Source organism: Erithacus rubecula (assembly GCF_903797595.1).
Source record: "Erithacus rubecula genome assembly, chromosome: 14".
Lineage (NCBI taxonomy): Eukaryota > Metazoa > Chordata > Aves > Passeriformes > Muscicapidae > Erithacus > Erithacus rubecula.
The window spans coordinates 14,927,666-14,991,552 of record NC_136666.1 but is presented as its reverse complement, the minus strand read 5'-3'; the positions used below and the strand labels follow the sequence as shown (position 1 = coordinate 14,991,552).

At 37.1% G+C, this 63,887-nt stretch overlaps 1 protein-coding gene across 2 annotated transcripts; it reads right to left on the bottom strand.

The window, feature by feature from the left end:
• Window positions 1-9,638: 9,638 nt before the first annotated feature.
• CGNL1 (cingulin like 1) lies at window positions 9,639-61,985 on the bottom strand. Of its 2 annotated transcripts, none has more exons than XM_079318083.1 (19): window positions 61,820-61,985; window positions 46,690-48,289; window positions 46,080-46,174; window positions 45,057-45,150; window positions 44,011-44,112; window positions 43,477-43,625; window positions 42,847-42,982; window positions 40,877-41,089; window positions 27,413-27,619; window positions 26,992-27,096; window positions 23,665-23,817; window positions 22,858-23,028; window positions 22,020-22,181; window positions 21,142-21,231; window positions 15,459-15,542; window positions 14,199-14,323; window positions 13,508-13,616; window positions 12,446-12,609; window positions 9,639-11,875 (listed from the first exon to the last, which is right to left on the bottom strand). In XM_079318083.1, the coding sequence occupies exons 2-19, from the start codon at window positions 48,268-48,270 to the stop codon at window positions 11,731-11,733; spliced, it is 3,885 nt and encodes a 1,294-aa protein (XP_079174209.1). In that variant the 5' UTR covers window positions 48,271-48,289; window positions 61,820-61,985; the 3' UTR covers window positions 9,639-11,730. The 2 variants fall into 2 exon arrangements, with proteins under 2 accessions (XP_079174209.1, XP_079174210.1); XM_079318084.1 differs by having other exon boundaries at window positions 9,639-11,872.
• Window positions 61,986-63,887: the final 1,902 nt, after the last annotated feature.

Genomic DNA, 63,887 nt, shown 5'->3' with positions numbered 1-63,887 from the left:
TTTCTTTTCATCAAAATCTCCTGTCCATCTTCAGACTAACTGCTGACACAGTCCAGAGGAAAAAGAAAAGTTCCTGTAACACATGATCAACTGGAATATTAATCCTATGAGATTTGGGCATAATTGCAGTCACAAACTGTACAAGAACTCGCATCTGTGGTCATTAAGGTTATAAAGCCCCATTTGTATTGCTACAAAAATGAGGTTATAATTAACTTCTAATGCCTTCACTTTCCAGGGGGATTAAGATCTATTCTGCCTTCATCCTCCCTAAGGCATGAAACCCATTTATAGCAAAGATTATCGAATGGACAGATGCATGTAAAATATTTCAGAACCAGACTTAGTAAGGACAGGATGTTTCCTGAAAGCTGGGGTTTTTCTGCCAGCTCTCACTGTTATATTCTACAAACATGCACTTAGCTCAGCACCATGTAACTATCAGGATCTCTTTTTTGGGTATTACAGCTCATGTGAAAATTTTAGCCTGCTAATGGTCACAAAACAACCTGACACATCTCAGAAATGAGCCCCCAAAGTCAGTTGCCATAGGTGCTCTTATATGCAATATAAAAGCCAATATACAATACCGTGCATTTTTCTCTTAAGTAGTATTTTGTCTTTCACTGAGAAATACATCTTTGCTGCATTTGCAGCTACTTTTGATTTGACATAACACATACAGCTATCTGAATGTCCAGGTTTAGCTACAAGTACCAAATCACTTCTCAGGCCTATTGATATAACTGTTTGCTCTCACTCTTGGTGCATGGCTAATACAAGATTACTGCAAAAACTCAGCACCTGGAACTTAAAATCAACTGAGAAATATGAAATGTATTGGGACAAATATAGAACAGTTCAATTTATCATACATGTCTGTATCTGAATGAAAAGATGGCACTCCAATTTTTCTGTCACAAATTCTTAGCGATCTAGAGAGCATCACTTCAGATGTTGCTGAAGCACACATGCAGTTCTGAATCAGCAGAAAAAGTACCACCCCCTGATTCATCTTCATTGTTTCCTTTTTCATGTAGGTCTCCCATTCAGTTCACAACTGGGTCACAGCCCACACAGTGTGGCTCCAGAGCCCCGTGAATGCTGGAAGCTGTCACTCACTCCCCAGCAGCAGGTTTGGTTTAGTCAGTCATGCAAGCAGGACAGTTCAGCATAGATGTAATATAAAAATATGCAGCACAGGAGCAGCAGCATTGTTCACACAGGGGTGTGGCTTGGCCTGGTCATGCAATGGAACCTGTTAAGGGAGGCAGGAGAGCAGAAAACAGGCACACCCACCATTAGCACCACTGTTATATTGTCTGGTAGCTGCATTTAAAATCATGTTCCACTCCCTAGAGATAATAGCAAATGATAGATCTCTTTTGATTCCAGCATTGTCATTGTGGCAGGAAATAAAGAAATTTTAGTGGCAGAAATAATTTGTGGAGTGCAAGTTTTTCCATAAGTGTGAGGAATGTACATATTTTAGGGAGTGGGAGCATTAAGGACAGGAATCACTACATGCATTTGACTGACTTCTTTTAGTTTACAAAGGAGAAGATGAGATATTTCATCTTTGTTTCTCCACAGTAAAGGAAACAGAAGAGTAAGAAGAGCAAAACCAATATTCTGCTTCAGCTCTATCTTATGATAGAAGACCAAATAGCAAGTGTTTCACTTCAGCCTTGCTTCAAGGCATTTGTCTAAAAGACCTGCACAGATGCTACAGAAATTTCTGGCTGTTTGGCTTCTTCCTTCTTTCAGATCTGGTTTAAGACCTCCATGTCATTTCAGAAGGATGTACATGGGAATTTAGCTATTCTTAACTCAGCCCATGGCCTGTTCACACACAGCTGGGACAGGGAACTCTCCATAGAAGTTGTTAATGTAAGTGAAAGATCTTATATTTGTTCTATTATTTATTTCATTTCTACATACTAAAAATAAGTTTATTAGAAGTCATGTAAAAAGAAAATAAGGTGGAAGAGGAGGAAGGGGAGGTATTTTAACCACAAAATATCAGGTCACACCAACTCATGAAATCAGGAACCTTCATCAGGAAACTTTGGTCCCTCCAGCTCCAAAAACATTCTAGCAGACATCTCTGTATCTATCTGAAATCTACATTTCATCTATAATGAAATTTACTTATCCTGTCACCAAGAACTCTCTCATTTCCTCTCTACCTAAGTCATTATAAAAATAGAAAAAAGTAAATTCATGATCAATACAGAAGATAACATTGGATCTATCTGGACTCGAATTATTAGGAGGGAACCTAGGAAGGACTAAATAGTTAAGGCACTTAATAATAGATGAGCCACAATGACTAAATATTACTTAAGGGACTTCCCCTCTAACGTTGGAAGGAAATGGATTTACACACCTCACCACTTATATACTTGGTCACTCACTGTATCTGTGAATCTGCATGGCCACTCCCCACATTTCCCGTGTGTCATTCTTCAGGATGCTGCAGCTCACAAGGAGATAAAGACTTCTGTCATTAGCATTAACTTGAAAATTGCATTTCCCTGAACAATTAGCTGCTATTATTTTTCTCATAACTTCACCATGCTTAGGCAGTTTGCTGCACCAGGTTACTTCTTTGAGAAGTTTATTATAGGATAATAGAGCACCCTTCCCACCTCAGGAAATCTTTGAGAGGAGTTACTGAAGGACTGAAAAGATACCCAAGTGGCTGGATTGACTAACACATGGAATTCTATTAAGCCTTTTTGAGTTGGCCTAATAGGACACATTTTCCTATATTTCTTGCTGGGGCAGAATCATATCACCTTGCAGGGGTAAACAGAAATGGTATATCAAGAGGTGTGTTTAAATTCTTCTCTGTTGCATCTTTGCATGGAAAGCAAAGTATAGAGCTGCTGTATTTATTTCCAAATGCAGCTTCTGCAAGGGGTATTCTTTTCCTGTAAGCTTTATCTAAGAAGAACTCACCAAGCTTTTTAAAATTCACACATGCACAGTCACATGTATGATAGTTCAGATGTAAACAGACAAAACAGATACAAGAGGGGTATGGATAGCTTAGAACAAGCCTGTCTGAAACACCAATTCTCCCTGGTGCAGAACAAGAACAGAAAGACACCAAAAATCATTACAAGAAAATTGCCCTACTTGTGCTCTCATTTTTCACTAGCATCTATCTGATAATAAATGAGAAGTAAACTGAGATGCTCTGGATATTAATGTGGGTTAATAGAATTAAAGTAGCACAAAGGAAATATCTTATTGCCTTTTATAATTAACCTGGAGATCCATTGCTGTCACAGGTCACAGAGTGAAGAAGCCCTGAAGGAAGAGGTTGATACACTCATGGTTGTGGGTGGATTTACAGGCTCAGGTTTAGGTCAGGCAGAATGGTGAGCTGGAATGAAATCAGCCTGAGTTATCAGCCAGATTTACCTGAGAAAGACTGACAGTAGTCTCTGACAGAACTGGCACAGAGGAAGGAAAGGAGGTGTCTGCCTTCCTATGGGGCCCCAGGAACTGGCTGCTGTTGAAAACAGGATGTTAGACCATCAGTCTGCCCCTGGAAATTTCTATATTCCTATCTTCTAGAGAAACATTTATGCAATGATTAATATAGTAACACAAGATCCAATCCTCCTCCCTTTACAATCAACAGCCAAATTCCCAGAATTTCTACTTCTGTAGAACAGAGGTTATGATATATTAATACCATGCACCACATAAATTTAGAACACCTGATGGTTGTTAATTTTCTAGCTTGTTTTTAGAGAATCATTTGGAGGAGTAACAAACACTCAAAATCTTAATCCACTGTCCTATGACAGTGTACTTTTGCTAAAGGATTAGAATGAAAATGACACCAAAATATTCTGACAGCAGACAGGGTAGCAAGGTCTTACTGAGACATTTTGGTACACTTCCCACTTCTCATATGGCTGGAGTTACAGAGTCTCTATGAATTCTGGGGTTTTCCTTTGTTCATACACACATTTAGTATTTTTAATGGATTAACAAGAGAAGAAAACACAGATCCTATAGAAATTAACATTGGACAAAAAATGTTAAAACACCCTCCATAACTGTATTTCTTCTGAACATCTCTGTAGATTTCTCAATAGAATATTGTTTTCCTCTCCTTGGCTTATGCAAAGGACAGTGCCCAATGTGGGCGTAAATTGCAAAGGAAGATGAGTATAACTAGAACACTAGAACACATCCTACCCATACAAACAAATCTTCCTGTTTATTAGGATGCCTTTTTTGCATAAATCTGCTGTAACCATAAGCAGGATTTCATCATCATTTGGAATCATTTCAGTTTAAAGGTGATTTTCTGACAACAATGGAAGCAGTCTAGAAAAGCAATGCCTTGAAACATACTTGGCTGAAGTTTTGACCCTGATGGGAACCTGACAAAACTTCCTCATCTCTAGGCTGGATGTCTGTAGTGCAGGAAAGGCACACAAACACACACACAGATGGTATGGTTAGATTGATCTTTGTCTGGCATAACTCCAGCCATCATATTTTCATAAATAATGGGTGATCTTACCAGCTGTGAACTTCTGTTTTTTGATAAATTAACACCATCAGTATCAATGTATCTAATAATGCTGTATATAAAAAAAAACCCAAACAATTTTTATTATCCTTGCTCTATTCTGGAGATTATCACCCTGTTACAGTGTCACTGAGCAAGTAAGACTAGATACTCTGAGCTTTTTCGTCCTTCATAAATTATTTTCTTCAGACTCAGAACCAATCCATTTTCTGTCTTCTTACAGAGTCACGCAAGAATATCTGAGAAGTTACAGCACCAACATTTTTATAGGAAAGCACCATCATTCTTCTCAGGATGACGAATCATCAGGCACTTCACGCACCTCAACATCTTGAATGCTACTTTGACGGTGGTTCTACACGGAAAAGGATTTTTGTGGAGCAGTATGTCACTTTCTGAGCAGACTGCTTCCTGAATGGAAAGCTGGCTGTGTTTCAGCAGAGAATCGATTTCCAAGGAGGAGCCGCCCGGCTCTGCCGCCCCCTGCGGGCCGCGCTCCCCCTCTCCTCTGCACTTCCCAAATTCCAGATTGACAAACGCTTTCCCTCAAAAAACAGTATTTTTTCCTCAAGAGCCAGAAATCCCTAGCTATGCCAAGCACAGATTAGCTTCAGAGGAGCAGCAAAGCTATTGGGTGTTAATGTCCCATTTCTCTCTAAATTATTTCTAATTTGTAAAAATGGTAAAGGTGGTAAGAAAAATTGCACTGACAAGATAAAGGGCCAATCAAAGTTAAAACGCGTTGCTTGTATCTGACTCTATCTCCACTCCGAGCCTCCTCCCAGGGCTCACAGCTGGCAGCTGGGCACACTCACAACTGCAGTAAGAAGCACAGTTCCTCTGTGCCTGCTTGGTACTTTTATATACTTGAGAAGCAAAGGTAAAATCACAAGACTAGAAAAGTTTGTGGAATCAAAGCTCAATTACCTGATATCTAGTGCTCTAGGCTCAGCAGGCATAGGAGGTGACTATTTAGTCACTCAGTGTGGAGACCTATTCGGTGCAGGAGTTACCTTGTGCACTGGTGCTGACACCCCACAGGACAGACCTGACTGCACCACCCTGTGACCTTCCCGTATTCAATTTCCTCCCTCCACCTGCACTGCCCTTCAGCTGCAGCTGCAAATGTCATTTAATGGCATATTGACATGGATGGATGCTGCAGTTTAGACACAGCCTCCTGAGGCTTGGGTAATCCAGCTCTGAGCCATAAGCACCTGCATTCCCTGGAAAAACATTGTGAGGCTTTACAGTAAGAGCTCCCAGGTGAATACAAACATTCATCAAGAGGCGAGGTAAGCAGATATGGCACAAGTTTAAAAAGTTCCTTATTTTGCTCAAAAAAAGCTGAAAGACAGGTGTTGAATGGTAACAGTGCATGCTGACATTTCCTGTGCAATGTCACCAGAGCAGACTGCAGATTCTGCCTGCCTCTCGCTGTAAGTGTGGACACATGGTCAGCAAAAAGTGAAGCCAAATAAAATCCCAGGCACAGAGTACAGATTTCATCCACAAGAAAGAGAAGACCCAGCAGACACCTGGACAGTACAACCAAGACAGGTGTTTTTTGAGTTTTTCCTTACCTATCCTCTGACCAAAATATCCCAAAACTCTGAAATTGCCAGAAAAAGCCAAGTGTCCTAACAGCCACCTATCAAACAGCCACACCTTTCTGTCAGCACCTGGAAACCTGTAATTGCTGTGAATAAACTAATGTTAACTCTGTTTCCCAGACATCTGGTGGCCAGATCTCTTCATCTCTGGCCTGATGCATCTAAGCCATGCACTGGATCTTCCAACTGCATCTGCACTTGTCACTGATGAGTAACTACCACAACTGGGAAGGACAAGAGACCATCAGCCAGGCACTGTGTTGGAAAGCACAACACAGCATAGCACAGTCCTGAGACACTTACCTGCACCTTTACAGGGCTGCTGTGTTGTAAGCAGCTGGTCCAGCAGGGACTCTAATTGGAACCCATTCCATTTAGAAAACCCAATTTCCACGTTTGTAGCATTTTGAGTTGGTTTCTTGCATCCACACAGACCACGGTTTTCCATTGTGACTTGGTAATGCTTAAGTTCACATTTGGGAGGGACATTTTGATCTAAATTATGAATTTGATCTTATCTCTAAAATAGCTGGACACCAGACACAATATGTATTGAAATAGCAAGGCACAGTGGGCTGTGTTTAAAGTACACATAGCCTAATTCAGGAAGCTTCCTTTCTGTGGTTGGCTGATTTTACTGCTTTTACATAGTTTTATTGGACTCATTATTCTTTTTTCCTTTTCACTTTTCATAGCCATTCTACCTGTTACACAATAAACCATTTTCTTGTTCGAAGAAAACCAGATTTGAAACTCCCCATAAAGCAAGGAAATCTATACTTAAGGCTGTTGTTCTGCAGAAAAGTCACTCCACAGAGCCTGCTGGTTACTGCAGAGCCAGACCTTCAATCTCAGATGTGTGCCAGGATCCATCAGAGTGAAGGGAAGATCAAAATCAAATTAATCAGAACTGGATCCTGAGTTGAATCTTTCTTGCTTTCTGTATTTCTTCCTTACTTCCCATTATGCCTTTTGGTAGGGTCCATTCTGGCCAGCCTGCATGCAACCATGATGAAAGGAGTACTTGAAACTAGTGAAAATAGCTTTGTAACCTAACACATGAAGCATTGTTCAGACAGCCCATTCTGCTGAAGAAGTACACAGAAGGCAAAGCAAAACTCAGGTTACCTGTAATGAGTTCCTCCTCTGCACTCACATAGAAGTGTTCCTACAGTTTTCCTACTGACAACTTGTAGAGCTTAAGCTCTCATCCTCCACCTGTGCTCTGAATTCAAGTAAATTTTTTTTATTGCCTGTTCTTCTGCTAATGGCATGAAGCTTCAGGATCTAAATAAAGCAGTAAATTGATATTAGAAGTGGAGAAAAGATCAAATATTCCAGCTTACATAAAACAGTCCCTCAGGTAAGGTTCACTGGCACCAACCATTAAAGGGCTGTCATGCTGCTACTGAGGTAGTGAGGCAAACTAACTACTCCACTTGGCCTTGTCTGCTGAACAGCAGTCCCCTTCTTAAGTCTTTTCTTTCTTACATGTTAAAAGCAAAACCTCTAATACAAAAACCCCTTTCTATTATTTTCTACACCTTTTTTTCAATAGTCCAATGTTCATGAGTAAATTTTGAGATGACAGTGGAATTTCCCTCAATATAACACAGTAGGGTCAGGGGGTTAAACACGTGACATAGTCAGAACCTTCTGCAAAAAAAAGAAGAAATTAGATGTGTTAGAAACCCTGGCAATTTCTAAAGAATGTTGCTCTTTCAGCAAAGTCTTTGAACATTTTGCAATGTTACTTGATAAGTGCAGTTGGCAGAAATTAAGCAGCTGAAATGTGTAGCTCTACTCACAGGATAGGAAGCTTCAGTAAGCTAAAAGAATCAACATTTAATTACTAAAATATGCTGTGTGATCCAGAAAAGGCTTAAAAGCTGAAGCTATTGCACTGTGTAGCTCACTCAGCAAAGTACACAGCTGGTCTGTAAAAAATGAGGAAAACACATGATTCTGGAACAGTTTAGAAAATAACTTATAAATCAGAACAGATTATTTAATCAGGAAAAGGGAAGAATTAAGTTAAGAAGAAAGAGGATAAATTAGAGGAATACACAGATTAATCAACAAGTTACAGTCTTATCAGCAAGAGTTGTGGGGCAAAAACATGCCTGGTGATTGAATAGTAAAAAGCACAGTGATGAATTAAAGTATTTGTATAGTACAGGAGTTTCCTTAAATAAAGTACAGTGCAGGAAAACAAGTACAGGGGACAGTAAGAAGATGACAACTTTTACTCTTTATTTCTTCAGGCACTAACAAGGCACTAACTAATCATATCAACGTCTGAAAGATCTTAATGCTTTCATGAAAAGGGATTCCTTAACTCAGAGGCATTAAAATCCATTATTCTGACAAGTATCTTTAATTTCATTACTTAATGAGTGAGGAATTTATGTAGGACAGAAATATTTTCTTCACTTGTTTAACATTTACATATTTTGCATGGTATAGAAGCTGTCATATAAAGGTCTTGCCAAATGTTGGTAACTTAAAACATAAGAAACCTCTTGTAGAAATAATTTACCTTCTATCTACAAAAACAGACTCAGAAAACCAAGGTCATTAATCCCAAAAAGGACAAAAAGTTAATTGTTCACTATAGATTACTTACACTGAGAGACAAGCATCCACTATAAAAGTCATCAGTTTAGACTTACAGCAAACATGATTTAGCTTGGTCCATTTGTTTAAGAGTACTGTGGAAGAAATTGAAGGTCTCTACAGCTCAGAATTCAAGCCATGGCTCTGCAATACCCTAGAAACTCTGATGTTTATACAAACTCACAGGCAATTACTGTCTAGTAACCATGTTTCTTTACATATACCTCCCTCTTGCTTCCTCTTATGGGCCAAGAGTTTCTTCTGAAATTTATTAAAAAATAATTACATAAAAAAAACCAGGAAAATTCTTCTCAACTAAACTTGGACTAAAGATGAGCTTGAATCAGAGCAAACAGGAGGTGGAGTGAACAAATAAAATAACCATAAGCTATTATAAATTTTGTTTGTGTCAATGAGGATGATTTTACCATCACCATAGTTAACAGGTATCAAGAAACAGAGCTACCAATGCTTGGTGAAGAAATTGAAATGCCCTTTTCAGTGTCTTAAGACTTTTAGTCATATTATTTGAGGAGTCTAAAGAGGAAATACCACTTGCAAATCAAATGAACAAACTAAAGACAAATCCTTTTTTGAAAACACAGGCAGGGAGGAAGGTTTTCTAGGAAGTATCATTGCCAGCAGGAGTCTGCAACAATGTTGATTTCCTCCTTCTAAAACCAAATGAGGAGTCTTCTAGATGTTACACCTGCCACCTGCTTGACAAGTTACAAAGAAAGTAGCTATCCAAAGAGAAGAAAATGCAGAAATTTGTTTATAGCATCATATTTCCTAGATAATTATTTTCTTGTTATGTTTTAAACACATCTTCAATTGTCACATCAAGCTATATGCACAAAGTAGAACTGAGAGCACTGACTATTTATTTTAAGTGAGATTTACTTTTACAGTTTAGTGTAACTGGAGGTAGATGCAATATTAAGTGATTTTTTCCAGTGGTTTGAAATAAGCTATCTAGGAACATTATAGGATAGAGTACTGGGGATTGGAAACAGTTGCTTGAAGTAAAGTCTACATAAACATGCAAATAAAACAACAAATAAATCACAGCAGTTTCTATGGTGATTGTCAGTACAGTGTAGCACAGGTCTTGGATCAAAGGCTGTTTCTGTGATGACAAAACAGTAATGCCAATACTGGAAAAAATTCCATGTATATGCTACTGGAAAACATACAAGATTCAGAGACAGAGTATTACAACTATGCCATTCCTATTATTTCCTGTGTAACTCAAATAATCAAAAGGAAGTTGAAGAGAATTACATGGCAAAGAGTCTGTGTTCTGCTATACAGGAATATACTTCTGACCTTGCAGGCAGGAGTTTTATTTCATGTAACTACAGGAAAATGGACACTGCCCTTGTCAGGACTTTTGCTTTAATCATATCTGCCAGCCTCACTGTCAGAATTGTTAAATTTGTTCTCTGCAGCAGCTTCCTTTGAGGGAATAATGGAAACTCCCAGCAACTTCAGTTCAAAATACTTTTTACAATTCCATGATTACTTGATCAAATCAATAAACAGGTGCTCTCTAGCCTGTAACTGAGGACAAATACTGATAAATAGGCAGGACCTAATTATAGTTTATTAACAAATTTTTGTAGCAATGCCCATTCTTTAGAATTTAGATTTGTAAAGGAGAAAAACCAGTCAGGAATAATAAGAATGGCAAAAAATGTTTTTAGCAAGAAAACAGAGAATGTCTTTAAAATAAAATCTTCAATGCTCATTCTTTTAAATTTCCCACAATGTTTGGTGAATAGATGGATAACCCAAAATACAGATAATTCTATAAACTGAAATATTAATATATATTGGCAGTTATGACCATGCACTGCAATATATCACAAGTAGATGGTCAAGAAGAACTTAGAAAGAAAAATCAGATTACATACTTTCTGTTTCCTTGGTGCAATTTCTTGCCAGCAGCATAAAATTTTCATATCAATTAACAGATTTAAGCATGTACTTAATTCAAAGACTACAAGTAATTTTACTAGAACAAGTGGGACTCCTTAGAAATCTGCAAGATAAGACAGTCCCAATCAGCAGAGCTGTAACATTCTGCCTCTGGCAAAATGGAATTCCTTTCAGGAAATGAAAGACAGCAAGTAATAATTGACATCACTCTCAACCTTCCCTGCTAAGAACAGAAAGCTTCCCAAATGAAGTTTACAGGGAAGTTGAAGCCAAGCCTCTCTCATCATGCAGATATGATGGTCCTTTTAAAGTCAACAGGCAGGATTAACATTTGACCTCTAATATACAGAACACATACAATTAGAGTGGTTTTAAAATGTACTTCGTAGCCCAGGAACTATGAATCTGCTCTGTAATACATGAAATGTATTAATTTCCATTTGTTTTCCTCTTAGTGAAAACTCAAACATAGCATTCAATATAAACTTAAAGATTTTACATATCAAACTGATTTATATAATATTTTAAACTTTACAAAATAGTACTAAAGTAGTCAATAAAAAGATCAAATTTAAAATATTTACATTTTATACAAAATTTCCCCTTACTTACAATTATTAAATAATCTTCAATAGTTTCCCCAATTTTAGGGAAAAGCTTTTAATAACTAAAAACTAATTTTGAATTAATATCAGATGGCTTTTTACTTGAAGAGAATTTTAGCAAAATCCCATTTCCAAAATGAAACATTAACCACTCATTTTCAGTAGCAGTTTTATATAGTTTTATAATGCAATTTTATATATATAATGTTTTATAATGCAATTCTGTTTTCTATAATAAACAGTAGAGATCTAAATATGAAAATGGCACAGTATGGATGGAAATATTATATTCCCAACTCTTAAATCCCTTTATATCATTTAGCTTCTAGAATATCCAGTTTCTTGATCATTTATGTTATTCTTCCAGTATTTTCAAGGAATTGCATCCACTTATTTATACTTTTGTGTCATCATCTTTTGATAAATTATTTCCTGAAGATACTTCACAGAGACTATCACCATCCGTGCTGAAATCATCATCCTCATCGTCATCATCATCAGAATCAGCCAACACTTTACTTGGTGACTTCTTCAGTCTACTAAAACAAAAATACACATATTTGCTATGAAAAAAGCACATCTACACTCAGAACACTTATACAAAACTTTAAACATTGACAGGCAGGATTTACATTTTTTGAAGGATGTCCAAGTGCTCTGGCAGGAGTAATTTATCATGGACTACGTCTTACATGAAGGAAACAAGCACAAGATTAAGTAATCACATTTTTAAGCACCTCTAACTACAGCTGCAGAGAGAGGAAACTGGACTTGGACACTGGGATGTTCACAGATGGCCAAGGAAAACTAACACAGGATGACTGTACCTCTCAGCTATTAGGGAAATTTTTACTGCTACAAATGGTAAAAGTGTCAAGTCCCACCACTTTTTTCCACTTTATATTCCTTGCCTCAATGACTTTATTCAGTAGGCACATCTTGGAAAGAAGGCTGGGACACCTAGAGAGTTTCACAGGTCTGTGTCAAACTGTGTGTGCTGATGATAAACTTGTAGAGGAAGGCCTCAGTTTATGGACTACAGGAGCAAGTGGTCAAATGTGTGAGAAGTGGTGTGATACAGAACTGGAAGGTCTGACAAGTCATCCTACCTTAATTCTTTTTTTGCTGTGTTAAGCTGTCCTTGCAATTGTTCATTTATGTCTAGTTGCTCTTCAAGTTCTCTCTGAAGTTTCTTTTTAGCATTTTCCAGTCTGTCTATTTCTTCTTCAGCTTCTTCAACTTGACGTTTCATTGCTTTCAAACGCAAACTCAACTGCAATATTTACATGTCATCTGATTAGAGGACTATTTTAACAAAGGAATTTTATTCTTCCAGCATCTATGAGAGGGAGAATAAAGACAATACTTTGCCAGTACAGTGACACTGTAATCCTCTGCTTCAGAATTATTTGAAAGTCAGCATTAGACTTTAAGAAAAATAATGTGATATGGTTTTTTTACAAAGAAAAAACAGCAATGAGCAAAGAGAGCTTTGGTAGAGTAAGACAGTATTATGTGAAAGCAAGAGCTGGTTATCAATTACAACAGTAGAGTTATAAGCGTGTCTAAGTTAATCAACTTTATCAGACAGATGCTATAAATACATTCCAAAAACCCAGAGGATTTTTTAAGATCATTCTTGTAATGGATATCTGCAATTTGAAACATACTGTTGATTTTCCAAGCAGAATATTAACTGTTGACTCATGTGCTGACACAAACCATGTTTTAATCAACAAACACGACAGTAATGGCAGAACACATTATTATTAGAACATCAGTGTGTGTTCAGCAGTGTGTTCAGTGTGTGTATAGACTTACAGCCTATATTTAACAGTAAACACCTTTTTTCTTTAAACAAAATTTTATGGTGGCAAAACAGAATATATTACTTGTTGGTGAATTTATAGGATCAATTACTGCTGTTATTTGCTTTATTTCTTAAATTAGCATTGCTTCTGTACCTGCTTTCTTTTCATGATTTTCAAAATTAATAATAATTTAGTACTAGACAAAAGCACATGATGGATTGGCAGCTGCAAATATCACAAAATGGGAGTTCATAACAGAGTAATCAGAATCTACCTCCATTCATCTTGTATCTTTTATACATGATGGTTTATACTAGTAGGATTAATATCAGATATTTGCATATTATTCTTTCCCTCTACCTGGTCCTTCTGATCAGTCAATGACAGATGTTCATCATCTACTTGCAACATTAACTCCTTCACTTTTCTCTCAAGTCTGCGGTTACTTAGTTGGAAATTGACTCTATCCCTAGGAAAAAAACAAAACAAAAGACAAATTTGTGAAACAGGAACTGAAATAGTCCCAATCCTGATAATTTAACTCCTTAATAATTTTCTAAGAATTAAGTAAATACTTACACTCCTTGCTACGATTTACTGCTTCCATGCAACACACTGAGAAATTTGTTCATAAGCAGAAATTACTAAGAATTTCTTCTGTCAGCCCAATGACATTTAGCAACAAAAATACACTCCTCCAAGATTAAACAAAAAGTGAACATGAAAGTGGATGTCTCATAGTACAGCTAATATTTCTAAGCCTGTTCCTGATATTAGACTTTTATAAAGTAAGGAGCTATGGTACTATGTTACACTGTGCCCATTTTTAAATTTTAAGACAAATTTCTACTGTACTTGCAGTCAAAAAGAAAATTTGCATAACTTTTATGAAACAGTAACCATTTTAATTTGGTGAAAGAAATCTTGGTGATCGGATCTTGGAAATCTTTTGGTGAAAGAAAGTTAATTTTAATAGCGTTTTAATATTAACAAGAGGTCATAATAACAAACATAAATGTGCATGTTTTAATCTTAACATAAGTGGTTTTACCTCTCTTCATTTGCAAGCCTTTCTTCCAGCTCTGTGATCCTTGCCTCCATCTGAGCAACAAGTCCCTCCTTGCTGGATCGATAAGAACCCTCCAGGTGAAGGATTCTGCTCTTCAAGTCCTTGTTCTGCAGTTGGAACACACTTGGTTAATACACACTCACTCAGATTGACCAATACCACCTCAACACCAATTTCAAGTCTCCAGGAAAACATATTTCAGTATGTACAGTGATCAGTAAACTATTTAGTGAGCATGGAAAGTCACTTGAGATTTTACAGTTTGCAACAAACAACTTTTCTACTACTGTGGCTTATTGAAAAGAATTTATTGTTCAGCTTCAGTTAAAGTTTTAGGATTAAATGAACCATTCAACCTCAGATAGTTGCAAGGCCCTTCTAGCAGTACTTTTTAATATGCCAGGTTTTTTTTCAAATACTCTGTCAGATCTGTCTCATGGTCCACCCAATTATTTTGCAAATTCTGTGGTTTTGCCCTGTAAATCACTGGTGTATGGCAAGTAGAAAAAGAAATTATTTACATCCAATACCACTTACTTTATCAAAGCTATTACTGGGGTGTCCTTCTGCCTTTCTTAACTCTCTGATGCTACTCCTACTACAAAAAGAGCTTGAAAAAGATTTGTGAAAGGGGACTTTTTGCTAAGATTTACAGTTATATTTTTCTGAGACTAGGTAATATAGGTTTTCAATGGGGACCTAGTCAAAGAGTTGACAGGAAAAAAAAGAAACCCCAACAAATAAAGAGTTATATGATGAACAGAAAAATACAGCTCTTTGTTGCAGAAATTCAAAGCACGATCCCAGGTCTCAAACAGAAAAAAGGACAATGTCAGGAAGATCAGAACTAAAGTATATGAACATACATAGTATGTACCAGTAGGCAGCACTCTTTTTTCTCAAATAATTAAGATGAGATCAATGTCACATAATTGAAGGCACTTAATTAGGTGTGTTGTACTAACATGTTCTCTAAATTCCCATTACAATCTGTTGTATGTTGTTGAGTTTTTAAATAATACTATGACTTGTTGAGATAACTTTCCTCTGGATCTCACCTAAGGGCTATGATAAGTAATCTTGCTGTCAAAGACCACTGAACTGCAGAAAAATTGTTTACTACTACAGGAGAAAACACTCAATTAAAATCACAATTACTTGAAATATCTTCAACAGTGTTCCTGTTAAGCCTTGGCAGAACAGCTCCTCTGAAAGTGGTAATTTATAACCAGACATAACTACCTGTCTTTCCAATGAAATCTTGTCACACTCCAAGTCTTGCTTTATAGCTCTTTCCTGAAGTAGCTCTGTCCTCATTTGTTCAATCTATTAGAGAAAGAAGACAGAAATTTTAATAAGAGGCTTAAATAATATTTATCTACATGATACCATGTGTATGTATATATATATATATATATATATATATATAAACTACATATACTTATGCAATAAGCAATATGTTCCTTATCAGAACTCAAGACACATATGTGATTTCAGATGAGCTTTACAGCTACAATCTTGGACAAAAATTTGTGCTTCAGGAAGTCCATGTTATTGCCAGTATTCATTCTAGGCATTTCACACCCACATTGGATATTGTTGATGTTTACCATATACATTCTGTAGCAACTGAACTCTAAGCTGTTGTATGAGACACATCATGTGGCCTGACACTATTCTGGAACATCACATCCATCTTCAAACGTCTTTTCCATTTGTTTTATTCATACTTAAGTGTGAACCTCTCAAAGAGTACCTTACTATTAAACTGCTGACTAGTCTAAGTAAAGTTTCTCTTTATTAAACACAAGATGGCACCTGCAGACAAGTGCATAGAACTTGGTGAAACACTCCACAGAGGATTGCAGTTTTCTGTATGTACAGGAGTAGTAAAAGTTCTTTTTCAACAGACTCTGCTGCATGATGGATACAAACATTGCTCCCCTCCCTCCAGTCAACTTTCTGTCTGTTGTACTGGAGGGCACCAACTTCTAGATTTGGAGAGGAGGTGGGTTTTGCTTGTTTTGTTGAAAAACAACTTTTTCTACAGTTTCTGTTAATATTTCCATTCCGTATTCAACAAGAAAGATATATTCTCCATGTGTAAATATGATAAAAAGCTACCTAATCAATACAGACTCAAGATAAGAATGTAGAATTATACCTCACTATTGGACTTGATTGGAAAAAAAATTGAGCTCAAAGAAAAATTCTAAACTGCCTAACAGCTGCTATTGAAACTTTGGTGCTAAAGAATGAAGTTTGTAAGGCTACTGAAATACTTATCTTGCTTCCAATCTTTCTGAGACTCCCCTCAAATCTCTAAAAATGCTTTTACAGGCACACTGAATGTTACCACAGCATTTGTGGTTTACACTGCACAGGGCTTATTATGATAGATATCATCTGGGGAAAACACTGAATACCTGTATGAATTACTGCAAAAAACAAAACTGATAAAGATTTCAGTGGCCACAGCATTCCTCCCTGCTTTACATCAGTTACATATGAACCTGTATAAACACACCACCCCAGTTATGCAACTCTCAGTTACAGATTTATCTCAGTAAAGGTCTTTCAAAAGTAACTGGGAATTCTTGCATAAAAAAATCCAAAAGCAATGTTAAGAATGTGAAGGTTAAACAAGTACAGCAGATGAAAATTTACCCTAGGCCTTATTTTTTAACCACAACATAATATTAAAAGATAAATTTTTAGTTAATCATGGTTAAAGGAAGTAATTTGCACTGTTTCTGGAGCTTGGAAATTGATATATGAATACAAATAATGGCAGCATTGCATGCACTTGCATATGTTATGTCACAGGATGGGGACAGAAGACTAAAAGGCATTCCTGAAAACTAAGGTCATAACAGCTCCTAGAACACCAATGGCAGCACATGGCTGTGTTCTCAACAGCTGGGTAATTTCTTAAAAGCTCTCATTGTCACATGGAAGCCTAATAATAACATTTTATACATTATATAGTAAAATATTATAAAGTAAAGTATTATTTTATAGACACAAATTAAAATCATTTGTACAATAGCTGCATTTATTAATGAAATATATGAAAAAAGTTATAATATGAGGGATTACATAGAATTTATTCTGCTATAATTGCTTTAGCAAGACAGACCCATGAAAAATACAGCTAAATTTGTGGTAAAATGAAAGACTAATTAAAAATGTAGCTGTTAACTGAAGAAAGGGGTTTTGTTTTATGTAGGAACTTGCTTAATGGACCACTCTGTGGTTCCACTGTGCTCTTACTGTGCTCAGAGGCTGTAACAAATTTGTGCTGTCTTCCCAAGATTCAAACTAAGGAATTATTTAGAGGACAATTATTATATTTCCACGATGACTGCTGCTGTTTTTGGACACCTCTTGGTAAAAGCAACCTCACAGAAATGTAGTGGGAGAGAGAGAGAAAGAGCTACATCTGATCAGGGGCAGAAAGCTATGTGCAAATATTTACAAGAGCTTGTTGAAAGAAAAGGGCAGCAGATACAGTTCTTGCTGGAGGAGAGATAAATTGTTTCATCCTCTTATATTTTTCAACAGTAAACACAAAACTAGTATGCACAAAGAGAAAAGCAGTTGCCTGCTAGAATGTGCTTGAAGTTCCAGTTATTTCACAACAGTAAAATGTACCAGTTTCATGGCCAAACTCTATGTTACTGCCCTGTGGGACTTCATGTTCCATGTTCTACCTTTCCTATGTCTAATATACTATAATTGCATTAAAAGAATAAACAATTTCTGCAGCTTAAGGCAACACTTACCACAGCAGGATTTGAAGAATGCTAACAAGAATTGAGAAAAGCAACTGTATCAGATTTTATAAAGCTCTTTCATTTTGTGCCAGCTTTAGGATTAAGAGCAGCTGTTGAATTCATGACAGTGAAAGCAATTTTATTTCTTATAATAATTTAGATGCCCTCAGTATTTTTCACCATCTCACAGGTTTGCAGCCTATGTTTCTTGTTAATTCCTAAGTAGTGTGTATATACATATACACACATATATATATATGCCTTAGACAATTCCCAAGTATGTGACCAAAAAACCCAATGGTTAATCAAGTACAAAGCTAAAGCTAAACAAATCCTTTTGATGCCTCAAAAATGAAAAACAATCTTCATATCCAGACTTCATTCCTTTGCTTCCCATAGCCAGTGCCAGCTAAAGAGCTCTCCATTGGGAACACTTTATCAAAAGGAAGTGAATAATGCAGGTCAGTACAATTTCATCCTTATCTATTTATTCTAAAATTGTCATGAAAACTAATAAGTCAATTTTTCACCCTTATTGGAAACAGCAAGTCAATAGACTCTTGCTTGCATTTTCACAGAACACAAGAATTGATGAGGGTACCATAAGGATTTTTCAATGATATTTGCAAACTCAGTATGACAAGAGATGCTTCATTTCACTTGCCCATAAGAAAAAAAAAAAACACTTATTAAAATATATCCTGTCCCTGCTCCCTTTAGACTCAAAGAGCAGCTGAGGGCTATAGCTTTCCATGTGTGTCAGTGTTAGTGTGGTTTGAGCATTTTGGTCTTTCTAGAGTGACTAATACATTATCACTTAAAAACTGATAGCATATGACCCACTTTTCCCCAATTTTTTTTTCTGTTTCCACTCAGCTGTGGTACTTGAGAATAAGGCAAGAGGAGATGAGAACAGTGTGTCATGCAGCCATTCAGATTCAAAAGAGGGTTTAAATTAAAAAAGAATAACATTTCATGGCAAGTGGAATGTGAACTATTAGTCTTGCCAATATTTGTTCAAACATTCAGCTTTATGTAAAATAGAACCAGTTGTTTAAATTTGTTTTTACTGGAAATTTCAGTATTATAGTTCATTATCAGTATGTTAAAATAACATATTTATAATAATAGTTTTTAAAATGTAGAGGAATACAGACATTACCAAAATAAATCCATTATAATTTCTCATGTCATTATAAATGCTTAGCAGACCCTGAAATACTCTTTAGTAATTTCACTACTTAGTCATTCTGGCATAAAATCAAAACAAAGCAACCTTTATAACTCATGTGTGAAATGAGAAATTCCAGACCTCAAAATAAACACGTCTTTTACCCATTATGTAACATTTTAGTCACCAAACTGTATTTTAGGTTTCCATTCAGTTAGCAAATTAACTTTCATAGAAGCTATGACTAAAGTACTTTTATCCCAGGTTTACAACACAAGCAGACTCCACTATTAAAGGCTTCCTGATTTAACAACAGCATGACCCCACATTATTATAGGTCCTTTACATTCTATTTCACCCACTGACTGGGAGTCTGCACAACATCAATGGAACAATAGCAGAAAGTCTTTATTACAATCAAATAGAATCTCAGTAACCTGAGTTCAAACAAAATCATAATGGTGCCTTGGTGCTTCAAGGATGCATGAGAGAAAGCTGAGCTCTACCTCCAGCTGTCTCAGTGGAACACACAATTTCATTGAACAGACACAAAAACTAACTTTTACTTTCTGTTCTCCCTCTGAAGCTACAGCTATTCAAAAGAATGTTAGTAGTTCTTTTTTTTTTTTTTTTAATGGAGAGAGAGAAATGAGAACAGAACAGATTGTTGTGGGTACCTCAATGCTAATTGTCCCCTGAGCTTCTAGGAAATTACTATGAGCTGTAGTACTTCATGCAGAGTTACAGCAGCAGATGTGCTGTAATGAGTTATGCATCAGTTTCACATCTTTCAAAAAGCAAAAATAGGGCAAAGAACATTATCTAGGCCATGATATTCCAAGACAGCCACATCACTGTATTTCTATCCATTAACTATTGCATTTGCATGATCCTGACTACTCAGCCATGAATGTCTGGCTACTTTTGCAGTAATCAGGCCCTATACTGTATTTTACCAGCTTATTATAAATCTTTGTCATAGGACTATAATTTCTTACGTCAGTTCTTTCAGAAATCTTGAATAATATTATTAAGGCCCCTGTCTTCAAACCAATGAACTCCTAATTCTCCAAAGACTCAATAATTTCCAACTCAATGGTCTCATTTCCAACAGAAAATTCATTCCAATTCCCCCACCTCCACAATCACATTACTGAAAACAGAGGTAAAATTCCTTTATGTATGTTCCTTTATTTGAGAGGGCATACATGGATTCCTTTTTATCTTGACTAAGGCCTTATCATACAGTCTCCACAACTTCTTCCCTCTACTTATACAGACAAAAATCTTTTCATTACTCATTTGAGGTACCATGATAGGTCTCACTTAGCTTGGCAAATATTACTTTATCTTTACATTTTCTGCCCCACGAGACACAACCTCATTAAAAAATCCTTCTTTCCCTCTTTCTGGGCTATCAACTTAAATTACACTTCTGGAACAAAAGACTGATGTTTTTATGTGGAAAATACTTTCCAATTGTCTTTATATATCTTCGATATATCTTAATCAATTTTTACACTTGTAATGAAAATAAAGCCTTCTCTCTGTTGAAACTGGCTAGCATCCTTAGTTCAGCTAATTTCATTAAATTATTCCATGATTTCGTAAAGCTCCTCTTCTTCCTTCTTTGAAATTAAGAGTCTATTATACTGAATTACATTTTAGCATGATTAAAATTGTGATCTTTCAATATGAGAGACTGTTCACAACAGGCTCACTGGTCTTCAGTTTTTACATGCATCCTGTGTCTGTTTTCCAGTTAGAACAACAGGAAAAAAATGGTCTGTGATGATGTAGCGGGAGCCTATTTAATCATGTTTATGAACCTTGGATTTTTTGGATTTACATGCTCTGCTCAAGTATAGCACATAAATCCTGTTGCTAATCATCATTTAGTTGATCAATATTGATTGTGATCCTAATAACACTTTTTCATAGAATCATTAAACAAAAGCTGGAAAACTTGCTCAAGTACCTGTTCTCTGCACCTGCTGATCCTTTCAGACAACAAATCCGAATTATTCTTTTCTTCATCAAGCTCAAGTTCCAGGTGAGACAACTTGTCCTAAGTGGAACAAAGAAAAGCAACATCAACATGCTACTTTCCATCCTCTTCAGATTGCTATCAGGGCATTCTTCTTTAAACTTCAAGTACTCAAAGTGTCTGAAAGACTAAGCTTGGAAACTGAAACGCCTCTTAAAAAACACAGCAAAAGAGATGGCAGGTAGATAAGCCTCTAGAGTGAATTTGACAAAAGTAAAATAAATGTTTTGTTTCCTTTTCTTAATCACTCCCAACAATTTCAAGAGAGAAACTCTGTAATATTTCTTGGGACTTTGAGTGCCTGCATTACATTAAACATTTGGAAGACAAGTTTCTTTTTATCTGAGTACAAGAGCATAGAGATGTTTGTTCATGAAAGCCAAATGACAGCCTAGATGAACTGAACAGTTATGAAGCCCTGTAACAAGTTAAGAGTAACAGTGTTATTCAGAATCCTGAAATGAACTGATACAAAATGAACTGATACAAAAGAGCTTACACTTCTAAATACTTTTGAAGTTCTGAATGATATGCCTAGAAATGAAAATCATGCAAATTTGCATAAGTTCTAGATAAAATTAATTTCAAAGAAATTAATTACAATTATGAGAGAAAATTCTAATTTAGACATATCATGTTAGAACAGATATGCTAACAAATCACCTTTAAAATACACCACACTAATTCCTGCAGTAATGCTACAAGGATTTTCAACAACACAAAGCTATTTCAATTTCTTCCAACTAGAATCCATGCAAAATAGCAAAATTATTTTCAAAAAAGGAACAAACCCTTAAGAATTTTTTTACCTCCATTAGTTTGATTTGTCTTGCCCGATCGTCCTTTAAGTGGTTTTTGGCTTCCAGTTCATACTCCAGGCTTCTCACAGTCTGTTCCAGTAACTGAGTTTTTGTTATTGCCTCATCCTGGGCTCTCTGGTGGTCCCTCAGGTTTTCTTCCATCATCCGCATCTGAAGTGATAAAATCATGGGAATACTTCACACTGCACTTGCTACAAACAAGGGATGGCAGCAAAGGGGACTTGCTGCAAACACACAGCTCTGGAAGCATGACAGGAATTCCACTGAGTTACTGGCTTTTCACAGTGATTTTTGCTTTATCCACAAGGTGGCACCAAGAAAATAAACTTGGATTATGAGCTATAATGAGATGCTTCATGCTACATGTTTTACACTGATAATTATCCATGGTGTGGTTTTTAAAATTTATTTTCCTCTAAGACATAATTTTCATAATTTGCTAAATGGTTTTATCTTTGGAACTTTTCCTTTCCTTTTCAGACTCCCAATACTTTAGCTTTTAAATAACTACATAGTTTATATGTCTGATGCACTTTGACAACAGCATTTTACCAATGACATGATTGCAGATATATATATATATATATATATATATATATATATATGTATATGAGAGTATTAGGTACCATGGGGCCACCTGATGAGGACAAAACAACTGCATGTCCTCAATAATATTATCCAAAAAAACCCTTCATGGTACTTTATATATATATATATAAAATAAGTCAGAGGGGTTTTAGGTGAAATTCCTTGTGTGTGCAACTTAACTTGTAACACATATATAATATAGGATGAAAGATTTTTTCTTAAACTTATGAGTCATTACCTCATCTTGCATTCTTATGTTCATCAGGCGTGATTTTTCTACCTCAATGTTTTTCTCCTTCAATTGTCTCTGCAGATCTCCAAATTCCCTGCGATTTTTCTCCTTGTATTCATCAAGCTGGTTCTGAAGCTCCAGAGTTGATGCTTTTGAAATTTCCACCATTTCAGACATCTGGGCAAAAGGTACATATAGAAAAGGTTCTGTAGTGTTTAATACAACTATTTTATTTTATTATTACAAATTATTTCCCCCCTCAGCTTCAGTATTCAGCTCAGTATTTTCAGAAAGAAAATTTATCAAACATTCCCAAATAAATTAATTTCTATGCAGAAGTGGGAAAACACAAAACAGTAGAGTTAATTTCTAATAGCATGTGTGGCAAGACTATTCTCTTTCTGTCTGTCAGCAGTTCTTCCAGCTGAGTGACACGATGAACTGCACAGTCACACTTCAGTATGTCAGTATTAGCTGTACAGTTTACACACAGATGGCACAATAAATCTGATGCAGAAATTTTGAGAATCAGCTGTGAAATTCTGAAATATCACTGTACTGTATATGAGAACTGAACTGGGATCTGGTTTATGCAGAACTGGTTTACAATGCCATTTTGTGATAATGGTGCTACAATCATCATTCCAGCCCTGAAAGCTTTTAGTAAGAGCCTCTAGACTAGATAAAATAATACTAAACTTTACATTTTACTTTCTTTCACACATTTAAAAATATATTTTTACAATTTGCCAGTTCATTTACTTCTACTGTTAAATATTCAGATCCCTGATCCTCTTGGGGGTGAACTCATACCTCCTCCTGTAACTTCTCAACAGTCTTGTTCAGTTGCAATCGTTCATTCTCCATTTCATTCTTTATCTGCTTTAACTGCTCCTTCTGCTGAGTTTCATCTTTTAATTGCTGACTTAACTGCTGTCGCTCCTGTGAAATGCAACGGATGTTCTCCTGCAGTACATTCAAAAATACATATAATGAAATGTAGGCCATCTTTTCTAATGCCTTAAAGGTATGTTACTTAACACAGCAATACCACAGTAATACAGCAGCTGCTGTAAAATTAAGACAAATTTCATGTTTTACAGTTTGCTGGCTAGTGTAGGACAAACTGATATGCCATGCTAGAAACAACTGAATGTCCATTTATGCCTCTTCTCTCAACTCAAGTATTAAAACCACAATGCAATGGGAATGTTGCTACCAAGTACCCAAATGCTGCAATTCCCTCAGGGTCTTCCCCTTCAGTACATTATACTGAATTTCAGTATTTGAAATCTGGATGTCCTATAGGACAGCTTCAATGGACAAGTTAGGTATAATCCCTAATCTGAGTGCCCTTCATGTGCAAAAATCCTTGAGCACTTTTCAGTGGAATTGGCTGGCCTGTCACACTGTAACTGCAAGTCAGGCAAACAGCCTGTCAGTTGCCAATTTACAACCAATCATTAGTGGCAATTAATTACTTTGTGAAGAAGCTAAAGTGTTATTATATGAAAAGAGAACAAAATAGGAGAAATGAAAAGGAGTCATTTGTTTTCACATTAACCTAAAAGAGTATTCTGGAATTTCTCTATTTTTTTCAAACAATACTAGTTCAACGTTCTCCTTACAAAATTAGTAATTCATCTCAGATGATAACTGAAAATTAAGAACCTATTTCAACTTACAATGCTCAACAATGCTAATTCTAGATGTCTACCATTATCTACCACAATGAAAAGACAAACTTCCTATTTTTCCACCCATTGAAAGGATCCCATGTTCTGATTGTTACATTTAAAACACAGATTACACAGATGCCATCCATAATGTTGGCATAATTATTAGTTTTTAAGATATCACAGTACAGTATATGCTATGGTTAAAGGGCATAATAATTAGGTCATTTACTTTCTCAATGGTACAAAAATGTTGAGGTGCATTTCATTTCCTGAAACATTGCCTTGCATAGAGGTGGCTACACTAAAACAGAGATTAGAACACAACACAAAATGCTACAAAAATACTCCTCACTTGAGCACCCATGAACAAAACTTCAGTATAGAGGATGATTTTAGATGAAAGCACTAATGCAAATTGACTATTACAATTAAGTGTATACCAGCTTTAACATTTCTGACTAGAAATCCAGAATGGAGGAGGAATAGACTTGGCTGCTTCCAGTAACTGTTACAGTTCTATTAGCATTGGCATTGTCTTTCTTATACTAGACCACCATTGCATGTAACTTGTGTTATGTAAAAAAGCAAGATGGGACAGTCAGGAATTACATTTCCACTGGGATACACATTATTACAGTGCCAGAGTTTGTCGTCTAAACTGTCAATGATAACACAAGGCCAAATCAACCTACTGCACAGTGTTATTCATTAGAACAACTCTAAAGACAGAAAGGCTGAATTGTTCTAAACAAAAGGCCTGCTGATTACATCCTGAGCTCTCTTAGTGCTCATATCCGGTGGACAAGAGTGTAAAATTGGAAAGAGGATTAATTTAGTGTGCCAGAATTTAGACATAAGTTGTGAATAAAATGTCAAGACAGACTCTCCAGTCACCTTCCCTAGAATTTTTTCATTTGGAGACCCTGCTTGGAGGCAGCATTATTTGGCAGGATGCCCTGAAGGATGCATAAACAGAAAAAGAAAAAGAACACACTTTTCAAACATCTTGACCCAAAGCTAATCAAGATGCAGGAGATGTGTATGGTGCATTGATCCATGTTACACAGCAAGGTCAAGTCAGACTGTGACAGAAGGGAGTTCTTAGGGGAGTGTGTTCAATGCAAGCCAGTGATGAGCAGTGCACCCCTACAGGCAATGTGCAGACTACCAGTGAGGAGAATCAGTGATGGAGAGCAGGTAAACAGAATAAAAAATAAAAAAAAAAGACAACCCAAAACCAAGCCTGACCAAAAGCCTCAGATGAAATACTTTATTATTCATGAAGTTACAAGAAATATCAGCTTAAAGGCATCATTTTGTGGAAACAAAACTCACCTATATTGTTAAAACCTTATATTCTTGAAGCATATTTAATTTTAAAGACATAAAAGTATTTCTTGCTGCAGTTGTTTTTTTTTTTTACTATAATTAACTGAACCATGAGAACATATCATAGTTTTCATAGTTATCATAGTTTTTCCTTGGCTTTTAATCCACTTAGAGACAAGATTCATATTCAGATTTTCAGAAGAGAAATGCAAAATTTATGTTGAAGACAACAGGGGAAAACATCTATTCAACTAAAAAAGTGGCACCAGCAATTTACATGTACCTCACTTTTGATTCCAATGTGTTTGATAGAATCCTTTGAAATTTTAGCTTCTAGAAGTAATACCAAGAGAATTCTAAACTGATACAGTTGAAATCAATCCTTCTTAGGTTCATGTAAAAGGTGAATCACAGAGAAGAAAAATTAGGTTTGTAGCTTTTGCAGACACAAATATAAGATCAATAAGAACAGTTTCAAGATTTATATACATTTCTCCCTTGTTACTAAATAGATCTGAATTTTCACACCACCTGAATCACCCAACCTTGACTCACACACAACACTGCCAACATCTCTCTCCACTGCTCTGAGGTAGATGGATTCTCCACATGTTTAATTTCTGGGCTAACCTGAGTGAAAGCATAACCTTTCCTGGACACTGGGTGGACTAAAGAGCAAGGTGGAAATAGGACTTCATTCAGAATTTAAGAGGCTGCAAATCCTAGTGATACATGTTAAACATCTCTGGTTTTGGGATTAAATATTCCAGTTCCATACAACATTTACAAATAAGACAGGCTCATAAAAATAGAGAAGCAAACATCCTGATATTTGTCCATTAACAATATTTTTGTTTATATTCAAGTACAGCTTTTTATTCTTTTACTTGTAAATATCCTCATGAGTTACATGATCATTGAAAAGAATAGATTTATGAAACCTTAGGAAGTTTATTTGGGAATTCATTTCCCCGAAATTTTGCTAGATCCAAGGAAATAGGAAAAAAAAATCAAGAAACCTATTTTAATTTGATGATGCTGTGGTTTCAATACACATCTAAACACTGAAGTGAGGTCTAAATTTTAAAGCAAAGTGTACTTCAAAAAGTATCCAAATTTTTCTTGTTCTTACCTGCATATCTTCTAGCTGGCTTTCCAAAGCTTCTTTTAACACTAACAGTTCTTTTCCCTCTTTTTCAGCATGTTTCAAAGCTTCTTCTAATTGTTGCTTCTCTTCCTGCAATGATGAAATTCAATACATTCAGAAACAGTATCCAGGACTTTAATCTGACAAGTAAACTGAGCTGTAAAGTCTCTTCTGTAAAGTTTGGCCTATCACTGATTTCTCCAGCCCAAGGTGTGACTTGGCTATACTCTGGTTTTCAATGGGAAAATTTTACCTACACCTGTCAGCAAACTGCTTCTTGACAACCTGCTGGTTTTCCTTCTCCTTTCCTATGGCATTGGCCATACTCCTCTTGGTCAGTTTTTATTCTACAATGAATCCATTGCAAAGAGGAAGACTATTTAAGGGGCTTGTTTTCTTAACTTACCTCATATGTCTTTAATTTTTCCTTCACTGAATTTTCTTCTCCTTTCATATTATCAATTTGTTTGTGCAGCTCCTCAATTTTCCTCTCTAGCTCAGTAAGTGTTCTCTTCAGTCGTTCATTTTCCTCAGTCAGCTCTTTGACTTTATTTTCTATACTATTTTGCTCCTCTTGTGCAGCTTTTTTTTCACTTGCAAGGACAGCAGCACTCTATTGAAAACAAATTATGTTATGCTTAAAAAGAAAAAGAATTGGTGCTGTTTTCTAACAGGAGTTCCACAAGGCATCACAGCAAATACAGCCAGGATATAGCATTAGAATATCAACAGAGACTTTAATATTTAGCATTTCTTCTCCTTGGGCATATCAACAGAAAAATTAATATATGACACCTGAACAGTCTTATGCTCATCATCTCATATTTACACCTTAACATCTTCCTCTTCATTGCCCTAAAATATTTCATTACCAAAGCCCACTGTCAGGTAATTCCAAGTAACCTAAAAAATTCAACAAATAGGCAAAGCCATATGGACCTTCAAGTAACAATGTATTTATGAAGAGCATCTTCCACAGCAACACAAAATTTAGGCAGCTTCACTCCACTGATGATTCCAAGCACTAACATGCAACACACTACATTCACACAACTATTGCTGGGGCTGCAGAGTAAATGACAGATAATATAAAGAGATCTTGACACTAAATAAACAGTGGTGGTTTGACTTGTATTGAATACCGAGTTCAACTTGTATTCAGATACACTTTTTCAGAAACTTAAATTCATAGATAGCACAACAAACGAATTATAATCATGAACAGCGCATCACAACTTGTGATTGTTGTTCCTGATCTTCCCCTCTCCTTATCCAAAAGGAATAAGAAAAGTTATATAAAAGGCTGTTTACAAAGAGTGCCCTCACTAGACTGTTTTCTAGCAAGCAACAGCTTTAAAATCATGCAAATTAGATAAAGCAGTAACTCGGAAAACACTCAGACTGTCTACAGGGTCAATGAACTTATTATACAAAAACTGGCAGCATAAGCAGGCTGACAAGTTCTGGTCTTTTGAAAATCCTGAAAAAACTTGTTCTTCTACGTACATAACTAGTTAAAAGCCCTGAAATAAATCTCTGTCAATGCTTTAAGTTTTCACATACTGAAATTTCAATAGCATTTATATATTCCTTTAATTTTTGCTTTCAGCATGCAGCAGTTTTACTAATTAGCAAGCACTCCACCAGTGGCTCCTTTTAGTCTCATTTCTCCTTTCTGGAGCAGACTGAAAGCAGCTGAAGCATGCTGGGGAGTTCAGGGAAAGGAATGTTGATTTGTCTGTTCTTTTTCACCCAGCTGCCTACATGGGGCTGCACAGTGAGAGAGGACTGCAGCAGACCCACACCAGACCTGGAGATTCCCCTGCACCAACCATAGTTTGTCCTACTTTCCCAACACAGGAAGCAGTATTTAGTTAAAAGTGGATGCACACACACACAAAAGTAGACAACCCAACAACCCCCCCCTCCAAAGATCCATATACATAAACAAACACAGAAGTAATATCTATCTATATATATGATTTAAGCTAAGAGGTTCAAAATTAAGTTCAGATTATGCTGATGCCATTGTATCTAGAGATCTGCTCCAGACTGCTTTTTGTTGTATGTATCTTAGGATACAGATCCTAACATTAAATTAAACTATTATTTGCTTTCCTTTTTCACTATATATTTCAGTGAGTCAGCAGGAATTTAGGTGAATACATATAAAATGTAGAGAAGCCTAAAGGGAAAGTTGCAAATATTGTCTTCATTAACCTAATTTAAAATCTTGGAAATAAATTTGACATATAAATAAAACCTTCCTAAAGTTCCAACTAATTGAGTACCAGCACTTAGCCAGCAGACCTTCACAGGTCTCTAATAACCTCATCATTACAAGGGTTACACCTGCACAAATAAATTCTTTAACATGTTAAGGACAAAATTCCTTTATTTCACACACACATACTTTTTCAAGATGGTAGAAAACTCTCTTGGTCTATATGGGGAGCTGCACTGTGTTGTAGTTGGAGAGTGAACATTTTTTTACTTATATTCTGGGGAGAGTACATTAAATTTTCTTCATAATACAGTTTCACTGTACACATTATTTCAACTTGTTTCAGACAAAAGTGAAAAGAAATACAAGAGTATCTATCAGTTTACCTTACACAATTTTACTACATACATAAGGCATGAAGACCACCCTGAAGATATCATTCAGGAGGATACTAGACAAAACAATTCAAAAGTATCTTCAGTTTGATAGTGAATTTTAAACAAAGTCAAGCTATACAAATACAGTTTACATGTTCCTTGTGTAAGAAAAAGCACACATAGCATCACTTCTCCAAGAGTCAAATTACACAGTTGGTTTAGACAGAAAAAAGCTTATATTCATTTTTCCCTAGAGTATGAAGAATTCCATGCAGAGCTTCTTCACTGGCACAAATGAAGTTTCTGGTTTCTAAGAGCTTTTGGCAATGTATGCCATATCCTACAGAATATTACCACAGAAAGCTCAGGTACAAAAGCTCTTCACAGCTCTTGCCTTGTATTCTCTACTGTTAAGTCTTCTCTGGCACCTCACATCACCTTTTACCTGCCCTCCAGGCCTGCTCTTAGGAAGACAGGTGAACATGACAGCAAACAGCCTAGGGATCACTGCAGAGCATACACAAAGCACTGAAATGCAGATCTGACAGACCCTGTAGCAGCACCATTAGGAGAGAACCTGGTGGAGAGAGATCCCTGTCCATATATTGAACACTTACATAAGGCTGAGGCCAGCAGCTGAAGCACACACATCCACTGCTGACGCACACAAGGGCTGCTGTGTCCTTTGCCTATGGAGTCCCTGCACAGGCAGGGTGCCCCAGCAGTCCCACCCTGCTGGCAGGCTGATCACTCACATACAGACCACAGGTACAATTTAACACTGGCATTAGAGATGGCTCATCATACTCTGTATAGCGTCCCTAATAAAACTAGAAGATATGAAAACCACTGCATTGAAATTTCTATGTATGTTGATGAAGTCTGAATGGCAATTCTGTGCTTCATAGGCTAAAACTGAAAGTGGCAACAACAGGACAGTTTAAACTGTGGAACAATATTTGCCAACAGCCAGGAGTAATCTCTGGGGTTCTGCTTGAATGAGCAAGGATGCAAGTTTTCATTGAAAATTCAGGGACTGGCTCTCACACTCAAAAAAAGGAGTTGAAGGTTGTTTGCAAAAGCATTCAATTAGTGGGTTAGAGTGATGAGGATGAAAGAAGGAAAACTGAAGACTGAAGGGGTAGTAAGTACAATGAGGAAAAAGCCAGACAGGGAGAGATTGTGCTGTGGATCCATTCCCCTCATTGTTTGTAATGGTGCTGCACATAAACAGTGTGAGTTAACTAATGGTCCTCAAGGCTTAATGACATGATATCAGTTAATGACTCTGGTTGGTGCCCATTTATAAATCCTTTACATTTATTTATTTGGGGATGTTGGAAAAGTTTTTAACAAAGTTTATATAATTTAACCCGTGGTAACAGAACTATGTGATGGTCACAAAGTAATAATTTAAGTTGAATATAAAACATTAACAGACATTGTTAATATAAGAACTTTGGTTCAAAGAATTTTGGATCAGTCTTTTCAGAAAGTTTAAAGGAGATTATGCACATAAACATACAGAGCACAAAACAGACAAAACTGGTTAAACAAGATTTTTGTCAACAAAACCTGGAATGAAATACTGTATATTCAGACATATTTGCCATACTAAGGAAAAAAAAAAGAACGAAATACCTCTTCAAAAATTCAAGCCTCTCAAAAAACAGAAGGATAGGGGGGTAATTTTATAAAAAATTGAAGTGGGCTCTTTTGGATCTTAAAATTAACATATGTGAATTCCAATTTTGCAGTTTGTTCCCCATGATATAGAAAATGTTTATTTCTTTTTAGTCACACTTAGTAGTTGTGGCAGCATGTTTTAGTAAACCAGTTTCCTAACTGTTACTATTTACTGCATTGTATTATAGAATTATATCTATGCAAGTAAATACCCTATAGCATTTTGCTTATTATGCTTGTTTATTTGTATTTGTTTTGTCTTTCCTTTCAATCTGCCTGTCCTGGTTCTGTCTTCCAGGCCATCCTGTGCCTTCTAGTCCCTACATTTGGACTGTTTTACATTCAGATACTCATCCTCTCAATCTCTGAAGGAACAATAGCTTTCTCTTAATAACCACACCATTTGAAGACTTCTTAACCACACTCATATCACCTTCTTATTTATTACCTTCGAATCCACTGAATATTTCATTATACTTTCTCAAATTTGATCATGTTTAAACTCCTGGTTAAGACTGTGTAAGCCTTATAAGCAAAATTAAACTACAGAGCTTAGAAAAAAGGAGCTGGAAATGGGTTATGCATTTCTGGAAAAAGCTGGGAATAAAGAAAAAAAAGCTTGTCTAGAAGAAAGAAAACACAGTTGTACAGAGAAATTCCCACAATACAAAGTCCTCTGTGACTGACTGAAGATAAGCTTCTGCATTCTGGTGTTGTCATTGTGCCAAGTACACAGGCAGTAACTACTTATTAGTCCAGCAGTGGACTCAAACCAAATAAAACAAGTTATCAAATCCTAAAAGAAAGATACACTGAATAAAAAATCAGTTTCTGACCACAAAAATAGATCATACATGGCAGAAAATAATTCATGGTGTTCAATAACCACTGACTTTTTAATAGCTCTCATACATTTTAATACTAAAGCTTAAAGGATTACTCAATTAGCTTGAGAAGTCAAGAGTTTACAGCAGAAATGAGTGAGGCAATAAAGAAAAAGGGCAATTTTACAGGTAAGGTACCCAAAACCAGCCCTAGAGAATCTGGAGTCTGTTGTTGTCTCTGCCAAAGACCCCCCCAGGCAAGTCACCCATCCAAACTTTTCCAGAGGATCAATAACTACATGTTCCTTCACTTCACTGGTGTTTGAGACACTGGGGTTTGCTTTCCATAGATGTGAGCACACAATCACAACTGAAGCCAGCAAAAATTGTAGCCCAAAGTGAACCTAGGTACTTTAGTTTGGACATGCACAACCAAAGGATCCTCTCAACACTGATCTCTCTACCTCTTACTGTATTTAACATAGGGAATAACATTTCTTAGATGGCAGGTCTGTTAAGAAAAAATGTCTATAATTCTTTCTCCAGATGTTTTTAATAGTATGTACAAGCTCCATTTAACTCCTAACAGATGAGAAGAAAGTGAGGGAATGCATGCACTATATTTACATACATATATATGTGTGTGTATTTTTTTGTTTGGTATGTACACCTGATCAATAAAGTTTTACCAAGCATAAGTCTGCTTATCTGAGCCACACAGTCACAGCTGGAGTTTATATGCATGTGGCATTTGGTTTTCAGCTCTAAGCCTGTGGAACATAAGGGAACATCAGCAGTAAAATACATTTTCCTCACCTTCAAATCTGCTCCTTTCAAGTGTTTTGTGTAACAAGAAATTAATCTAATAAAGCTTGGGTTTGTGTCCTTCTATATACTTATATATGTATCCAGAAGTAGTTTTTAGCAAATTTAGTCAAGATCAAGTTAAAATAAAACAATAAATATTGTTTCAACACCTCTGTTGCAGAAATCTCAGTAAAGTAAATATATTTATACAGTATTCAACTCTGAACTTTGTTGCAAGCAGTGAACAGATAGCACAAAAGGCAACAAAAATCTATCCCACCACTCATTATTGCATAAACCAAATGAAACTGGACAGAACAACCATCAAGGTCCTTGAGAAGCAAATGAAATGTTTAGTTGCAACCTGAACACAGAAAAAAAAATACTTTTGGATAGGAATGCAGAAATTATTCTGTGGTTCCACACCTTTTTTTTTTTTACCACACCCTCAGCACTGGCAAAGACATGAGAGAGGTTGTGTAACTGATCATTAAAAAATAGTTTTGGCTGACTTCAGTGTTTTAGCTGGTGAAACTCCCCTTTGGCAGTGACTACACACTATGGGATCCTTAGAGTTCTTTTACAAAATAAAGGAAGACTTAAAGTGTGTGAAAGTTAAATATTTCATTTGCCATGTATTAGAATCATTACATTTTGGCTAAATACAATGTTTATCAGACAAAAATCAGCAAATATTTCTAAAACCCTTTACATTTTTTTTCAGAATCCAATTCAACTGAATATCAGGAATTGCATGTCCAGTTCTGAGCTCCCCAATCCAGGAAGGACACAGGGGCTGAAGCTGGTCCAGAGAAGGGCAGAGCTAGGGAAGGGTCTTGACCAGAAGTGTGATGAAGAGTGGATGAGGGGAGCTGTGGGGCTCAGCCTGGAGAAGGAGAGGCTCAGGGGTGACCTTATCTCTCTCTACAACCCCCTGACAGGAGGGTGTAGCTGGTTGGGGCTCAGTGCCTTCTCCCAGGAGACAGGACAGGCGGATGTGGCCTCAAGCTGCACCAGAGGAGGTTTAGGTTTGACATTAGGAAGAATTTCTTCTCAGCCTTCATGATTAGATACTGGAACTGGTTGTCCAGGAAGGTGGTGGAGTCACTGTCCCTGAAGGTGTTTAAGGAAAAGACTGGATGTAGCACTTGGTGCTGTGGTCCAGCTGACATTGTGGTGTTCACTCATAGTGGAGACCCAATCTCTTGATTCTGTTATTCTGTGAAAACTATTTCAACCAATTCACTGTTTGCTCTTTAACAGCCATACTTGAAAATATATCTCCATTTCAAAATTAGCTGGGGCACCAACTGGAGTTTTTAATGGAAGTAACAGATTTTCAACTTTTTATTTCATATTCATAATTGTGCAATCTAAGTAAACTACAGGATAATCTTCCAAAATATTCTGAGAAAGGGAAATGGTGTTGCTGCTCACTTCATTCTATTCCTGATGTAGAACACTACACCTGCCTGTTGAAACCAGCTCTGAAGACTCATGGGCCACCTGTTTAGGTTGATGCTGGACTAGTTTAACTCCTTACACTACATGTAAGAAGTTTCATGTGGCTTTGGGGATTCATATCTGCCCAGCTCCCTCAGATGATCCAGAGAGGGTAGCAGTGATGGAGATATCACATATCTTCCTACTGTCTTTTCCTCTTCTTTTTGTATATAAACAAAAGAGTTTAAATAAAACTAGACATTGATTTCCTTACATAACATGCAGGTGACTTTCAAAGAAAGAAAAAAAAAAAAAACCTCAAACCATTCTACACCCAACCCATACTACCTATTCCCCAAAAAAAGGTAACAACAAAAACAACAAAACTTCTGGAAAAAAAAGCCTAAATGGCTGGACTTACTGCTTTTCAACCTGACACTGATTATATTAATTCTTCCCAGCATCTCAAACTGAGGCCTAGCCAACTTTAACACATGGCTATGCCTTTGGAAGTTAACTATTATTAGTTACCTATTAAAAGGGTCAGTGGTTTTTTTCCTCTCTTAGCAAGGTATACTGCAACTAGCTTAAATTCTCTGCTGTACTTCAAGAGATTATTCAGTAATCAAGTGCAAAAATTTACAAGCAAGTCAGACTGGCCTCTCATTTCATTTCAGCTACAGCCACTCTACTAACTCTACATTAAAAATTCACTGGTGACAGTTTAGAAAAAAGATTTGTTTTCTTACAAGGTCATTTTCACTGCTTCAAATATTAATATTATTATTAATATTATCCTTAATATTATTTCCAAAACTATTTAGGTTTTCATTTATGAGATGTAATGAAAGATTTAAACACCTACATTTGAAGACTAAGAATTCAACGCTCTTTTACACAGAGCATGTTAAACAATTTTTTCCAATTTAGGCATGACCTAACATTTATATAAGTTATAAAATCCAGGGCCAGGAAAGTATTAACCTCTTAACCAGTACCTGCATCAATGTCATATTATCCCCCTGGCTATGTATCATGACACACTCAGATTGGCTTATACTAACAGTCTTTTGAAGGTCAGAAGTTGTTGGATAGACTGGAGTAAAATATTAACTAACTCTGTGTTCACATTGCACCCTCCTGTTTGACAGAGTCAAACACTTCCCATCCATACACAAACACACATATACTGTCACGAGACAAACCACCTGAATACATAAACTGGCTTCTGCTAACAAGGATTAGAGATCCTCCTGAAGGCACTAAAGAAGAAACTGGCTGTACAATCTCTTGCAAAGCTTCAGAAACAAAGAAAATGAAAAATCACACAAACAATCCCCTTCCCAACCCAGATTTACAGAAATAATCCTAGGAATGTAGACAATAGTTAAATTACTATTACAGATAAATATTTTTTTATTAACCTATAGATGTGGTTGAATCCAACTCAAAGAGAACTTTGCAGGACAGTTTTGCTGAGAGGCTTTCCTGACTCTCCATACAGCATAAAACCCATTCAGCTGTAGTTTCACAGTACTGTCTGCACCCAAACCTCCACATGCACCTACCAAATAAATGGAGGACTGAACTGCATAGAAAGAAAGGATTTTAGGAGGTGGAACTTAAAGCCACAGTCATTAAGTTACATATTCAGAGTGCTTCAGAGGCACATATTACATTCTTGTTGACAACACTAATATTCCATAATTTTTTTGGTACTTCATCAAATGGGTCCTTAAAACATTCATTACACTATTACCAACCTTTCCACACACAGAACAGATATGTCAGACAAAACAAATCAAATCTGTCTCCCAAATTTTTCATATATAGTTGTAAAATAGGTGTTTCTGATAATGATACCTATTTAGGAGTGCCTGCAGCTTTCCTTCCACCATCACACTTCTGTCTGTGCACCCTCCCTCTCCTTTCCCCACTCCATCTGTGTTTGTACCACTGTGAAATCAATCAGATCTTAACAGCCTTTTAGAAGGCTGTTAAAGAGGGCATGAAATGAAAGGGGAAGAGGGGTTATTTCATGAAAGATGAAACATTGACTTGGACCAGTCTCTCCACCATTAGACTCTGTACACAGTTCAGACCTGTTACCAACCAGCTTCTAGAACTGAAACAAAGAGTGTTATTGCAACATGTCAAAAGCTGCCTCAGGAGGGCAGAGGAAAGAAAATACCCACCAGTGACATTTTAAATCCTAGATGACCTTCTCTAAATCTTTTTCAGTAGTTGTGTATCTAGCTTGAGGTGAACACATCAGCCTCAGGCACAGCATTCAGAAGGCAGATTCAGATGAGTTATGGATGTACGGATAAGAGCACATAACGATGGTCCCATGCCCAATTAATGCCTATTATATCATTTGTTTCTTTTACTGCTATCAAGACCATGGGTTTTTAGCATGTTTTATTATAGCCCCAAGATTTCACTTTACAGCAGAATAAAGTAGCAGGATCCTATTGTTTTTTTCCTGGATATATATATATATATAATTTTACAGTTACATACATTACATCATTTAAAGTACTAAAGTGGCTTTGCAATGCTCCACACTTATATCTTCACTTTTCCCTGGTAACTTGGGTAACCACTGTTCACTGTACAGTATTATTCCAAAATAGATTCTCACAATATATTAGATTTAGTTATGTTTCATTTTACATTTCAACTATTAATTCCAAGTCATTTACATTTAAAAAGGCATACAGAGTATATCTAAGCATCACTTGGAATGCTTAACCAGTTTTTAAGTTTCTGCTCTATGGGGGAGATTTTTATTAGCTTTTAGGAAGACATATCATATTATCAGGTTAAGTAGAAAAAGATTTGACAGTTACTTTTCATTTTAGAGCTCTTTACAGTTTGTGTTAGATTCATCTAAATTAACAAGATGGGAAAAAAACCAAAACCAAAGCTCCTCACATATAATATCCAGAGATTTATATTTTTTTATCTTAAAAGAGGACCATTTTAGTTCATAAGATGTGCAGAAGGTAACCATTGTCTTTTGCTGTTCCTACATTTGGTCTGGTAAAATTCCTTCTTCTCTTTAATCAAAACATAACCATGCAACACATACATGTGTTAATGGCAACATGATCACCAGCTTCATTGCATTCTTAAATGTGTTGATAAATTAATCAGCTCTGAGTGTCTGTTTTATCTTTCTGAGAACAAGGTCAGACATATGACATGCCAAATAAATCAGTCAAGGTCAGGCTTAGATAAGCCTCTTCCTAACGTGATGATTACAGCTTTTTCTGAACAACATCATTTGTTCAGGCAGCTTCTCTAAATACAGATGTAAGTGTTGTGCAGTTTGCAACTGCCCTCCTGAGCTGATTCAATTTCAGTGGAATTTGAACAGTACTAGTTGCAATATGCTACAACCTTTCACCTGCATCATTACATTCCAAAAGCTATTTCCAAATTTTACTGAAATAGTGGAACCACTTCTACAGTGACAGAGAATTTATGGTTAAATTAGTACAATTCTGGACAGTTGTGTTGTAGAGTCAGATTAAATAATATGTATTTTTCTATGGCATTAAAAACAGGAGTAGAATTCATATTAATCTGTTCGAGCACTTGAGTTATGGAGAAATCTGTCTTTAATCAGAAAGACACTTATTTTTAAATTTATTATTAAATTAAAGGCAATTATTATCCCACAGAGGTATGTTATGGAAGAGTAAAACTTTAACTATTGTTAAATGGAAAGAATCTGGTCTCAGTCTCAATAAACAAACAATGAAGCCAAGAACAGTCACAGCCATCTCAAGACCACCACAAGCAAAAGGCATAACACAAAAATAAGTTTAAAAAGTAAATTGTAGCAAAGAAAAATATCTTAATACCTGTGACTTTATTTAAAATTCTCTATTCAAAAAAACAGAAATCAGATGACAACAATAAAAACCCAACAAAAAAACCCAAACTAGCACCATGTTTGTCATTATGATTCTGTTCTCAGGCTCACTAACAATCCTGCTCTGTTCTTCTATTGGATAACCTTGAGTATGTTTCTAACATTATTTGCAAACAGATCTATGTGCATTCTAATTACACAGACTAAATACACTGCACATTACTTGCCAACCTATCTGATGCCTCCAGCAGATGAAAATTCTGTTGATTTAACACTAGCATAAAAACTACTTCCTTTCTCCATGCAAAAACTTCCTTAACAGTCTATATATATCACAAAATACCTTTATTCATTGTACCACCCTGGATGATTTAGAAGCAACAAAAGTACAAACACTCTTGTATATAGAGGTCCTCATATAACCTGATCTATCAAACATCTGTATCCACATTTCTTGTATGACAAACCACTATTACAGCATTTACTCTCCTGTTTTCCCCTGTGTCTTCAAACACAACAGAATGGCCCTTCCCACTAATCATTGATGTAGGTTTCTTGTGTCCTGCCATCAGGTATAAATTTTTCCACCTTGCAGTAAGAAAAAACAACAAAACAAAACAACAATCAGACCAAATAGCTTCAATTGTATATGTCTCCTGGGTATTTCAGATTAATTATAAACCAAATAATTCACAATATATATAAGATCACAGTAGATCAGTCAGGAAATTTCCTGCAGAGAATGGTTATACTTTCCTGATAAATGATATATCAACTCAACAACTAATCTCAGCCAGCAGGCATAAAGATAATGCTGTGCTTCAAGAAATCATTGAGTACAAATACTAGCAAGATTTAAAAAAAAAAAAAGAAACTAAAGAAAACATCACCTTCCAATTAAACACGGTTAAAATTTTGCTTCAAATAAATACAAAATTTTCAACTCAAATGGGATGAGAACTGGTACTTAGACCAACATTAATGAAATAAATTTCACTTTTGAACCTCTTATTAAATTTACCATTAGTTAGACTATGTCATGCAAGCAAATAAATGCTATTTATAAATATCTCTAAGCCACAGCAACCCAGTCATAGAGCCATTTCCCAGACTGTGTTATTGTTATGCCAAACAGACTACTCTTTCATTTCTTGTCAGTCGTAATTACAGTTCCATAATTGAAATACAGTAAATTACCATGCACTAACTTTGAAAGATGGTTCACTGAGGTTGAGCTGTCACTACAATTACTGTGTAATAAAAAATGATAATTTAAATGTTCTACTTTTCTCTCAAAGAAAAAAAATAATTCAGTTCATGCAGCTCAGACAAGTCAAATATCTTCATGATGATGTAAAACAAAGAGAAACAACACATTTAAGCAAAGCCGAACAATCTCAAGTCCTGGGCTGCAAAAGCAAACCAGCATTTACAGAATTTGCTAACCTCTGAAGAAAATTGCACATTTAAAACCCTTAAAAGGATAACCTTTTGTCAGGATTCAACATTACAACACCTATCCAGCATCTTCCATATGAGCTCCTACTTTGCTCATAGAGCACATAAAGCTTTGGAAACTTCTTTCTAGCTTCAAGCTTAATTTTCCCTCAGTTCTGTGCCACGTTTTAGGTCATGATCAGCAGGATAACTACAACCCACCTAAGACCAATGTAGGTAACATACATTAATTTGCATGGATATTTCTAAGCATAAAACTGGGCCTTACAGTTCTGACATATTTGCCAGGCACGGTTTGCCTGCAGAAATTTTCTCCAACATTTGAGAAATAAAATGAGGGAATACAGAAAAGATACAAAAAGCTGTCACTGTAAAAAGAATGCTCAAAACTTTAAGAGAAGTGACCCCATACCAAAAAAAGTCCTTCAATATGTTCCTACCTGCTATCTCTACAAAGAAAATTTCACAAAGGACATATTTTGGAAAACAATAACAAATACACACATCTCAAACCTGTTCCTATTCTCCCTCTCACAAAGACTTCCTGCTGATGCTGGAAGAGACAATTCCTTCAGTTCTGTTTTCTTCCTGTCTGATTCAAAACACCCAAACCCCTGCTGTTTCCTTGTGCTCACACTCCTTTGACCATTCAGTAAACAAGCTTAAGTTCAAGAAAAGGACACAAAATAAAACACAAAACCCCACACTGATATTGAGAAGTTGAATGGAGCCAGAGAACAAGAAGCTGAATGTAGGAACAGTGGGCTGCAAGGACTGCAGAGAACTGCTAGAAGTTATTTTCAACAATATGACTGGCAAAGCACATTGGTGCTCTTCAAGGGCATACTCAAGGTTTTGGTGATTCTGTTTAACCTAGGACAAGCAAATGGTTCTCTCCACTATACTGCCATCTATTCTCCCTCAAAGCTTGCAATTAAGCAAATGCAGTAAATAAGTGCTAGAAGAAAGTACCACAACTTCAGCTGTGATAAACAATCAAAATATTAGTTGTATATGAAATAAAACTTATTCTCAGCAACCAACAATCTCCTGGCCTAAATCTGTGCCTATTTTCCTAAGAAAATAGCAGTATCAGAAAGCATCTGGTATACAGCATCTGAGAGAGGTAGGATCTGTCCCTGTGGAGGTAATTGTTAGCACTATGTACCTCTGTTGCTTTCTCCAGGCTCTGTCGAAGATCCAGCAATTCTTTATCATGTTGCTCTTTAAGTTTATCCATCTCTGTATCATGGCTGGAAACTTCTTCTTTAAGTGCTCCTTTCAAAGCTGTGAGTTCTCTCTCTCTCTTCCTCAAAATCTCTTCTTGTTGATCTTTTGCTATTAACACTTCTTGCAGATCCTGCTTCATTTGCATCAGCTCCTAAAGCCCAAAATTAAACACAGCTGTGTGTCAAACAGCCCCTGTGGATGTTCTGTTTATGTCTCACAGATAGAAAGCATATAAGCTCCCCAAGGACAACGTTGTTTCATATGACTGACATATTTTTAACAGCTTTTATAGAAAGCTAAAAATTTGTTTAGCCCAAATATTATTAGAAGTATAACATATAGCTGATGTTTTATATAATAGGTCAACACATCTGATGTAACAAAACTATCAAAAGATTTTAATGGTGCATGTTGTGCAATCAGCAAATAATGCAGGAGTCTCTCTTATGTTGTGCTTTCAGCAGAAATGAGGTAGATAAGAACAAAGACAAAGCATTTTTCCCCCATTTGCAAGAGAAACAAAGTCAGTGATAAGTCTTTGCTTTCTTTTCTGCTGGAAAGAATAAATAAAGTTGCTTCTTCAAGTGCTGAAGACAAAACAAGTGCTTCACAACTAAGTCCATGATCACACTCTTCCTCCTCCCACCAGGGTAACCCTTAAAGTAATCTCCCCTCTCCAAATCATTGGGAAGGAACTGGAGAGTCAGTGAATCTGAAGACTAAAGATGCATACAAAAACACAGAATAACAGAAACGATCAAAAATGTACCTCTTCAAGAATTCTCTAATCTGGTATTTCTCCAGCTGTGAATAATTGTACTTCCAAAGAGAATGCAAACTTCCCTGCACAGAAGGAGGACCAATACATCTAAACCACTCCTGACACATATCACCTACACTGCCATTAAAAGCTTACAATGGAAGGGATCCTACCACTATCCCAGACATCACCTTCCTCTGTTTAATTATGAGTATTAATAGAAAATTTTTCTAACACTTTCTTTAAATCTCTGGAGCTAAATCTCTCATTTCTTACTCTATCTCCACATAACATAGAAAAATTGATCACTACCACCTTTACAGCAACATTCTGTAAGATGTGTTTTTGACTCTTCCCTCACTTCTCCATTCAGATTGAAGTCTGTCTACAAAGGTAATGTTTTTCAGTACTATCATCATCATTTCTGATATTCTCCTACATATGTTCAACTTTCAATTACAGTGCCTGAGACTTAATTCAGCCTTTAAGAGTAATCAAATCTTACCCATACAAAACAAGGTAGTTATTCAACTCAGCAGATCTTGCTTGCAATCATCTTTAATATTTCTGCACTGATACTCTTACACATCCTTATCAACAAATTTAATAACCTGTGTTCTCTATTTCATCATCAGTATATTAGTATAACCAGGGATACAGGCAATTCCTCTTTCATCCCAAGGTGACAGAAACCCTGTAACTCTTTTGTTCCTCTCCAGACTCATCCCTTCTCTCCCTGGTCCCACCAGTTGAAAGACAACAATTCAGAGACTGCTTTGTTGAGTTTTTAATTTTCTTAGCTGAATCTCATTTAGTTTTGATAATATATACATCTTCTGTAAACTGATCTTCCCTGCCCTGACCTCAACTCCTAATTGCTAAAACTGAGATTATTATCTGATATTAGTGGATAACTCATCTATCTGTCAGCCTTTAAGATATCTGCTCTCCTGCTCCATAAAAAAATGGTACTTACACTCCCTATTCCTTTTAGTCACTATTTAATGTTGCTATCATAACATGCTTTCTTAAGTCACCTAATGACATATTGTTTTAGATTAAAAGCAGAGGAAAAGCAAAGGCATGGTGTGCTTGCATCAGTATCTTAGTCTCTTTTCATGCAATTTTTCTGATCCTTCATAACTAACCTCAATCAGAATCTCTTTCTCCCCTTCATCGGTGTGTTTTGCATTATCCAGCTCATCATGCATCTCGGAGAGCTGGTCCTGAAGATCTCTGATCTCAGTCTGGTGTTTTTCCTGCTCCATCTTCACTTGAAAAAGCCTCATCAGTAAAAATCAGACAGGAATTTTTAATTTATAGAAATACTAATTTGTTCACTCAAGTACTAAAAAGACACACATTCTCACATTCTCCCACAGGAGAATGGGATATAATGAGGCAAAAAAATTAAATGTCAGAGGGGTAAAAATGAGGAATCTTCTAACTAGGTGTTTAAGTGGGGAGGTGTATTTTATTTTAGACCTGGTACTCTAGTTATTCAAGTGTTTCCACATTTCAAAGATTTGAACTATATATTTTGACTGTGAAATATTAAAAGCAATTTGCAATAAGAGGAAGATTATAAATTCAGCAATCTTTCTCTTCCTTCGAGATATTCTAAAGACATGACTCTTAAATAGTCTTAACATTTCCTACAGTAACAAATGTCACTTGTCTGGTTCTATAAACCTATTCTGGAGACACAGGTACTTCTCATCTAAAGGGTTTAAGAAAAGGTACAAATTTCAATAATAACTTTGCTAGAATTAACTCACTCCTCCAGGTTTTGCCTGAGTTCCTTCTCATTTTCTTCCAGCTGCTTTTTTAAGGCCTCCTTTTCACATATACTTTGATCAAGCTGCAACTGAAGATCTTTCAGACTTGCTCGTGTAGCATCTCTCTCGTCTTTGGAATTTTGCTGATTCTGAATTTTGAACATCAAAAGTTAAGCAAAATAATAGAGAGCAGCTACATCTTTAACACAGTTTATCTCTCAGCCCATGCCTGTCTCACTGCAATCAACAGATTAACATTAACCTTAGCAGATACTTAAGAAGTGCTTTATGCATGTGCTTAACACTTCTATTCACTGATCCAAACTCCTCAAATACTAAGAACAGATTTGTTACAAAGGGTAACCATGCTGTGACCAACAACCCTTTAAATAAAAAGTCTTCTCAAAAAGCACAGGTATATCCGGATTAAGAAGAATATGAAGCAAAAGGGATTCAGCTGGAGGATCAGTCGTCACTTATTTTAAAAAGTATATTTGAAATAATCAGAAGCTTTATAACATTAGAATGCTGTACCCTAATTTCCAGATCCAGTTTTTTCTCTAACTCTTCCACTTTCCTTTCAAGTTCTGCTTTTTGTTCCATCAATGCTTTTACTTCAGCCGAAGAATCTGAAACCTACAATTAAATAGAGACATTTATTCCCACAAAGCCAAGGTGTTCTTTGAGAATAGTTTCTCACTTTTTAATCTAAAGGAAAGCTACAAGCAAGACCAACAAAGTATAGCATCAACTGCCTGAGCTCACCAGGGATTTTTCATATGGATCAGGCCAAGCTATGATTTTCAAAGGAACCATGATTTGGTTTTCATAGAACTTCTTGGTAATTGCTCAAAGCATGTTGACAATAAAACAGAAAATATACAAATGTAAAGAAAAATTCAAATTAGGCAACATATGAATAAAATCATGTACTTTGGGACAATTTTACTGAGATATCACTAATTATGCAAAGCAGACATCAAAGGAAAGCATGCCCATATGTTAAGACAGGTTTTCAAATACCTTTTTTAGGTAATTTCCTAGGATGTATATTGCAAATAAATAATGCTGTCATTAATAACAAAAGCTACATAAGTCTCTCATGCTATGTCTCACTGCAATCAAATGATTAACATTTATCTCTGCATTTTATCTTTACCCAATAAATTTTATGTGAATGTGCCTAACATTTTTCTTCATTGCTCCAAACTCCTGAAATACTAAGAGATTTCTTAAAAAGGTTAACTGTGCTGTGAGCAACTACACTTAAAATCTTCTCAAAAGGCTCAGATATATCTCATATATTTTATATATATATTATATAGATTAAGAAGAATATGAAAAAAAATCCTTTTTATTTATTATTACCCTGGATAAAATAATAAACAATAAACATTTAATCCTTCTCATGCCATCAAAATCAATCTATATTCCTACACAAATTATTCTACACAAATAAAAGTAAGATCTGAATCTCCTTACTGACTTTTACTAGTTAGTTAGGGGATTCAGATTCTTATTCAGGCCCTGCCTGAATTCTGCCACTTTGAAACAAGCAAAAACAAATTAAAATTCTTTACCTGCGACTTTCCAGCAGCTCTTGACTTTAAAGTCTGAATTTTCTCAAAAACCAGGTTCACTTTCCTCTTTGTTGCATCATCGTTATCAGGACTTCTAAAATAGACAATACAAATAAGCAATGATAGGATCAAAGTTACTATTTTGTTAACATCAAACCAAATTTAGACCATCCAAACTAAAAACCTCCATAAAAAAACTCCAAAATAATGCAAATAAATCAGAACTTATCTTAACTATGATTTACTAAAATCTTTAAAGAGAGGAGTTAAAAATTTGTATTCCAAATGTTTTCTAAAAAGCCAACCAAACCAAAAAGACCACTGAACTCTTGAAGGGCAAATCTCTTCTGTAACATTGTGGCTATGGAAAGACAGATATTCAGCATGTATATTACTTAGACATATTGAAATAAGAAGTAGTTAGTTCTAGGTTTTAGAAGTCCTGACTACTGCACCATAAAACAACATTGAAGAGGTCCCAGAACCTGCTATATCAGTAATAAAAAGAAATTTAAATGCATCATATATTTTTAATTAATTAAACCTTTTATTTTACCTTTCAATAAGTTATTAGTAGAAAATACCAAGTGTTACAGGTGCAAAAAGTATTAAAAGCCCAGCAAAAAGAGGGCTTCTGTCAAACCTTAGGAAATAACCCTTCATTGTTTAAAAAAACCCAAAGGCTTAAATTTCTATGAGGTACTATTTGAATTCCCCAATAACCTCTATATTATACTAAGTTTAATTCCAGATGTATTTAAAAGACATAAAACCATATTCAGATGCACAAGTTTCAAGTGCATTTAATCATATCCTGTGCAATATCTTATGTAAGTCCTGATAGCCTGGGTATTTTGAGATCAGATAATGCCTTAGAGGACACAGCTGAGATACAGAATTGTGAAAGAGATATTTCATTTAATTATAGCTTTCACTTTGCTGTTTGACATTTCAAATGTAACAGAAGACAAATACTGAGAAAATACACAGTCTCCCATCCAAAAGTTACGTATGTTTACTGACCCTTCCTTAAGGTAATTGTAAAGTATCTGCTTGGCAGTCTCTTCATTTGTTTGCTGTGCAAGATCTTGCTGGCCTTTTAAGAGATCAGGAGTTGCCTACAAGATAAATATAAAATGTCAAAAGACAACAATCCTGTAAGAGTTGTAAACACAAACAGTACATTTGGACTTCTCCATTCTACCCTATTAATGAAAAATTTCACGTACTAAGGATCTGAAGCTCTGAAAGATCCACTGGAGTTCTGGTTTACTGGAGTAAGAAACCATACTCCACACCAAAAGAAAAAAGAAAACAACTTGATTTTACATACATATATTTTCATATTCTACTTTAGTGCATCTATGCTTAACAATCATTAACATCAATTACAAGAATCTATTTGGCCTCACCATCTTCCTTTACCCATGCAAAAATCAGTTGTTTTACAAATCAGGTTTTCTACACTTTCAACAATGAAAAGAAATTATATTTACATTTCTCCAGAACAATCCCACTTGGAAGTATTGTATGATGGGAGTTTGTTCTAATGAAAACCAGAAAAATACAACAATTAACAATATGGCAGCTTTCAGAAGCTAGAGTGCAAAGGACAGCTTAAATTCAAAATTACCTGTATACTAGGGACGGATGAACATGTTTTTACAGACATCTTCTTGGCTCCTGATTCAGGTGTAATTGTAATTCGGTTTGGCAACAACAAAGTAGAAGTTACTGTTTTAACTTCCTCTCTCTTACTCTGCCCTGGGAGTGTAGCTGACCTACCCATCAAACTCTCTGTATCTGTTCCGTTCTGTTTATGGTGTTGCAAAGAGCTGAAACTGCTGCTCTGGGGGTCTTTATTGGGCATTTGCAGTTTTCCAATACTTCGAGCAGAAATCTTCCTCTCTTTGGAAGGTGAATTTTGATCTCTGGAAATCTGCTTGTGAAGGCAAACTTTAGATGGTCTCAGCAAGTGCTCCGTCGACTTACCCAAGCTTTTATTAAATTCATCTAAATAAACTGAATTTACATCAAGTCCTAACGACAAGGCACTATCAACACTTCTTGATCTTTTACGATCATCTGGATGAATTCTGTTCCTTTTTCCTGACCTGCCTCTTCTGTGAGCATCAATTTTCTTATCAAACTTTTCAATTAGCTGATCTACTCCTGGAAGTGAACCAGTGTCAATATCACGACCAGTTCCTGGCAAGAATGGAATGTATCTCCTGTTCTCATGGCGGTTAACATTGTCTGCATAGATGGCAAACTCTTGGTCATCCAGTAAAAACCTGTACAGGGAATTTGCAGAAGTGGGAGTAGCTGATGAGGACGAGGATCTCCTGGAGTCATTCAATACTGGCCCCATTGAATCTTGCCTGCGGAAGGGAAGAACATCTGGTCTAGGTTTCTTTGTCTCAGGATAAGCAGTGGGACTGACACAGGGGGATCCTCCTGCAGGTGAAAACGACTCTGAAACACACACATCACTGGGGCTGATGGTGCTACTGGGACAATCCTGCAACTGCCTGTTTGAATCTTCTACTGACCTGTTGGGATGCATTTTTTTTGAGTTTGCTTTGGTTGGCTCTGCAAGGTACATATTTGTTTTCTGCAGGGACACTATTTTAGATGAGGAAATCCAAGGCTTTGCTTCCGGTTTTTCATCTGCAGAAGACTTAGATTTACTGCACACAGAAGACTGATAATTATTCAAGTTCAAGTTATTTTTTTCAGGATCATAAGGCTGCAAAAGTTCAGGATGTCTTTGAAAATTCAACAAATTTGAAGATCTCATAGTTTCATCTTTAAAATCTGGCATTCCACTTTCCTTTTCATGCACATTGGTTATCTTCAGTTTTTTAGGCATAGAGGGTTGCATGTGCTGTGCTCCAGCAAATTTTGTATGTTCACTGATTTTGTCCTCCAACTCAAAAGCAGTATTGGAGTCTGTGGCTGGATTGTTTACAGTCTGAGGAATGCCCTGCTGTTCTTTTCCAGCAGGAGGAAGATTTTCTGACAAACATCCTTCCGTATTGTTCAGCACTATGTAAGGATGTCCATCAATTCCTTGGACTCTAATGCTGACACCATAAGACCCCGTCCTAGAATTCTGCTCATTTTTAGTTTTTTGAGTCTCTTCACTTGTGAGTTCAAGAGTGACTTCATAGTTCTGCTGCATGTGCTTAAAACCAGTAAAATATGGCTCCATGTCTATCAGAGGATTATATCTGAACAGGAGAAAAATTACAAAATTGTCATTGTTTTAAGTTAGATTATTTCATTAATTACTTTATTCTACCATTCAATGTGACTATGAAGACTAATGGCAATATGCAGGGAAATCAATATCCAAGCTCTATCAAGCCCAAAGCAAATACATTGGGATACAAAGACAAATGTCAGACTAACATATTCTGAATCAATGTAAAGTTATTTTATGAATGTTATCTTCATTATAGGTGTTCACTGCTTTAGAATCAAATCAAATATAAATAACTTTGGTATAATTTTTTTAATAAAAGCACGACTTTTGGATATTTCCACTATATATACTGAGGACTGTTACCCTTCACAAACCAATGATCATTTTAAAGTCAGCATTTAGTACCAGTCATATTAACATTTAAATATAAGCCCAGGAGAGCAAAACACAACCAGGCAGTTTCAGGCTTTATGAGTTTCACATAACTACAGCACTGCAAGGAAGGTCACTGTCCTCATTCCTCTGAGTTATGGTTTTTATGTACTTGGGTTACAACATTTGTTTCTAATGGCATCTGACAATAAACCTTTTTATTTATTATCTTCATTGTTACTCCTAAGAATAAACTTTCCTATAGATTAACAATCTCCCAAATGCAAGCTAGGGAGAAACAAAGCAAAAAAACCCTCCAGTTGCTACTTTAAAACAAGATACTTTGCTGAGCAACAAAAATGGAAAAACACTGCTAGAATTTCCAAGGCTGACAGTGCCTTTTTCAGATCCAATGGGAATGCCAACTCCAGTCTATATGTGCCAAAACTGTTTCGATCTAGAAAACCATAAATTCAACCCTACCTGTTTTTACTGTTAAATGCCATTCTTTCTTTCTCTAAGAGCTAACAGGGTTTGCAGGCAGATTTACTTTTCTGTCTGTTGCAGATTATGAGCCAACTGTCTAAAGGCAGAGGCAGTGCAGTGACAGTATCAGCTGTGTCTATGAAAGAATTGAACACAAGACTGTGAGACTGCTACAAAACCTGGAGGGAATAAACTTTTGAACTGACTAGGGAGTTGAGTCATCACTGAAGCCTGACAAACCCAAGATCACTAAGCGATGGTAATCAGCAAGAGGAAACCAAAACAACAGGATGTCTCATGGAAAAACAATCCTCTGCAGCCAGTTTCACTCTTTTGTCTGTCTCAGCATGAACCACCTCCCTCAGATTCCAGTCAAGAGCAGAGTTCTCATCTTTTCCTCACAGCAAATGAAAAAGCCTGGCTCAATATTCATGGTATACTAATGTTCATCCAATTCTTCCTCCTAGAAGGAAAGTTCCCCTCAAAAACCTCTTCCTCCCTAAAAACCAACTCCAGCTCCTCCTCAGCAGCAGGTTTATAAATTGAAGTCTCACATGGCACATTTGCATGTGAGTGTTTGAGAGAGACCCCTGATTTACAGCAGTTGGCAGCACTCATCTGCAGCGGGTGGGTATGTGAACACCTTTACAAAAAGCTCTCTACTCAGCAATCCCACCAGATTAGAAATGCCACTAAAATAAACTAAGGAGTATATGAAAAGTTACACTACACCTTCAAACTGTACTAGCAGACACATGAAAAGAGTAAAGCTTGTATGAATTTGTCAACAATGGTAACAACTAAAAAAGTATGAAAGGGAATCCATAAAAATGAATCTAAAAGCCAAAAAATAAAAAATATTTACATCAATCAGCACAAGGAATAGATATGCAATACATTACAATATGTCTGTTTGGGGGACAGTGCTTTTAAACTTGTTCAAAGTTGCTAAAAACATTAAATAACAAGAAAAAACCCCCAAACAACCCCCATCCCCTCAAAAATAACAGCAAAACACCAACTCCCTTACTATATAGGGGAAATAATATTTTGGTTAATAATCTACCTTAAATTCATATATTTAATTTGCCTCTAAAACCATAAAGAAACACGTGTTTTTGTCTTCTTCACATGCATTGTACTAATAAAACTCTTAATTTTACTGTACGAAAGGATAAAGCCTTGAAGAAATAAAAGAGCTAAACAAACAATTTTTAAAATAACACATTTTATCTTTCTGGAACTGTGAAAAAAAGATTACATTTATAAATTCCCATGACATCAACAAGAAAACACGACAGATGACCCTACTATTCAAACATTTGAAGGCTTTGCATGGAATTTCTATTTTATAGGATGCCGAATTGCATTGGGTAATATTCACATGAACTACATAATATCAAATAGTTGTTTTACAATACACAATAAAGTGGTTTGGCAATTTTGTAAGCATTTTTAAATTCAAAGAAAAAGCATTACTGGCTTTCGTCACACACAGCCTTTCTGAGGAAATCCTGAAACTATGTTAATTGATTAATTACAGTTACAGTCATTCTGCTGCACACACATTGTACAGTCACATCTCAGGCTCTGGCAGCCTTACAGCAACAGAGGAGGATAAGAGGACTGAAGCTGCTCCTCTCCCATCTGTCTGCCCCACTCTGACAGATGTCACCACGTCAAAAATGAGAACATCTGAAAACTCTGCTGGCTGACTACACACCTCAGCCATGAAAAACTGCAGATTGGCATGCTGGGGTAAATGAAATAACTGAAATCAGCCTTGTGCTCCATGCTGTGAGCAACTGAAATGCTGACATCTGATCCAGGGCAGGAGCTGACAGCTGGAGGCCCTGACAGCTACAACTGCCCGTTTTTAATCTTCTGTAAGACTGCTGAAGCCCTCAAATGTTATGACAAAACAGTCTGTTTGCCCTTCAGCTTATGAAAAGAGGTTAGATATTTAAATGGCAGCTGGGAAGGCTGTTTGTGCAGCTCCTTGTTGCATATTTCTAGTTACCTAAAAAAATAAAGAAGCCTTTTTTTTAAATAGAGAATTATAGAAATCCTAATTCCAGGTTTTCTACAAAAGTAACTCTTTAAATTTTAAGCAATGCAGTCTTGCTAATATTTTTTTTTTTTTTTTGCTATCTTGGGGTTCAAAACTACAATTTTCAGAAAGTAGAAGCAATTACTCTCTTAAAGTTTTAATTAGGTAAAAGACTACCATTCTATTATAAAACCAGTTCCTATCTCCTATCTTGAAGCAAGTGCTAATATAACATCACATACAAATCAATCAGGACATAAGAAAATCCTACTTCAATAAATTATTTTCTTTTGAAAATATTCTACTTGCTAAAAAAGATAATACAGTCAAGGACACACAGTCATCAGCATCTTGCTATCAGGTCAGCAAGTAAGGTACCACAGAATGATGGGGGTCACCACTACATGGCCTTGGACTGCTTGAGGTGAGCAGAAAATTTCACACTGAATTTGTGTTTTAACTTCATTGTCAGGGATAGCAACCTTTAAAAACTTCTGTGAACAAATAAACAAAACTGGCACTCAAAGCTGCTCCAGCCTTTCAGTTTTGAGATTTCTTCTTAAAATAAAAAGGGCTTCATAAAGGTATTTAAACACTCATTTTGAATATTGACTTCAGTGAGTATGGAAGTTCCACATTTTATCATTACTCAGAAATTATATCATTTTTCTGAACAACTTCGTTTTGCCAAAAATAGAAACTATGGCATTTTTGTTTATAAAAAGAACTTGTCAGCAGAGGTTTTCACATCTGAAAATCCAATACTCTGCGTGTTCTTCTGTGGCAGTTTGTTGTTCAATGGTGATATGATACTCTACAAAGAACCACAGGAGACAAACACAGAAGGTTTAACAGCTCAAAAACTTTTTTTTTAAATTCCTTAAAAACATTTCCTTTCACAGTTATTTTACAGCTAGCTAACAGGAGCTGTGTGAGACCTGCCTTACAAAAAAGAAAACCTCAGTCATGTGGAACCCTGGCTGCTCTCCCTGACAACATGAGCAGAAAAGAGTGCCTTTGAGAAACATATTCCTGTGCCAGACATGTCTCTTCCCTTCTTCACATTACAGCATTAAAAAGGCATGGAATTGTCTCCACCACCCATTTCAGTTCTTCTTTAGCCAAATCTACAAGGCAGATTTATTCAGAAAAACTGTTTTCCCAATCCTGTTAAATTCCAAACTCTGCATGAGAAGCTTGCTCTGCTGTTCCTGCCCACACCCCCTCATTTCAAAGCACATCCCACCTTGTGCTGCAGCCTGTGAGCCAAGCACCTGCTCTGGACAGACAGACAGACAGACAGAGCTGCCAGGATACACAGTCCAGCATGGGGGGACACTGTCCCACCAATGGACATGTTCCCTGGTCTCCTGAAGGAGCCACACATCCTTCAAAGGTATTGCCTCACATCATACATATGCTTCTTTTGCATACATCTAGTCAGGCACTATGGAGGAAAAAAGAGAGATCTGACTTTTCTTATGGCACTAGGATTCCTCCCTGGTTCCCTTAATGTCAAAAAACTAGGAATTGCCCCACATGCAACATCACAATGAGTCTCCTAAAACTGGATTACCTGAAGATTTTCATTAAAGGAAGATGAAGGCATACTCTCATCTCCTCTTTGGAGGAGAGAACTTAAAGAATTCTGAAAATTTTAAACTGTTTCGGGCTACATTACAAATGATATTTGGTTCTATGTAATTTATTTCCAAATTTTATTGCCATAAGAAAAAAAAAATCATCATGGTCCATATTATTTAATCAGTGTATTTTATGATTGATTACTTCAGATATTTCACATGCACAGCAAAATGCCAGGAAGGAACTATAAAATTTGTTCTCCAGCCTCACATAACACTGAGCTTGCTCTCCAAGCTAAATAATGGATTCTCTGTGCAGCTGACTATTCAGAATGTATCAGCAACATCACACAAAGTGGGTGTTAGGTCAATAATAAAGGACAGAGTTGTGGAAAAAGGGCAGGAAATAACTTTACAAGAGAAGAGGAAGGAAAACTTACATACTGTGTGAGGGTAAAGAAAAGGAAGCAGACAGGATAATTCATGGAAAGAATAAAACAGTAATGCTTTCACACTTGATGGAAAACAATCTCACTAACATGTCTTGCAAGTATGAGGGGAAACTTCATCATTGTCAATCCTACCTACAATTTGCTTCTGCCAAAGAAAAATGGGCTTGGGTTGTTGTCCCATTTGGTCCATGTGGAAGATAGCTCTGGAGAAGGATGTTTATTTGATCTACTGCTTACAGAGAGCAGAAGGGAGAAAAATACAATTTTTAAATTGCATATATCGGGCTGTAAAAAAAGACAGTAAAACTCATTTAAGAGCCAACTGACAATATCCAGCAACAGAAAGACATCTGAAACAAGTCTGCCATCTTTCCAACAGACTCCTTATTCCCATTTAAGATTTCTTTTTCCTACTTGAGGTTTTTTTTTTCTATATAAAATCATATTTATAGCACATGTGGCAGTTACTCCAATTATTAGAAAGAAAATTATGACAGCTGCAGTACACAATGAAACTGTCACCATTTGTTTTTCCCCAGCACTGTCTGTAAACTGTAAACTGCCACTCCCTGTCTAGTGGTCAAAATTCAAAACTTTCAGAAGGTCTATAACAAAGGATTTTCTACAACATATCATGTCATTCTATATCTGAGAAAAAAAACCAAACAACTACTCAGATTTATTTTATTATTGCTGTCGGCATTTCTGATGTTAGCAACAAAGACGTATCTAAAATTTCTATAAATGAAATAAAAACAAACCCACTGAGTTTTCAAATATTCATTCCTTTTTAAACCAGCCCAAAAGCTTCATATCCCATCTCTTCTTCCTACTTGCTGGAAAGAAAGATACTGTGACAAATTCTATACTTGGAAACAATCAGGAGCTCCTGTGAACCTAAGCCACACAGAATGTATTTTTCAAAACTCCATAAACCAGTGTTAGACCGCAAGGACTTATCACAGACACAACACCAAATCAAAGCATCTCTTCAACATCCAAGACAGGGCTAACCTATCACCATGGGTAGAATTAGCCTTACATATTTCATAAAAAGCTAGCAAATGACATTCTTCCAAAACCACTTCATCTAAAAGCACTCAGCACTAGATGCCATGCACCACCTCAGCTCCAGTTTCCCCGTGCACCTGCATTAGTAACTGCACAGAGGAAAGGAGCAGGTTGAGGCTGCTGCATCCCACGGAGGTTCCAGGGCTGTACATCCAGCCCTGCACTGCTCCTGCAGTGAGACTCACACCCAAGCTGTGCACAGTGCCCATGGAGAAGAGCCAGTGCTGGAGGACACAGCCAGGTAGGTCTGTGCTTTCCATAAACATAAGTTGGTTTTCTTCTCCTTTGACCAAGCTGTGATTAAATATGGGAGTCATACAGCTTTGGGTGTATAATGAAAAATGAAGTCCAGCCAGGAACACTGACCCAGAGAAATACGTTTTTATAGGAAGTATTTCAACATTTCTGAATTAATTGCTTTCATTTTTATTCTGTGAAAAATACCACTCTCTTTTCTGATTTCAGATGGCAGCCAATAGATAACAATTCAGAACTTCCTGCAGGATGAAAATTCCAAGTGATACCTTTCTTCCATGTTAGTGACAGCCAACAGCCATGCTTCAGTTAGTATTCTTTACAGATATTATTTTATCAATTTCTCCCAAAATGCAGCAGAGCAAAGCAGATGGTCTTTGGGTTTGCTGCCTTAGAAAGGAGATTTTCAATTTCAGTTCCACCCAAGTAAAAAACAACGTTATTCAGATAGTCAGCCAACAAAACAGAGCATTAGTAGTCACCTTTTCAAGGAGAGGAAGAGGCTGTATGTAATAAAGACTGACAGTAGAAGGAACAATTAAAAGAAGTTAGAGCAAAAGATACTGTTCACTTGCTTACAACTGGGTTCATACTCCCTCTGGCTGAATAACATTGTGTATGAGGAAGTCTCAAGTGTTTGAAATGTAAAACATCTTGTCAGTCCTATGAAAGTATGTGACAGATCAGCCAAATGCTTGAGCTGTGTGACAACTAGCAGGTTCTGTTTGCTTATTGGTTGGTTGGTTTTTTTTTTTCCAAATGAAAATCTGCTTCAATGGCTGAAAGTCAACAACAGCACATTTTGGCAGATAGTCAGGTCTCAAAAAATTTCAGAATTTTATTGAAAACAAGGACATAATACATATATCAAATTTTCTTTATCTGCTATGTATGAATACATAGTCATAATTTTACAGGATTCACCCCCAGAGGAAATAACACACGACCTGCTAACTTCACTTACTGAGTGAAAAGTAAAGTCTTAATTTTTTTAATAATTAAAATGCTAAGAAACCTCCACATTTCTCACGTAATATTCTAAACTATTTCCACTGCATTATCATTATGTACATTGTATCATTATTTAAGAAACCTCTTTTTCTTTACTGAAGTCGTATTTCCAGATTTTCCTAAATCATAAACAAAAGGAGTCAGAAACAGAATCAAACACATTAAAAGTACACTAAAACAGAAGTCAACTTGCATCTGAAACAGGTCCTGCAGACTGTGACAGTAGAGAAGTCACTGGAGGGAGATGGTAGCTTGTTTATTAATGGTTACTGTGGTACAGGCTCTGTGTGGACACAAACACCTACCTGAGTGTATTTGTGCCACGCTCCTCTTTCATCTCCCATACAGGCTCAGATAAAGCTCCTGAATGAGCTGGGTTTTGCCACTAACAGGATACAATTACTGGGGTTATCTTGTGAGTATCTGACACTGCTGCTCTACAATTAATATTTACAAACTTCAAATACAAAATAGCAAGTGAACAACAAAACCTTATAAATACTTATTTCAGAGCTTATTTCAGTATATAAACACAACACTCCATTTTTCCCTCTTTTTTCTTAAAAACTTGCAAAATAGGTTAAAAACAAAGAAAAAAGTAATAAAGTCACTAAGAGGGAAGTTATTATATTTACTCTCTTCTACTTTATCATATTCTTAATGCTCATATCTGCTATGTATTGACAGAACAGACAGCTGAGAGACACAAGGATTCTAAAAGAACTTTGTGATTTCAAATACAATAGCTGGTTTGCATCCAAACATCTGAAATGATTACATTTATTCCACAAGAGATTCTGTGTTGTTTCATTACATTTTCCTCCAATTGTCAGTGTTAGAAACTGTATTTTGTTCCAAAATAATCTTAGTACATCCCAATGACATCATTGTTGTTCAAATAGAAAAGAGTATCCTGTTCATATACTTAGAGGCTCGAGCAAAAAGTCTCAGGTTTGTTAAGTCTCTTAGAAATTAGTCTCAAAGAAATGGGCACAGCTAGGGCAAGCTTTGTTATGTTTTACAAGTGCTTCAGGAACATGTTTATTTATAAAGTTATCTAACATAACTACAAACTATTTTTTGTTCACTTTAAATGTGGCATTTAACTGGACCTTCTCATTATTCCCATGCAAAAACTATAATCTTGTCTAGAGGAACTATCTTTACAGCAACCCAAGAGATGCAACTTGCATGACCTTGATTATATATGCATAACTTATTCCTGAACAAAATTAATGATAAACTGTGAGTACAGCCACCCACAAAGACCAAGGTCTCACCTATATAAAGACACATCGGGTTCATCTCTATGAAGATTCAAGTATTTAAGTACAAAAACTACATGTAAACTAGGCTATAGGAGCCATATTTACACAGCCAACATAAGGTCAGAGCTTCACGTGTATTCAAGCTAGTTATGCCTCCCAGTTTTCTACTGTTAAACTTTGTCTTAATTACACTGTATTCTTTAAACACTTGGCTTCACACCCATTTAGTTTCTTTCAACTAACTCAGTCATGCGTTGTCAAATTTAAATATGCAGTAAGAACTGCAGGCCCTGAGCCCAGGCCCCACCAGACAACAAGATGATATCATCACACTGTCTGAGAGACAAGCTGAGCATAGAAGAGAGAGCTCAGAAAACTCCACAGAGGAAAGGAGCTTCATGGTGAGCTGGACTGAATCATTCAGATGGGCTTACAAAGCCTGTGCAGCCAAAGTAACCTGGTGTGGGCTCTGCAAGCACAGGTTTAACCAGCTCCCATAAGCTGCCACACTTCTCACCTTCACACTGAAATAGCATAATTACTGGGGAAATGAGAGAGGTAGGGCCGCTTCTTTATGAAGCTTGAAGTGTTTGTGGAATTACAATGTAACATTACACATACCAATTGTTCTTGCAAATAAAGGCTGCTGCTGCTGAACATTTGCTCCCTGCATATAACAGCTAATGGTGTGCAAATAAATGTAGGAAGGCATACCCCAACCAATTTCAACAAGGCCAACAAAACACACTAAATTTGATTTACTCATGTTGAAGTAGAATGCAAATAACTGTCCCCTTTTGCACATCTTTATGTACATGAATAAATCTCCCATTCTAATAAATTCCAACATTTCTTAGAGATATCTTTCAACAGAATTCAAAATTTGGTTAAAACATTCCTAAAGGCTGGCAACTACTCACTAGGCTTCTGCAAGTGTGTATGAGAGTTTACATACACACTCAGAGAAACACATAAACAAACACTTTGGTGTGACTATGTAAGCATGGGCAGCCTAGACAATGCCTCTCCTTCTCACTCTGTATTTAGTTTCCATGCCCACATTTTAGCTACTTTTAAACGGTGCATGCAATGCACATGCAATTAAAGTATTATAAACTGCTGAAAATGCCTAGAGTCAAAATTTGGTAATGCTCAGACTGCTGAGAGTCACATCTGAATGGTCATGACTCCTGGCATGCCTGGGGACCCTCACAGAAAGGAGCCACTGTGGTAATCACTGAAGCATCTTCCAGTCTTACCAATCTCCCTGCTAGTTTTTTGCAGTCAAGTGCTTTCTGAGACATTTCTCACATTTATTCCTCATTGCTCTCTGTTTTTACCGAAATCAAGAAGAATGTGAAAAGTTATTACAGAATATTAACTTTAAATCTCATACTGTCAGCCTGCTTAATGAAACTCAGAAATACAAAATATGGACCAATAGAAATTAAAATATTTCATTTGGCTGAAAATTTAGAGGTATTCTTGGAAAAATGAATCTATTTACCTATAATATCTGGTTATTAATTTTGTCACCCATTTTACTTCACGTAAAATGAAAGGTTCTAAGCCTACATTTGGATAAACTCCTCCAAGAAGGCTGCCAGCTCTGTTGGCAGAGATGGTACAAGATCAGAAAAAATAGAGAACTCTAATCCCAAACAGTGGCAACTCCATGACTACAATTCCACTAAATCTTTAGCTCACGCATTCTTAACGTGTTAATTTTTTTGGGCTTAAGATTAAATTTTCATACTTGGCTACACTGAAAAATATTACCATTTTGATTTAACACCATTCAGAGTCAAGGTCAAAGTAGTTTCTGAAGTGTTCATGTTTCCAGATAAACATGCCTGGAATAAACACTCCATGGACACGTGAAACACCTTTCCTCACACAATAACCTTAACACCTTAATCTCACCCTGAGCATTCAAATATATTTTTAATATTATATATTGGAAGGATGTAATTCTTAGCAAAGCCAGCCTCTGAAAGGTATCACAGAGCTGATCCTCTTAAAAAAAAAAAAAAAAAAAAAAAAAGTGGGACAGATAGAAGAAAATCAAATTTCTTATGCCTGTTTTATCTGAACACATGGGCAATAGGTAGCTGCAACATCTCTGATGCCATTCAGAGTTGCAGAGAGGGTGCAGAAGTGAAAAAATTGCCCCATTATTTTAGTGTTTATTGCCATTCCTCAGAAATCTACTAGTACCAGTGATCTTGACCAGATTCTTACCAGTTCCTTTCTATCAACAGAGGTAGATGTTGCCATAGGCTGAATGCTGTTTTGCATAATCAGGTTTGTGTGCTTGGTATTAATATACAGATTTCAGGTTACCTCCATAGTAAAAAGGTTCTAATAATAATGACATCATCATCACTATGACTTCAAAAAGCAGAAACTGCAAAACAGCAGACTATAGAATGAAACTGTGATGGTCTTCTTTTGTTTAAATTTTTACATCTGCAGAATTATTTGGCCTCAAAATACTTCAGTAGCTATTTTTAAATAACAACCAGCCCCCTATGATCCAGGCTGAATAAACTCATAGCACATATGTTCATCTTGCATTGCTCCATGATAAAAGATTTAAAAAGTCACATTTGAGGTCCTGTTGTTTCCCCCACACATTTCAGATGACACTGCAGAACCCAGACAAACCAGTTTCACCAATACTCCCAGAAAGATCAACTTCCTATTACACAACTACACCAAGAGAAGGAAATGTTACCAATTCTTTTCTGCAACTTTGTCATCCTTTTATTGAGGTACAATTCCTTATACAGGACACACTGTAGAGCATTTCAGCAGAAAATTAAACTGCACATCTCCCATAAAAACCCTGCCAGGGAAACCTAACTGCGTTCTCAGACATTTTAGTAATGACAGTGAGATCTAATAATGCAATTAACAGAAATTAAAATAAGCTGGTTGGCTTGGAGGCAATTCAGGCAGCCTAAGCAGTCTAGATTAATTAGATTTAAAGGCAAAATGTAACTAAGTCAGATAATGGCAATAAATCTTAAAAACCCAAGCAGTTGTGGGATACACTCATGGAGTAGACAGGCTCTTGGAAACATCACCAGCAATTCAGTAACCAAGGAGGTCAGCAATATAAGGCTTTTTAAGTACTGTCACAATATTCGTTAACTTTGTAACATGTATTTGCATTTAGGTGACATTTAGAAACAGTTAATGTCAGTAGCAATTCAAGGTGTATGTAAGCCAACCAGGAATACTTGTCCTATGATCAACATATTTCAGAAACACCTCTAAGTTGTAAACATAAGCATGTAAAAATATCAGTCCCTTTATAAGATACTTCATTTGAAGCACTGCATTTTTGTTTAAAAACAAACCATGAATATTAAACAACAGTCTGCTACAAAAAACCATCTTCTCTTATATGAAAGATTATCTTAATAGCCTAAGAGAATTTTAACAAAAACTAGAAGCATTGCTTTCTTATTTTACAGAGTTTTCTGTTTTAAAAGTGTAGCTGTATCTCAAAATTAAAAACATAAAATAAAAAACAGTTTAATTGCATTCCATAGAATGACAAACTCCTAAAACACCCCCCCCAAAAAAAAAAAATTAAAACCCCAAAAAACAAAAAAACTTATAGAAACTTTTACATTAATCATCAGTAACCACATCTGGCTTAGAACACAGAGTGAGCATAAGCAGATTTCTCCTGGATCTTACAGAAGAAAAAAAAGCTAAGACAATTCAACAACTATGACACTTCTAGAAAATATAATTGCTAGTCAAACAAGTTCTTACAAAGCACCTTTCAAAAGCAAACAGTAGCTTGGTTTTGCCATTTTAATTTTATTTTTTATAGAAGTTTTAAAGGTCTGTTAAAACAAGCTCTATAAAGAGATTCATAATTACCAGACATGTGACAGTTGTCAGCATAGGCGTCAGACACTGAATCTATCAAAGTTCCCATGGGAATACCAGAAGTCAGGATACACTAAGGGGATTTCTGACTCACCTACAGGATTCACTTCCAGGACTCCACACAAGATAAACACAGTGAAGACAAAAATAGAACAACTTTCAAAAAAAGGTTTTCACTATTTCTATTCTGATATCATTCAACTTGCACTGGAATAGTTTTAATAAAATTATCTGCATGCTAAAACGAGGGAAAGATAAAAGCTGCAGCAACTGTTCAAGTGCAAATCTAATGCAAACTCACCACAGAAGCTTTATCGCAGCACTGATCTCCCCATAAAGTTGTCATCAAATTGAAAGGATATATCAGATGCAAAGTTAATTGGAAGAAGAACAAATGGCAGAACTGCCGTTCTAAACTTTTCCCATGAAAAAGAACACACACAACGCGAACACACCCTTCCGCAAAAATTACGCTAATTCGCGGAATATAAGGGAGATGAAGAAGTCAAGAGTGCCCTCCGCCCAGGAATGCCAGGAATCCCCGGAGGAATGCGCGCGAGCAGGCGGTATCAGCGCCCCGCGGGGGCTCCGGGCGCCGCCCGCCCACCTGCAGCCCGCGGCCGGCGGCAGCACCCGCAGCTCCCGCCCCTCTCGGGGGAAGACCCCGCTCCTGACCGCCGCACAGAACGCGGAGAAGGACTCCAGTCTCATCGGAGTCTGCTCTCCCGGCAGCTCCCTCTCCGCTCGGCCCCGAGCTCGCCCGCGCTCCGCTCACCGCGCAGCCCCGGGGAGCGCCCGGGGGAAGGGACAGCAGCACGGCCGGCGCTCCGCCAGCTCCCCGCGCAGGGAGAGCCGCCGTGCTCCTGCCTCCCGCCCGGGAGGACTCGGCGCCCTCGGCCTTTGGAAAAGCGTGTGTTTAACGGAGCTGAGGAAAGCAGCGACCCAGGGCGCCTCGCCGCCGGGAGCCACCGCCACAGCCGCGGGCAGCAGCGCCTGCGGCACCGCACGGCGACGGCTCCGTGCCCGCCGCGCTCCGGGCCGGTCCCGCCACAGTCTTGTGACAACGCCCCCCTCAGCTCCCGCCGCCGTTCTCCTCACCCGTCCCGAGCCGCCTCTCTCTCGCAGGCGCCCCACCAACTCCGCGCCGCTCTCCCCGCCGGCCGCGCTCGCCGCCCGAGCCGAGCGCGCACTGCCCGCCCCCTGCAGCGGGGGAGGGGGCGCCGCGGCCGGGCCGGGCCGGGCCGGGCCGGGGAGGAGCCAGGCGAGGGGCGCTCCCGCAGGTGAGCACGGGCTTCCCGCCGCTTTCCCGCCCGCCCGCGGCCTTTGGTCTCCCTGAGGGAGCGCGCGGCGCCCCCGGCAGACACCTACAGCCGCAAACAGGGGGGAGAGCGCCCTGCTCCTCCTCGGCCAGGGCTGCTGCCAACGCGCCGCGACGGAACGGGGTGGCCCCAACAGCCCTCCGAAGAAGGAACCCAGCCCCGGGCCCGGGTACTGTCGGCTCGAGGCCGCCTGACAGTCGGGTTTGTTTTCCCTCCCCGTGTGGAGGCGGCTGGCGAGCCGCCCGCCCGGCGGGAAGGGCTGAGGCAGCACCGGGCCGGGCCGGGGCAGGGCGGGCGCCTCTGGCCGTGAGGGGGAGGCGAGGGAGGCGCGGAGAGCGGGGCCGCAGCCCGGGACGGGGCAGCGCGGCCCTGCTGCGCCCTCAGCGCCCTCACAAGCGCCCCTCGGTGCCTTGGGCACTTTGGGTCCTCTCCACACGCTTTTCAGCTACACTGGAAATATCACGAGGTGATTCCAGAATATTCTACACGCACAGTGCGAACCGAAGTGCTGCCATACTGCAGCATCTTTCCCTGATCCATCAGTGAAGGAAAGGTGGGTGGTACAGACTGGGGGTTCACAGGTGTTGTGCAAAAAACAGTGTCTGCAACCATTACGCAAGAAATGGGCCTTAAACAGTTCTTTCCTTGCTTATAATGTTGTTCTCAAGGTTTGAGCAACAGAAACCAAGGAACATTTTCAGAAGAAAGGTTATAGTGATTCTACCGAGAGGAAAAAATCACAACAGAATGTGATATATCCTGTCTACAACACAAGAATGCTGGGCAGTCAACATGAGGAGGAAAAATTTACTATATGAGTCATGAAAGCCATGTCCAAGTTATTCAACAGGAGGAGCATGGATAGGAGCACATCCTCTTTCCAAATCCAGCTGTGCTGGAGGTCACTGCTCAAATCTCTGTCAGAGCTGCTCTGATACCTGTTACATGTCTGTGGAAACAAGCCAAATTAGCAAAGACTACTGTGAATATATACATATATATGGAATTTTATATAATTTATGGATTTTCTGTAGAGGGTGGCCCTGTCTTAATTAGAATGTAAAAACAGAAGAGGTTCAACTGGAAAAGGCAGTGTTCCAAATACAGCATCAGTATTAACACTGCTGGAGCACTGTATCCAGCTTTGGGTTCTGTGTTGGGAAAAAAAAAAAAAGGCAAAATTCTCACAAATCTACACCAAAAAACAAAATGCTTTCTAAGAATCTTTTTAAAATATTATTTTCAGTAGTATTACAAGTCAGTATTCTATAAGGATCTATTGAGTCCTGTAAGAAATAGTCAAAAACAAAACAATGAGACAGTGGTGTCTGACAAAAACTGCTTGTGATAAAATACTATATGATGAATCAGTAGAAAGAGCTGTAAACTGTAGGAATTGCACAAATTACAAACAGTTCTAAGGAGGCAGCTAGTGAGGTGTTTGCAGAGAGGATGGAAGTATCCAGTGTGACAGGGTCTGTTGCACGTCTACATAACACACTGATTCTCCCTCAAAATGGTTAGTGAGAAGAAAGTCATAGATGTATGGAGTTTTCTGGTCTTAGTAGTTACAAAAATTATGTTCATGAGACAGAACATCCCAAACCTCTGCTGCCATCTTGCTCTTTTACATACTTTGCCATTTAACATTTGTTTTTCATCTGCATTTTTTCTACGTAACCCCATAATCTTGGAACTGTTTAAGTAAAAGATGCATAGAGTTTGCTTAGCTCCTTTCTCTCTAGTTTTTAAGAAAGCACATGAAGTTTATACCCTCATCCCACCTGAAAAAACTGGGAAATAATGAATAGAAAAGAAAGAAAAAATTAATTTTTTTTCCCCTCAGT

Coding starts and splice junctions, on each gene's coding strand:
- CGNL1 (XM_079318083.1), bottom strand. CDS start 48,270: ATGGAGCCATATTTTACTGGTTTTAAGCACATGCAGCAGAACTATGAA. Junction 23,818..26,991: donor GCCAGCTAGAAGATATGCAG/GTAAGAACAAGA, acceptor AATGTACTGCAG/GAGAACATCCGTTGCATTTC. Junction 23,029..23,664: donor TTGAGAAGTTACAGGAGGAG/GTATGAGTTCAC, acceptor CCTTTTGCCCAG/ATGTCTGAAATGGTGGAAAT.